Source organism: Anomaloglossus baeobatrachus, chromosome 3 (genome assembly GCF_048569485.1).
Source record: "Anomaloglossus baeobatrachus isolate aAnoBae1 chromosome 3, aAnoBae1.hap1, whole genome shotgun sequence".
Lineage (NCBI taxonomy): Eukaryota > Metazoa > Chordata > Amphibia > Anura > Aromobatidae > Anomaloglossus > Anomaloglossus baeobatrachus.
Window position 1 is genome coordinate 665674795 of NC_134355.1, and position 72089 is coordinate 665746883.

A 72089-nucleotide genomic window follows, 5' to 3' on the forward strand; every position below is an offset into this window, starting at 1 on the left:
CAGCATCATGAGGATGATGATGAGGAGGATGAAGTACAGGAATGCTTTGAAGTTGGTAACCAAGGGATTGACAACCCAAGCTTCAGGGATGTCCAGCATGGATGGCCTAAGGAGTAGCAGGAGGAGGAGAGACAGACTGAGGAGGAGAGGAGGTTTAGGGAGACAGAATGTATTCTTAGCAGTGACACACAAAGATTTCCAGTTCGGAGTCTGGGACACATGGCACAGTTCATGTCATGCTGCCTTTCTCATGACTGTCTGCTAGTCCACATTCTGGTAGACAACAAATACTGGTTATGTACCTTCCTTCACCCACGCTACAAAGACAAATTTGCTTCACTACTTGTGGAGGCAAATAAGGATTGTACTACGGAAACATTCAAGAGTGGAGCAGTTGATGAAACGATTACCCTCATATCATGCTGTTACCAGAGGTAGCGCATCATCTCACACAGCAGGATTACAAGAGAGGGCTACGCATAGTAGAAGCAACACAGGCCGGGGACTAATGTGCCAAAACTGGTCCATTTTCCATAAACCATCAACGGCAAATCAGATACCGGTTGGGGGAACTATGACAAGGATAGAACACTTAAGTAAGATGGTGAGGGACTATGTAGGTGACCATATCAGCGTACTGTCAGAGTCTATTGTTCCCTTTAACTATTGGGATTCCAAGCTCAACACTTGGAGTGTCATCGCTTTATACGCTTTGGAAGTGCTAGCTTACCCTGTTGCGAGTGTGTTGTCTGAGCGTATTTTCAGCTCAGCGGGGTCAATAATAATGTGGAAGCGTCACAGGTGCAGGAGCCTTTTTACATTATGCACTGGCACAAGCAGTGTCGAGGCTACACTGTCCAGAACAATTGGTCAGGCAGTCTCTATTTGTGCTCTTTATTGATGCTGTGCTCCACGGTGTGTTACACATGGCCCCCTGCAGAATCAGAATTTTTTTAACTCCTTTGCATGTTATACCCTGTTGCTTATCCTACCAATTTTTTTTTTTTTAAAAAGCTGTTGGGAGCTGTTGGGAGTACCTTCTTATGCTGTGCTACTTGGTGTTTGAACCATTTTCCCTTGGGGAAACTGAATTTATTAAACTCTTGGGCATGTACTGTATGCCCTGTTGCAAATCCTACCAATTTCTAAAAATAAGCTGTTGGGAATAACTTCTGATGCTGTGCTACATGGTGTTTGAACCATTCCCCCTTGCGGAAACTGAATTTTTTTAAATCCTCGGTGTTAGCTAGTGGAATAAAGCCTGAGTTCCAGAGTGAAACAACTGCCACTTCCACGGTGCTGCATGCTTCACAAACTGTGGTCTATTCTGCAGGCGATGATGCCTCCTGCTCCCAACCTGCTTTTGGTCAGATGCAATCATGAACGACATCAGCTTCAATGTTCCAGCATGGCGTTCATTTGTCCATAAAACAGACATTACTGAATAATTTGAATAGAATTTGAATAGAGGGCCACTGGAGCCGGTGGTGTTGGAGCCGGTGGTGTTGGTGGAGGAGGAGGGCAAGGGCAACATTCAAATGGCCACATTGGCAATAGCACTGTAAAGTGTTATGGAGTAGTATTCAAACTTTCACACTAATGATATAGGGGACGCAGAAAACTACAAATGACTGCCTTCCCTCCCCAATGTATGTTACAGGACCCACCTGAGAGCCCTAAGAAGTCTGAGATTTGAGGACAGCCAGTGGCCCTTCCTCCATTTGAGTAGAAGGCCACAGGAGCCGGTGGTGCTGGTGGAGGAGTAGGAGGGCAAGGCCAGCATCCCAACAGGCACATTGTAGCTGACCTTTTAAAGTGCTGTCAAATATGTCCCAAAAAAAAGGGTGTGAGACAGACACCAATATAATGTATAAGTTACAGCGCTTTTGTAAAAAGAAAAAGAAACCTTCTTTTCGTAAAAGAAGGAAAAATGTAAAAAACGAAACGTGTGAACATATGCTAAAGTGTTTTTTTTGGGAGGTGGGGTTTGATTTGACGTTTTATTACAGTGGTTAGGCACTAGAAACTGTTTCTTAGCAATTTCCCCTCTTTTACTTTGGTTTGAGAGCTGTTCTGGCGACTACGTAAACGCCACGTGCTGCTCTGACCACGTTATTCCAAGACACCAGAAATGCAGTCAGGCACCTTCTACAGGCTGTGCCCCACTGTTTCAGCCTTTTCCCATTGATTTCAGCCTTTTCCTCAGTCACCACAGCTCACCGACAGGTTCAACGTAAAATTATTCGAGTTTCCCAAAGACTTACATTTGGGGTCGAATATTCGCGAATACTCGAATAGCGGCAAGGTATTCGTTGGATATCCGTCGAAGCGAATAATAGGTTATTTCATCATCCCTAGATTCCACACCTCTGAGTGAGGTGCAGTACCTCGGTGGTAACTGAACTCTCAGGGGCGCCACTGGACATTTTAGTCCTATCTACTGTTTTACCATCAATATTCCCACATCAGGTACTATTTATCCTTTCAGATGGAATTAAAGGCAAATGTCTTTCACAAATATACACGGTTTGTGTAACTGTAGGCACCGCAGACATTTTATAATACTAATAATGACTCCATCAGTCTGGTGTATATTTGCTTTTTTTAATTTACTCAAAGTGGAATCAAAATGTTAATCGGACTCACTATAGAAAATTTTGTCTTTGCAGGTACATGATGCGCCGCATCCGTCTGCTACATTTTTCATCATCGTGCAGTAGTTTGTCAATTTATTGCAGTTGCTATACACATTCTCTGTTAGACAAGGATTATCTAAAAAGAAAGAGGAGAAAAAAAGAGATTAAAGTCTAGCTGAGTAAAATCCCATGCACAGTTGCCTTTAGTCGGAGTACTGTGCTTCTCTGCCCTTATTCTCTGCGAATAAAAAAAAAAAAAGTTTATGCTTAATTTTTATTTATTTTTTCAAACCCTTATTGACCAATAAAGGAATCCAGAATCCATAAAAATAGTGATTGGCTGTTGTTTTGCTGGATTAGTGAGAATGAATTCACTAAAAAATTCAGATTTACGAGGATCCAGATATTTTCGGGGGGGAAACACGCAAATTAATTTAATTCTATGCAAATCGCCTCGCTTGTCTCCAGTTATGATTAATCTCAAAATTAGTAATGAATCAAAATTGTGAATGAGTAATAATTAGAAATTATTAAAGGGGAGGTCCGAAACTAAAACTGATTCACAGGTTTAATCCTAAATCTCTATTTAATATAATAATCTAATCTCTTTTCTAATATACATTAATTAAAATTCTCTACTGTTCTCTTCCTACTTTAAAGGGAACCTGTCACCAGATTTGGGGCCTATAAGCTGCGGCCACCACCAGTGGGCTCTTATATACACCATTCTAACATGCTGTATATAAGAACCCAGGCCGCTGTGTAGAATGTAAAAATCACTTGATACTCACCTAAGGGGGTGGTGCGGTGCAGACTGGTCGGATGGGTGACTCCGTTCTCCGGTACCGGAGCCTCCTCTTTCGGCCATCTTTGTCTTTTTCTTCTGAAGCTAGTGTGGATGACACGTCCCTACGTCATCAACAATAGCCAGCATTGAGGTCCCGCACATGTGCACTACAATACTTTGATCTGCCCTGCTCAGGGCAGATCAAAGTGCACCTGCGCAGGACCTCAATGTCGGCTAGTGTGGATGACGTAGGACGCGTCATGCACCCAGGCTTCAGAAGAAGGAGGACAAAGATGGTCGAAAGAGGAGGCGCCGCACCCGGAAAATGGAGACACCCATCCGACCAATCTGCACCACGCATTAGGTGAGTATTGTAAAGTGATTTTTACGTTCTACACAGCGGCCTGGGCTCTTATATACAGCATGTCAGTGTGATGCCCTGGCCTATCAGGACATCACAGGGTATTGTGCAATCTGCCCTTCTGTACAATATCCATCTCCTCCTTGGTTACGGGTCCCTAGCAAATGGTGTTGCCAAGAACAGCTAAATAAAATCCTGGGAACACTCTGCGCCGCACCCACCAGACACACTGGTGGATGGCCTGAGTGGAATGGGGCCACCCACTTGGGGGTTTGGTTAAGAAGGGGTCAGGAGTGTCAGGAGCAGTTCGGTTGAGAAGTAGCGTTGGAGGTGAAAGTGTGAGGAGGTCAGGAGCAGGGCTCCTTGGAACTACTAGGTGGCAGACATTGGTCTGGGCCTGGTAGGAGCTGGAATCCTGGTCGCAGAAGATCATGACAAGGGGAACGGAACTGCCAAGGAGGGCAGCTGGCGGCCTTGTGCCATCTCCGGGCAGGGGCCAGAGTAGAGCGGGGTACGAGGACCCTAGGGCAGGGAATAGCTTCATGCGCCCTGTCAATTCACCTGACGAGGATGGAGCCTTCTGTGGATGGTGATGGGAGAGGAGTCGGTGCCAGTGGCTCTGCTGTGTGCAGGCTCCGCTCATCCACTAGGCTGGGACCTGCAGTACCACTGGATGACTGTAGGTGGCGTGTGTCTTCTAGCTGAAGTTTAACATCATTCAGCTGCAGCCAATGGGAAGACACCACACCCTTCATATTCCGCCTCCTGTCATCTGACCACTGCCAGATATCTGAGATTCTGTACTACTGGATCCTGTGCTATTTGTATTTTGAGTTCTGTGCGCTGACCTTTGCTTGTTTTTTTACTACCCTCCTGCCTATCGTTTTTGTACCTTGCTGCCAGTTCCGGATTTGACCTCTGCTTTGTCTCCTCACTATGCCCTTGCCTGCCGATTCTGTTATTGTTTAGCATTTCTTGGTTTTTGGCCCTGCCTGACTACCACAAACCACAGCCTACCACAGGGGGTGATCTCTGGGCTCTGTGTATTTCCAAATTTAAAAACGGGTTAAAGGGTTGAAGAGCTCTCGGGGTCCTGGTTTGTGAGTGGCTTTTCTCTAGCCTCCCTTTACAGCCAGTCTGTGTTTGTAGCTTCAGGCAGGGGTTACAGTTTCTTCCTATTTAAGGCTGGGTAGTGTAGCAGGAGGCCGCTGAAGATAGCATCAGCGATCTCAGTCTCTGTGGTTCTCAGTGCATGATGAACAACAGTTGCTTTGTTGCATGGTGTGAACGTTCCCCTGTCGTGAGTTTTTCCCTACCCATTTCTTTATTCCCCAAGTACACTTATTGTCTCTCCTTTTGGTTTGAGTGCAGTATGTATGAGGTTTTGTTCTCCCTTTTACATGTCCTTTTTGTGGGGGTTCTGTTACTGGGTTTCTAGCCTCCTCCCAGGCTTGATGGGGAGTAAAGTCAGGGCATGGACACAAGACAGAACCAGGTCGGGGATTCGGGCCTCCCTACCTTCAAGGGTACCCCCGGGGGGAGGGTGAGCGTAAGGACCCCATTCTTAGGACCAGCTTAGAAACCCAGGGTCTGTCAATACCACCCCCCATGACAGCTGTAATGTCTTTTTACACTTTTGTGTCCTCCCCTGCCCAGGAGATGTGGTATGATGTCAGACATGGCCATTCCACAGTACTCAGCAGGGACAAATACTGTATATATGGTTATCTCCGCAAATGAACCATTTTTTTTTAACACATCCAAATGTGGACCTTACTTTTATTGTAAGATCTAATTGATTACAATGTACTTTGTATGTGAGACAACTACTTTAAGCGATGAAAAATTAAAATACATATAAGGGTTTGCGTGGCCATTTTCAGAATCGGAACTTTTAGCTTTTCCTCGGTGGGGCTTTGTGAGGACTCGTATTTTGTCATCTAGTTTTTATTTGTACATAGGATGTTTTAAAAGCTTTGTATTGAATTTTTTGAGAAGAGTAGCAGCAAACAAACACCAGCATTTTTTCTATTTTAATTTTTTTTTATACCATCCTGGTTAAATGATGTAATATTTTGATAAATTAAAACTTTTTATTTTCACTATTTTTTTGTGAACCTGATTTGATCATGTGTTCTATATAATTCACTGTTTCAGTATTGTAGCATTTAGGAAAAATGACATCAGAGAGAATGTCCAGACCATGAGATTGACAGCGGAAACGGTGGTGACAAAGTGATCTCTGGTTGCTGCTGTTGGAAGCAAGTGCTGGCTGTATAACACTGGTGGCACCAGCTGTTCTTGGAGAAGACAAAGCTGCTGATCCCTCGCCACATACTTGCACCTGACATAAGACGTACTGTTACCCTTTAAGTCAGATAGGGGTTAAAAACTGGCTTTAATGTGTTTTTTACACTAATTGACCTCAATAAATTAGAAATGTTTCCTAGAATGTTCATACTTACTGCACAAGCCGTCTTCACAATTATTAGGACAGTCTCCGCATGTCTGTCCAGGTCTGTACGGGCAATTACCAGAGCCGATATTTCCCCTGAAACATGGTAAAAGTAAATATATTACTGACTGTAAAAAATTAACATATGATAGGAATAAGCAAACAGAGCTTTACTGTAAGTGTAGAGCAGATGCTAGCCATTGACACTAACCATCATATTCTTATGCACTAGGACATATGTGTCCTTTCTAACTTTCTCCTTGGCTCAAAAAATCTTGAGATAAATGGCCCAGGGTGACCAGGTTTGCAATAAAAGCATACATTTCTGATACTTTCTATGGAGGCGTTTCTGCTTTATGTGTCTATGTGGCCCCCCCAGTGGTTGTGATGTCCAGACGATGAGATTGACAGTGGAAAACTGGTGTCAGAGTGAGCTCTGGTTGCTGCTGTTGGAAGCAAGTGCTGGCTGTATAACACTGCTGGCACCAGCTGTTCTTGAAGACAAAGCTGCTGATCCCTCTTCGCACACTTTTACCTGACATAAGACATACTGTTACACCTTAAGTCAGATGGAACTAGTGAAGGATTGGGCTGAGTCCTGTTGAATGTTGTGGTGCGAAATTGGAAAAAGTAACAAAATAATAAAAAAATGATGATAAACGTATCTGTAAATGACTTAGCTAAATGTTTTTAGTCAGCTGCTTACTTTGCGTTTTGCTACTTTTATAGCAATTTGCAATATCATTTATCTGCATGTCCAGTAAAAAAATCTCTCATCTGCACCTCCTCCCCAACCTCATCACCAAGGCCTAACCCACCCTTCAAGCTTTCATTAACTGCTGGTGTCTTGCCTTCTGCTTTCTAACATGGCACAATCACTCATGCCCTGAAGAAACCCTCTTTCCAACCTCTACGTAAAGTTATCCCCCCCTTCTCCTCTAAACTGGAACAGCATGTCCATTCTGGACTTTTATCACACCTCCTATTTAACTCCCACTTTGACAACTTACAATTTGTTTTCTGTTCCCAGCATTTCACTTACTGCCAAAGCTAACAGAAAATACTCTATACTCCTCCTTCTTGACCTGTCCTGATACAGTCGACCACTCTCTCCTACTAAAGATTCTCAATTCCCTCGATATAACAGACCTTGTTCTCTTCTGGATCTTCTCATACCTCATTAACCACACATTTACTGTCTCCTCCCTACTACGCTACATCCTCATCCTACCCTTTCTCTGTCGGTGTCTCTCAAGGCTCTGTCTTGAGACCCTTACTCTCCTCTAGCTATACAGCTTGTCCGGGACAACTCAAAAAGTCCCATGACTTCCGGTACCACCTATATGCAGATGACACTCAGATCTACTGTTCTGACCCAGATATCACCTCTTCTTTTCCGAATCCCAAAGTGTCTATCAGCCAAATCTCTCTTCCTCTCCTCTCGTTACCTAAAACTTAAAGTGGGCAAAAAGGAGCAAATCATCTTTCCTCCATCTCACTTAACCCCCTTACCCGGTCTATCACAATAAATAACATCACACTTTCCCATGTACTGGAAGGCACTGCCTCAGAGTAACATTGGACTCTTCCCTGTACTTAAAACTGCACATCCAAGTTCTTGCCACCTCCAACGAAAAATATTTCCAGAATCTGTCATATCCTCAACCCTCAATCTACGAAAATGTTAGTGCATGCCCTTATCATCTCCTACCTCAACTACTGCAACATCCTCCTCTATTGCCTTACTGTTCACAGTCTCGCAGCTCTCCCGTCCATCCTTAATTCTGCAGCCCGACTAATCCACCTATCTTCTCACTACTCTTCCAATTCTCCCCTTTGCATATGTCTACGTATCCAGTTCAAACTACTAACAATGAACTGCGAGCATCCTCACGTCTTCTGAAATTCTGTGCCCCAAAACATCTGATTATCCAAAACATTCGGAAGCTTCAAACAGAATCTGTAAACCAATCTATTCAAGAAAGCTACAACATGCAATGATCGCTTTGCCATCTCATCACCAATAAAGCTCCCGCAACCCCCCCATCTACTGATTCCACCTATAATCCTGGAGAATTTCCACAAGGGCAGGGTCTTTTCCGCTTTGTACCATTCTGTCAATGTGAGTCTGTTCAGTGTAATTCATATTTGTATTTTGTATGTAACCCCTTTTCATATATACAGCACCATGGAATCAATGGTGCTCTAAAAATAAAAGATAATAATAATAATAATAATAAAAATAAGAGAAAACAAATTCATGGGCAGCAAAGAAGACATAATAATAATAATAATAATAATAATAATAATAATAATAATAAAAATAAGAGAAAGCAAATTCATGGGCAGCAAAGAAGACTTTTGTGTGTGTTTTTTTTCTACTGTGGATTGTTACAATTGTTGTGCTAACATTAAATACACATTTTCTTATATTGGACATCCCTCAAGAGGTTTGTCTATAAATATTCTTATTATTTCTCACTTACGCTGGGCATTGCTGGCACACATAGAAATATTCATATTCTTTTCCAGGACATCTTGCTACTGCACATCCGATCTCCCATGAGGTGGCCCAGACAAGCTGAAAAAGAATCCATATTTATAAGCAGAATATAGAGAAATCAACAAATCACACCTCCTCCTCCTTCCTTCATGCACCACATCTTCCCAACAACCGGGGTCCCCTCTCTGGGGACACATAAAAAAATTAGTTGAGTAGTGTAGCAGTGGTTTATAGTAAAAAAAAATCTATGTGACTCTTATTTTCCCTCTAGTGTACAGGTACATAAAAAGCTGTGTTATATACACATGAACATCTATGTGCCTGTACAATCTGTCTGTGACTTTTTTTTCCCATATGTGACTTTTGTGGCTGAAAAGTTTTGCTGCTGCCTGCAATGCTGCACAATGGGGCTTCAAAACCTGATGAGACCAGATCACAGTTAAAAAAAGGAATTGCTTATTTAATTGAATGCTTTAGAGTTGCCCCCGATCACCAAGCGGCACCGTGTTCCCACTATAGATAGTGCTGGTGATAGGAGAGGAGTCGGTACCAGTGGATCTGGTGGGCACAGGCTCTGCTCATCCACTAAGCTGGGTTTTCCTGGGATCTGCAGTACCATTGGTGTGTTTTCCTTCTGAAGTTACCACCATTAAGCTACAGCCAATGGAAAGATACCAAACCCTTCTTATTCCCCCTCCTGTCTGCTGTTCACTGCCAGAGATAGTTCTGAATTCCTTCTTCCTGGTTCCTGTTCTGTTTTGTAATCCCTATGTTTTGACCTCTGCCTATTATCTGACTACCCTCCTGCCTGCCATTTTTGTACCTCGCTACCTGATCCGGATTTGACCTTTGCCTGATTTTCTGATTATGTCCTTGTCTGCCTGATTTTGTCCCTGTTCTGCATTCCCTGTCTACCTACTACTCTCATCGGACTGCAGCCAATCACAGGTGATCTCCAGAGCCCTATGTAATTCCAAATCCCTGTGTAGGGGTTAAAGGGTGTCAGGGTTCTCAGGGTCCTGCTTTGTGAGCTGCTATCCATTACAGTGAGTCGGAGCCTGTGGTTCCAGGCAGGCATTACAGCATTGCACAAAGTGAGATTAGGCTGGGACACAGCCCTGACTTCCCAGGTCAACCCCCATAATTAGAACAGTCCCTCTAGCATCAGAGCAGTCAGGAGCTATGTTATAGAGCTGTCATGAAATATTGAGGTTAGGCATGATCACATTTTTCAATTTTCAAATTAATCAACTTAGATGAATTTTCACAGAATCTACAATTCTCCAAACCCTCCATTTGCCCTGAAAAATGTGTAAGACATTTTTCTCTTTTCCTTACAGAATAATCTTCTTCCTTGTTGATGTGATGCTGGACACTACGAGCAGTAGGAATAGAAGGGTAGTCAGGCAAGCCGGGATCACAAGCCAGGAGGTAGTATATAAGATTCAGGGAGCAGATAGAGACGTGGTCAGGAAGAGGTCTGAGGTCCAAGGTCAGAAGCCGGAAGGTAACGCATAAGGTTCAGGGAGCAGACAGAGACATGGTCAGGAAGAGGTCCGAGACCAGAAGCTGGCAGGTAACGTATGAGGTTCAGGGAATAGACAGAGATGTGGTCAGGAAGAGATCCGAGGTCAGAAGCCAAGATCAGAACACTTGCACCAAAAAGGAGCCAAGAGCCCACTGAGCAAATGGGAAATATGACTGGCGAAGCACAGGAAGAGCAAGCCCAGTAAAGAAACAGAGCAATCACTAGAAATGAGGCGCATCTGTGAAGGCACCTCCCAAAACCAGTGTGAACTCTAGTGCTGAAGGACAACCTGTCAGAAAGTGCACAAGACGCATAGCAGAACATTTTAAAATACAAAATGATCCACACAGTCGAACTGTGACAGTTGAGCTGTCACTCACTTAACAGTTTATTCAGTGTTTTATGGCTTTTCTCTACCTATTCCTATGGCTAAGCTGTGAGCTGTGACATCCCCTCACTGTCCAAATTCATCAGCAAATGGCTCCTACATCCCATTTTTTCCCTATCGTACAGGTTTCCTAGTCCTCTCTGATTGGCCATGCTATTCTATGTGATATCTGCATGTCAGCCTTTTCTGACTGACTCAACCTTCTGCAATGTGAAAAATAAAGAACCACTAGAGGCAAATTTCAAAAAACAAATTAGAAATTGTTAATTTACTGGGTTCAGCTTATTTTGTTCATTTCTAACTGGAACCTGCATTAGATTGTGATTTGTTAAGTGGGATTTTCTAAGTGGGCAATCAGAAATATTCCAGAAATGTCCCAGAAGTGACCAGAAGGTGATTGTTACCTTCTTAACTGTTTGTCACTTGCATTTTTTCCCCTACACTTTATCATATTCCCATATGTAAACCTTAAACTCACCATGTTCACCTATGCCCTCGCAGTTTTTGTTCCACTCCTCCTCACTCTCTTTCGCTATCCCCCAATGCCAGCACTCGCCAAACAAATATTCATCTCCCCTTCCCTTTTACCTCCCCACCTGTCCTCATCTGCTGACCTGATCCTAAATCTCAGGTCTCGCTTAATAACACGCAGATCATGCCGTCCACTCTCCTTCTCCCACCTGCTCTCCCTTTCTCTACTTCTCCTCACTGCTGGTGACATATCTCCCAATCCTGGACCCCCCCAGATGGGACACTGCTCTCTACCACCCCCCTATCGCTCCACCCTTACTAGTAACTACCGCAACCTCTCCAATATAAAACCCATCCCCCTCTCACCCACTCCGCCGCCCACTCTCTCTGGAGCGCTGTGGAATGCCCGTTCGGTCTGTAACAAACTGCACATCATTCACGACCTCTTTACCTCTAGCAACCTATCCTTTCTGGGCATCACTGAAACATGGCTGACACCATCCAACACTGCCTCCCCTGCTGCGCTATGCTACGGTGGCCTTCACTTCACCCATACTCCTCGCCCTGGCAATAGACAAGGTGGAGGAGTGGGCCTCCTTCTTTCTAACAACTGCAGCTTTAATCCAATCCCACCCTTACCCTCCCTTGTCCTGCCTTCCTTTGAAGTGCACTCTGTCCGCATCTATTCTCCTTCCAACCTCCAAGTGGCCATCATATACAGACCCCCGGGCCCTACCACTTTATCGACCAGTTCTCTGCCTGGCTTCTACACTTTCTCTCTGCTGACATTCCCACTATCATCATGGGTGACTTCAACATCCCCACTGACACCCGCCAGTCAGCAGCCTACAAACTACTCTCCCTTGCTTCATCTTTTGGTTTATCTCAGTGGTCCACCTCTGCCACCCATAAAGATGGACACACATTAGACCTTATCTTCACCCGTCTCTGCTCTCTATCTAACCTCACTACCTCCCCTCTCCCTTTATCTGACCACCATCTATTGACCTTCTCTGCTCTGTCCTCCTCACCTGCCCCTCCTGTCCAGCACGTATCACACCCGCGCAGAAACCTCGCACACGTCAACATACACACCCTTTCTGACTCTATCCTACCACTGTCCTCCATATCTTCAGTGCACGACACAAACAGTGCCACCACTTTCTACAACGCCACTCTCACATCAGCTATTGATTCAGTTGCTCCTCTTGTGCATGGCAGAGTGAGACAAATCAATAGACAACCCTGGCACAACAGCCTCACTTAAAAACTGCAGCAAGTGTCTAGGGCTGCAGAGCGGCGCTGGAAGAAAACGCACTCCCAGGAAGACTTCACCACATTCAAAAATGCAATTCACACATTTCGCTTGGCCCTTACCTCGGCTAAACAGGAATACTTCAGAAACCTCATATCCTCTTTAACACACAACCCCAAACAGTTATTCAATACTTTCAACTCCCTCCTTCGCCCACCACTGCCCCCTCCAACCTCCCTCATTTCCACAGAAGAATTTGCCACATATTTCAAATAAAAGATCGACCAAACCAGACAAGTCTTTTCTGCTCAACCACCAAAACCGCTTTATATAACAGACCACTGCTCCTCCCCCATAAACTTCCTCTCCACTATCACCGAAGAAGAGCTTGCACATCTTCTCTCAATAGCACACCTCACAACCTGCGCACGTGATCCCATCCCAACCCACCTCCTCCCCAACCTCACCACTATCCTAATTCCAGCCTTAACCCATCTCTTCAACCTATCTTTAACAACTGGTACCTTCCCTTCTGCCTTTAAACATGCAACAGTCACACCCATCCTAAAGAAACCTTCCCTCGACCCAACCTCTGCTGCCAGCTATCGCCCCATATCGCTACTCCCATTCGCCTCAAAACTCCTGGAACAGCACGTCCATGCTGAAATTTCCTCCCACCTCTCCTCTAACTGTCACTTTGACAACCTACAGTCCGGCTTCTGTCCACATCATTCCACTGAAACTGCCCTGACAAAAATCACAAATGACTTACTTACTGCCAAAGCTAACAACCACTTCTCTATACTCCTACTTCTAGACCTATCCTCAGCTTTTGACACTGTTGACCACTCCCTCCTACTACAGATCCTCTCTTCCCTTGGTGTCAGAGACCTCACCCTCTCTTGGATCTCTTCATACCTCTCCAACCGCACTTTTAGTGTCTCCCACTCCCACACAACCTCTTCATCCTGTCCTCTCTGTTGGTGTCCCTCAAGGCTCTGTCCTGGGACCATTACTTTTTTCTATCTATACATTTGGCCTGGGACAACTCATAAAGTCCCATGGCTTCCAGTACCACCTATATGCCGATGACACTCAGATCTACCTCTCTGGCCCAGATGTCATATCTCTGCTGTCCAGAATCCCAGAGTGCCTATCTGCTATATCTTCCTTCTTCTCCTCTCGCTTCCTAAAGCTCAATGTGGCCAAAACTGAACTGATCATCTTTCCTCCATCTCACCTACACTCTCTACCTGATCTATCTATTACAATATATAACATCACGCTCTCCCCAGCACCCAAAGTTCGGTGCCTCGGAGTGACCTTTGACTCTGCCTTGTCCTTCATACCACACATTCAATCCCTCACCACCTCCTGTCGTCTTCAACTCAAAAATATTTCCAGAATCCGTCCCTTCATCAATTCTCAATCTACAAAAATGCTAGTGCATGCTCTCATAATCTCCCGCCTCGACTACTGCAACATCCTCCTATGTGGTCTCCCTGCTAACATGCTCGCCCCTCTCCAGTCCATCCTTAATGCTGCTGCCCGACTGATCCACCTCTCGCCTCACTACCACCCCGCTTCTCCTCTCTGCATGTCCCTTCACTGGCTCCCAATCTTCCATCGTATCCAATTCAAACTACTAATACTGACTTACAAAGCCATCCACAAATTGTCTCCTCCATATATCTCTGAACTAATCTCTCGCTACACTCCAAAACGTAATCTCCGGTCCTCCCAAGATCTCCTTCTATCCTCCTCTCTCATTCGCTCCTCATGCAACCGCCTCCAAGACTTCTCCCGAACATCCCCAGTCTTCTGGAACTCACTGCCTCAACACGTCAGATTATCTACTACACTTGCAAACTTCAAACGGAACCTAAAGACTCATCTGTTCAGAAATGCCTATAACCTTGAATGACCAAACTGCCCCACCACCGTGCGGAGCTGCCGCCCCACCACCGTGCGGAGCTGCCGCCCCACCACCGTGCGGAGCTGCCGCCCCACCACCGTGCGGGGCTGCCGCCCCACCACCGTGCGGAGCTGCCGCCCCATCTACACCCCACCTACTGTCTCCTCCCCATAATCCTATAGAATGTAAGCCCGCAAGGGCAGGGCCCTCTTCCCTCTATACTAGTCTGTCTACTGTAACTTGTATATGTATTTTGTATGTAACCCCCTTCTCATGTACAGCACCATGGAATCAATGGTGCTCTATAAATAAATAATAATAATAATAATAATTTACCCGTTAGAGCTCATCGGTGTAATAGAAACAAAAAATTGAAAAATGTCTTTGTGTTATATGTATACTGACAATTTCTTTAATTTAATGTGGTGAATGTATAGGGTATGCAATAAAATAATCTATGATATCTAAAGGAAAATCTCAGATCGTGGACTCGTAAACCTCCCTTGATTATTGGTTATCATTTATGATCTATTTTAAGCCATTTCTGGTGAAGAAACCCCTATAAAGCAGAATAAATATAATTATTGTGATTATCTTCTGATGTAAAAGAATGCACGGTACCTGCGTGTAGTGGCCAATGATCGCTAAAGGGGTCTTTGCTCCAAATCCAAATTTAAAGTCTTTACATTCATTGTAAAATGCCATAGTTGCTTCATTCCAGGTGGCGTTATATGAGGCCTTGAAAATGTTCTCCCCGCAGCTGTACCCTAGAGGACAGAGATTAAAACACTCAGTATAATGTGCTGTAATGAGGAGCACTTACATTATTTTAGCCATGTTCTGGCGTAATCCATGCCCAGATAATCTAAAGCCTGCTTTACACGTTGCAATTTCGCATACGATTTCGTATGCGATTTGCAACGCCCCCACCGTATGTGTGGCACGTTCAAGTTGTTGAACGTGCCACACATAAGAGTAATGCCCGTCACACGTACTTACCCGTCCATACGACCTCGCTGGGGGCGGCAAATGTCCACTTCCTGGAGTGGGAGGGACGTTCGGCCTCACAGCGACATCACACGGCAGCCGGCCAATAGAAGCGGAGGGGTGGAGCTAAGCGGGACGTAAACATCCCGCCCACCTACTTCCTTGCGCATTGTGGGTCGGGAGCCGCAGGACGCTGGTAAGATCTGTTCATCATTCCCGGGGTGTCACACACTGCAATGTGTGCTACCCCGGGTACGATGAACAATCTGACATGCAATTCTAGAGAAAGGTACGATGTGTATACGATGAACGTTTTAACATTTAATCGCAATCGCACGTACCTGTCATACACTGCAATGTACTTACAATGCCGGATGTGCGTCACTTTTGATGTGACCCCGCCGACACATTGTAAGATACAATGCAGCGTGTAAAGCGGGCTTAAGAGTTGTCTTCTTGACCAGAAGAGTGGAGCTACGTTATATTATAGGTAATTGTCTTGGAGACTTCGTTATTTAAGAAACCACCATGTTTCAAGTCCCCAACACAACCTGCCTCTTCTCAAAATCTTCTCAACAGCTTACTGTATATTTTCGGGGTTAACACATTATATTTTCTCTAATGTACATTAGAGGATGCACATTATGACTATCTCTAATATTTTGTATCGGGGAGACTGCACATTACTCCTTTCCATAATCTTGTATAATAGAGGTTGGTACATTGCCACATTCCCAAATCTTTTTTATTAGGGAATTTTACATTATTAGAGATGAGTGGACCCATTAGGGTTTGCCAGGCCTTTAGTGAAAAGGTGGTTTGGGACTCGGATGTGACCTATAACTTGACCCCAAACCCTGAAACTCCATATAAGTCAATGGAGACAGATTTTCTGTGCTGCAAAATGGCTAAAAAATAGTTGTAGTAAGGTCTAGTGGCTGAAAAAGGAAGTAAAATGGGCATAGGAACATGCCAATTGCTCTGCAAACAAAAGTGGAAAGGCAAAAACAATCATGCTGGGTCCCACTTATTTTTGAAAGCTAGCGAGGAAAAGCAGTCAACCCTCAGCTGACTGCTTTACCTTGGAAGGTTATCAAAAATAGAGGGATTCCTGCACTGTTTATCTAATTATTTAAAAAAAATAAAACAATAATGTGGGCTACTCCCTATTTTTGATAACCAGTGCAGCTAAAGCAGACAGTTGGGGCTGGTATTATCATGTAAAGGAATCCAGCTCACCCACGTCTGACCTCACCGCACCTCAGAAACGGATCCGGCCCTGCCCTGGCCGCAGCAATGAGAAATGAAGGAAAGTGATCCAGCTGAGTGACCAGGTGATTTATTCAGTGCAATACAGACATGGCATAGTCGTGGTTAACGCGTTTCTGGCTTAACGCCCTTAATCATGGTTATGATAAGGGCGTTAAGCCAGAAACGCGTTAACCACGACTATGCCATGTCTGTATTGCACTGAATAAATCACCTGGTCACTCAGCTGGATTGCTTTCCTTCATTTCTCGCTGGTATTATCAGGCTGGGAAGGCCCATGATTATTTGGCCCCTCCCAGGCTGAATATATAAGCCTGCAGCTGCCCCAGAAGTGGCGCACCCATTAAATGAGCCAATTCTTGTGCTTTGCTCGGCTATTTGTGATTGCCCTGGTATGGTGGAAATCAGGGTAATATTTTTGGGGTTAATGTCAGCTGTAAATTTACAGCTGGCATCAAGCTCAGGGGTTAGTAATGGAGAGGGGCTATCAGACACCCCCCATTATTTATCCGGTAAGTATAAAATTAAAAAAACCCACACAATGAGCTCGTAAGAAATTCTGTATCTGTCGCTGAGTACAAGTGACCTGTGGAGTGTCATTCTGAGAACATTCTCAGAGAGAAGCTCTATAGAAATCGATAAATGTTATGGGACATTACTCTTTGAATTTAGTTGTAACTTCTCCAGGATTTCTTTCTAATTAATAAGTTAATAAGTTGGTGAACGAGGGAGTTTTGGGGAGTCTTTATTTTCATAAACCATTTCTTTCATGTGTCTGTGTTTGTTTTTATTAACGCTACACTTGCTGGGATAGTAATAGGGGTGTCTGATACATACCTCTCCATTACTAATGCCTGGGCTTGATGTCAGCTGTCAATTCAAAGCTGACATCAACCTCAAAAATATTATCCTGATTGTCACCGCACCAGAGCAATTGTGAAGACCCTGACAAAGAGCCAGAATTGGCACATCTGCGGGCTGCTATTTTTAGGCTGGGAAGGGGACAATATCCATGGGCCTTCACAGCCTGATAATACCAGCTTCCAGCTGTCTGCTTTACCTTGGCTGGTTATCAAAAATAGAGTGGACCTCACGTTATTTTTAAAAATTATTTAATTAAAAAAAATGGCTTGGGATTCCCTCTTTTTCATAACTAGGCAAGGTAAAGCTGACAGTTCAAGCCTTTCAACAAACTGTTAACATACGACCAATTCCCTAATTACGAACTCAAGTGCAAGATGCAAACACCAGGCGTCCGGCGTCAACCACAAAATTTACAGTTTGGGTTCTCTCATTCCTAATGTAGTCAATGATTGTACTTTACCTCTTTGCTTAATCTTTTGTATTATGGGACATAATTACAATAGGTGCAGAGAATTCAGTGGCACCTGGACCATGGGGTCTGGGGTCCAAAAACTCCCTTTGGTCTATATGAAAGGACGATCACTGTTAAAAACTTGCAATAATTTGGGGCCTCATTGCAGCTTTTGCATTGGGGCTTAAGAGTTAAGTTACGCCACTGATTATCGTAGTCTACATTACCACGTTCCCTAATTATTTGTTTGGTGGTTTGCACATTACTCTATTTATAATCTTCAACTCTATTATTGTATAATACTCCTTTTTCTTTACTTCTATATTGTGAATTACCCCTTTCCCTAATTTTTTGATTTATGGGATTGTACAGTATTACTTTCTTTAATTTTGCACTTTAGGTGCTTGTAGATTACTCCTTTTTCTTATTGTCTACTTGGGTATTGTACATTGTTTCTTTCCTGATTTTAGGGGAGTTCACATTTATGTAATACTAGCTGTAGTACCCGGGCGTTGCCCGGGATAGTAACTGTCTCTCTGTCTCTCTCCCAGTCTCTGTCTGTGTGTCGCTGTCTGTCTGTCTCTTTGTCTGTCTCTTTCCTTGTCTGTCTGTGTCTATGTCTCTGTCTGTCTGTTTCTATCTCTCTGTCTGTCTTTGTATCAGTCTATCTTTTTCTATCTCTGTGTCTCTGTGTCTATCTGACTCGCTATCTCTGTGTCTGTGTTTGTCTGTCTCTCTCTATCTCTGTGTCTGTCTCTATGTCTGTGTCTGTCTGTCATTTGCCCTGTCTGTCTCTTTCCAGGTTCGTCTCTTTCCAGGTCTGTCTCTTTCCCCATGTGTCTCTTTCCAGGTCTGTCTCTTTCCCCATTTGTCTCTTTCCCCATCTGTCTCTTTCCCCATCTGTTTCTTTCCATTTCTGTTTCTTTCCCTGTCTGTCTTTTTCCAGGTCTGTCTCTTTCCCCATCTGTCTCTTTCCAGGTCTGTCTCTTTTGAGGTCTGTCTCTTTCCACGTCTGTCTCTTTCCCCATCTCTCTCTTTCCCCTTATGTTTCTTTACAGGTCTGTCTCTTTCCCCATCTGTCTCTTTCCCCGTCTGTTTCTTTCCAAGTCTGTTTCTTTCCCCGTCTGTCTCTTTCCAGGTCTGTCTCTTTTCCTGTCTGTCTCTGTCTGTCTCTTTCCCCATCTGTCTCTGTCTCTCTCTCTGTTTGTCTATCTCTCTCTGTCTCTCTCTCTTTCCATCTCCCCACTTACATCTTATTACCTCACACATAAGCTTCTTATACTAACAATTTCCTTTGTTCCTTTAGCCACCAATCACAGCTGCTATTAATAACCTGTAGTTCCAAGCTCCATTCACTTTAATGGAGGCAAGTTTTTGTAGAGTAAGGGTGGCTTTACACGCTGTGACATCATTAGCCGATGCTAGCGATGGCGAGCATGATAGCACCCGCCTCTATCGTTATGCCGATATGTGAAGATCGCTGCCGTAGCGAATATTATCGCTACGACAGCATCACACAAACTTACGTGCTCGGTGATGTCGCTGTGACCGGCGAACCGCCTCCTTTCTAAGGGGGCAGTTCGCTCGGTGTCACAGCGACGTCACTAAGCGGCCACCCAATCAAAGCGGAGGGGCGGAGATGAGCGGGACGAACATCCGGCCCAGTTTCTTCCTTCCTCATTGCTGGCGTGTGGTAGGTAAGGAGAGGTTCCTCGTTCCTGCGGCATCACACGTAGCGATGTGTGCTGCCGCAAGGACAAGGGTCAGCTTCGCCCAAGCGAAAGCAGCAATAATTGGGAGAGGACCCCCATGTCAGCGAGGAGCGATTTTGGACGTTTTTGCAATGATCCAAAATCGCTCCTAGGAGTCACACACAATGAGATCGCTATAGCGGCTGGACGTGCGTCACAAAATCCGTGACCCCAACGAGATTGCTGTAGCGATCTCGTAGCGTGTAAAGCCCGCTTAACTGTAAAGCGCGGGATTACATTTTCCTGTCAAAACATAGTCTACGATGTTTCCTGGGTCAATGAGCCGTCTGTGCAAAATTTCGTGATTGTAAATGTGATGGTGCGGATTCCCTTAGCGGACATACACACACACACACACACACACACACACACACTCAGCTTTATATATTAGATTGCACCTGAGAAAACTGTACGTTAGTCTATTTCCTAAAACTCAGCTGCCTATAAATTGGAGGCCCTTTAGTACCACAGCAATGTATGGGGTTCAGCAGGACTGTTTTACCCACTTTTGGTCCTTCTTTGTTCTGGGGGACTATGCTTCAAGGAGCATGTGTTGGCCCACCTCCTAGCATTCTCTGCAGCTTCTTCACTCCATTCCTTAAGAAAAGACAAGAATATCACCCAGTAAGAAGTTTGCAATGAGTTTAGACATTAACATTGTCCAGTTCCATTTTTCAGAGAGTATTATTAACTATAAATCACTGGGTATAATACTGTATAGCCCACTGTTACTTATATACTACCAATGATTAAGATTTTTCAATTTGGGAAACTATTAAAGAAAATTCCAAGTTAGGCCCAATTATGACAATATGTTATAGTTCCCACACATACTATACATATGCACACTCCTTTAGGGTGAGAAAGAAAGCCATGGATCCCCCCTTGGGGAGGAGGGGCGACATGACCAAGGGGGAGTTAGGGAGTGATGGGGTTAATAGGGACAGTTTGGTAGGCAGGCCTAATATGGCACTAAGGGGTGGTTTTAGCTTGGGAGGAAGAGGAGGAGTAGGGAAAGGGTTAGTCTGGGAGAGGAGGGGGTTACTTCCTCTTCTTCTTCCGGACGCCAAGAGATCCCCGCCCACCCTCCCTTTTTTGTGTTGTCATCTGGGGGACGTGGTTTGGGATGTTGGGATGCTATTTGTCACAGCGGCGGGGTGGGTAGGTCTGGTCCAGAGGTTGGAAGTGACTGGTAACTGGACCGGGAGTCATTGTCTGGGTATGGTGGCTCTCGGTTCCGGGATGTGGCAGGCACGGGGTTCTGCCAAAGTGTGGGGGTGTCAATCCGTGGGTGATTGGCACCTCGTCTCTGGGTCGGTGTGTTGCGGCCAGGGACAAGGGGAGTAGTAGTTATGGACTGGGCCTGCCCCCGGGAGGGTCATGTAATTGGCATTGTCTATTGTTATCTGTGTGTTGTTTTGGGTCGCCCGTTGGACAGCGTCCCTAAGGTGCTTAGTTTGTGAACAATAGGCAATAAAGGCTGCTGTGGCCATTTTGAACCAAGTCGCATGCAGTCCGTGTGTTTATTTTAGGATAAGGGTTTTGGTAACACAGACATCACGACCGGAGAATACTCCCTCAGCTGGTCATGCATGTGTTCAGAATTGGGGAAATAGCAGTAAAAAGCCGATTACCAATAGCCTGAAGTATCCTGGAATTGTGATCACGATATTGATGGGATCAGCCAAAAGTGTAATATACGTATGGGATCCCCGACTCTCCCTGAAGCATGATCAAAAATCCAATTTATTTTTTCCTCCAGGAAATAGGTTACTTCGAGAGGAATATAGCAGTAGCACGATCATGCAGAACCAAGGAAACTCGGCCAAGCCGACCACTCCTGTGTATTGGAGAACCATGGGAGATAGCTGTTGGCTGAGCTATCATTTGATTGACAACTATCTAATGTGTCAACAGCCAAAAATAAACTTATTGGACACGTTAAATCTTCTGTTCCCCCCATATATCTAGCTGAGATCCCCATGCCTCGTTTCTATTAACTAGTATGTCATCTAAAAAGGAAAGAAGCTATAAATTAAGCCGGCACTTATGTACTTCCATACTTTTCCTTTTGAATTAACATATCCCAAAATGATGTAAAGGGAATCTGTCACAAGGTTTTTGTTATGTAATCAAAGAGCAGCATGATGTAGGGCCTGAGCCTGGGATTCGAGAGATGTGTCACTTACGGGGCTGTGTTGCAATTTCAATAAAATCAGGGTTTTTACAGAAAATGAGTATCACTACAGGACTAGTTGTCTTGTGCCTCCTAGTCCTGCTGCTCTGTGCAACCCCTCTACCACCACTGATTAGCAGCTTTTTGTCACTCAACAATGTACAGAGTAAGCTGCTAATCAGTGGTGTGGGGTGAGTTATACAGGGATCAGCACTCCAAGCACTGCATTATCTGCATCAGAAAAAAACTGTGATTATATCAAAAAGACAATATGCAGACCGGTAAGTGTCACTTTGCTAGAATCAGGGCCTTAGCCCCTATATCATGCTACTCTCATATTAAGTTATACAAACCTGACAACAGAGCCTGTCGTACCTCAGGGCTATGGGGTACTGGGTCCGGGTCTGGTTTCACTGGGAAGTGTCACGGGTGTAATGGCCGGTGCCCGGTTCCGTGACCCTGGGGAGTCGCTTTTAAAAGGGGAATTATTTACAGGGGTTAATAATAAAGTTTTTGTCGTGTCGCCACTTGCGGGTTGCGGCTATATAGATGGAGCCGCCGCTGCACAGTATCTCACTGCTGGGGCTGATGATATTGGCAGACTGGTTGTTGCGGCCCTCCGCAAGTAGGACCAGGCCCCAGGGGATAAATGATGATGGGGTGCGGAAAGAAGGTAGGCCACACAAGGGATTGCAGTGTAACTGGTGCTTTACTCACAGAGATCTTGCTTGCAACCCGATGGAGGCTGGTCCTCACCTCTGATCGACCTTAGTTCCAGTGCCCGTGTGGTGACCTGGTGGCTTTCAATCCCTTCACTTGACTCTGGTTGGTGGGTCCCCGTGGCTTGGAGCATCTTAGGGTCCCCTCCTGGTTGTCTTTCAGTCTTAGTCTGTACAGCGGGTAACTTGAACCCTGTTGGGTCAGATCTCTGTTCTCATTCCCAGGCTCTCCCATTGTTACTGTGCCCCGGACTTTACCATGGTCCTCTCACCATACAGATTTTTATTAGGTCTGCCTGGAACGTTTTCCTGACCTAGGGCTCTGCACCCCGTCGGTGCTATGGTTCGGAGAGTACTCAACCGTACTCCTTTGGCAACCAACGCCTAAGCCTGTCAGGTCACTGCTACACTCTCCCATCAGTACCGTTACATCAGTCTCCTTTCACCTCCACTTAGTGACTGTCTGACCCCTCTTTCCTGGTTGTCGTCTAGTGGACTGGATTGGTTCCACCCCTAGGTCACCATCCATTGGGTCCAGCCCTATCCCGTCATCAGTTTTGGGGGGAGAAAACAGGGATTATAGGAATGTTTTGGTGTTACTGGCACTGGTCTACTGGATCCCTGGGGTTAGGCTCTGCATCCCTGACAGGATGCAATTCCCTGTAGCTCCTGATGGCTCAGGGGCGCTACAATTCCATTTAATTAAAGATGACCAGTTTTGTAGAAAACATCGTATAGTAGTATGTTGTTGGGCGATGTTTATGGTATATGTGTGTCACCGGTATCTTACACTTGACAGACAACCCTTTGGTGTCTGGCTGCAGAAGGTCATTGCGATTAGCTGCACAAACTGCTCCTTGATTTTCCACTCTTCTTTGATATGAATGGTGTTCTATGTGTTTTCCATGTTAAGGTTCACTCTCTCCCTCTTGGATCCTGAAGATATCTTGGCAGTTCAGCTACAAGTCCTTATCTCCTCTCCATGTGTCTATATATTTCTGCATTCCCCCTTTGTTCGTTGTCAGTGATAGTCACTTCTAAGCAGTCCAGATTGCAAGCAGTCAGCTTGAAATCTCCTGTCATTACATGTTGTGTGTTGCTGTCTTCCTAAAGTCATCTTGGAGATAAGTGTCTCTTTTGTATTCATATGTTTGTCTCCCTTGTGTGTTCTTTAGGACTTGGAGGGGTTGACTAGTGCTCATCCCACCCAGTCTCTACCTTGGCCTTATTTTAAGGCTAGCTAGTGCCTACGAATCATAATTGGCGTATAGTTGTGGAATTTATCTAGGGACATCAGAGGAGCCACGAGCAAGTGGTAGGCTTTCATCAGGGTTCTCCGCCATTCCCTTCCCTAGTGTCAGGGTTTCCCTCTTGTCCCTTCATATCACCATTTCTTTGGTGTTCACATATGCCAAGAATGACAATGTATTTATGTGTTTGTACTAGGATTGCAGCCTATTGAGAAGGTATTCATCTTATGTTATATCGAGATGAAAGAAGCAATTCACAGGATTTGGATTCATCAGCCAGGTTAGTAATCTGTTACTGCTGGATGGGAGGTCTTTTAATATTCATGCTTCCAGGCATTTTTACATTATACCAGAATACGGACCATATATACCAGGATGACAAAAATAAATACCAGGATGGGGACATATATACCATGATGGGAGAAATATATACTAGGATGGGCCCAGGATGAGGACCATATGTATATTATATATATATATATATATATATATATATATATATATATATATATATATATATATATATATATATAAACAGGATGGGCCCTGGATGAGCGACATTATTACCAGGATGGGCCCAGGATTGGATAAATATATGCCAGGATGGGGACCTTATATGCCATGTATACCAGGTTGGGGACATATATACCAGGATGGGATAAATATGTACCAGGATTTGGAACGTTACTGCATAATGAAGGGGCAAGGTGGCAATTCATAGTCTCTATAGGATTTAGAACGCTGCAGGTGCCCAAACATCTGACTATCGTCCGGAGGGGGGTCCAGGTCCAAATTTTGCATCGGGGCCCATCGCACTCTATTTGCACCCCTGGATGGACAGACACAATATTTTGTGGTGATGATGTTGCAGCTAATCAAAAAACGTTGTTGATGTTGGGAGGTAAGGAGATTTCTACGTCTCTCATCCAGCAGTCACAGATTTTAGAGTTGAGAACACAACACATGGGAAAGAGTGGGCAAAACTACACCAAACATGTACTGGAAAATCCAGAATAATGGAATGAAGCAAGAGGAGTCCCTTGTTGCATGCAAAAAATGTGAAAAAGTTTATTGTTCCAAAGCACCTCTCTTGCTTCCAAATCATAAGCCATGGTGAGGCAAATATAATCCAAATCAGACAGTTGAGTCAGACTATAATAGTGTACACAAGTCCCCAATGGTAAAAAACCATAGAAAGGGAGATCAAGAAACAAATAGGGATGGCACCACTTTAAATAAATAGATTACGGAAGTGTGTTCCAACCCATAAATAGAACTTAGAACACAACACATGGGAAAGAGTGGGCACAACTACACCAAACATGTACTGGAAAATCCAGAATAATAGAATGAAGCAAGAGGAGTCCCTTGTTGTATGCAAAAAATGTGAAAAAGTTTATTAATAACACAGAGAAATATTATTAAGAACACTTAAAACTGGGAAAGATCAAAGGAGTGATCCACCCATGAACAGATTAGCACATCACCACTAAAACCTCATGAAATAATGCAGATGGAGCAAATCACATAGGCTCAAAAATAACAGTACCAGAGAACAGTATACAGCAATACATAGTCACCAAATATGGGACTAACATAAATATGGTACAGATCAGAGAGAGCCAATACAATACCAGATGAGTAAATAATGAGAGAGGAAGTGTGGGTGTGTCGCGGGCGTAGGAGGGGACGCTGTGCTCTTCCACTGCTCAGGTCCGGCTGCCGCTGCGGCTGCTGCTGCTCGGTGGTGGCTCGAGCGGTGGGCCGGATCCCAGGGACTCGAGCGGCGTTCCTCGCCCGTGAGTTAAAAGGGGGATTTTGATTGTGGGGGTTTTGAGTATTGTCCATGACGCCACCCACGGTTGTGGTGATATTAGTGACACCACCGCTGCTCGAGACGGGGATCCCGGGAGCGGTGACAGGGAGCAGCTTTGTTGTTAGTTCTCCCCTCCGTGGGTAGGAGGTTTGTTGTCCCGGGGCCCGGTGATGGGGATAGGGGTGGATGGCAGGCGGGTAATGGGGCCTGGCGAGGTGCAGGGTCGCAGGGGCAGCGCTGTGCCGCACGGCACGGTGGTACTCACTCAGCCAATGATGAGGACACAGTTCTCGGTAAAACACACAGCTGGATGGACGGGTCCCACAGACGGCTGCGGTGCTGTTTTCTCCCGGCAGGTTGGTGGTGACTGCCTTTCCCTGCACCTAGGTACGGTAGATGGTTCCAATGGGTTCCCACCGGTAACCCGCTCCCCGGCTTGGATATGGGCCGGAGGAGCCCCTTTTGCCCACAGGCTCTGGCCCTGAGAAACGGTTGCCTTGGTGGTGGCGGTGTCTCCATCACTTGGTTGGACTGTTGCCTTCTGTCCTGTCGGGACTTGGCTGTTGGGAAACCCAGGAGGTTCCCTTCACTAACGAATTTGGCAAATTCACGGCGACTCCTAGCCTTGCCGGGGTCCGTAAGCCCCTGCCAGATGGTGCTGGCTTCTCTTTGTGTACCGGTCCGGTACTGCCGGGCCACCGCCCGTCCACGGTCCTTACGGTAGACTCCAATCGGCCACTCCTGCAGACGGTCACCACCGTCTGCCAACCTTGCTGATCTGTCCGGGCCACACACCCGGACCAACTTTAGGCTGCTTAGCTGTCACTTTTCTCCTCTCTCACTACTTTTCCTCCTTCCACTTTCACTACCAACACTGTTCTGCCTGGTTTTCCCACCTCCAGGACTGTGAACTCCTCGGTGGGCGGGGCCAACCGCCTGGCCCACCCCCTGGTGTGAACATCAGCCCCTGGAGGAAGGCAACAAGGGTTTTGTGTTCTGACTTCGGTGTGCCTGCTGGGAGTGTGGGGTGTGTTGGTGTTGTTCTCTGTGGCCCCTGGCTTGTCCAGGGCGCCACATTCCCCCTTAGTTAAAATGCAGACCGTCCGCGGGCTGCCCGTCCATCACCGGTTTTATTTTCACAACTGAAAAATAGAAAAAACGGTAAAACACATGCATAATAACATCTTCCCACATCGGGAGGTACTCTTACTTTAACATTGCAAACGGTTACGGCTTCCGCGCTCTCCCACCCAAGCAACTTGGCCCTGATGCTGCCCCTAAGCAAATGGGCAGCACCCCTTGACCCCAGTCCAGCACAAGTTGCCCGAGCGGGTTCTGTCCTTTTCAGGGGACCCACGTCCATGGGGAACCCCTGAAACCCCCAGAGGATCACCACCAGTTCCGGTGGTGGCTGGGCCCGAGCCTGCTCCACTGCGGGCCCTTCCTCCAATCTGCCTCTCCGGAGGCAGTAACGGTGAAAGCCACAACAACATTATTTACATGCCACTAGTTTGTGGTTGCCCTGCTAGTTCTCGGGCCTGTTCATAAGGAGTTCCTTATGCAAAATGGTAAAGAGGGTCCCAACGGGGACCAGTTGCCGGCAACAACCGGTTTCAAATCAAGGTTGCAAATCAGATGACTTTTTAACGGTATATTATTCTTTTTCATTCTTTTAACTTTCAAACTGCACTCTGAGGGTCCCAACGGGGAACAAGGACAACGGTATTCCGCTGCAATCACTCTGAGTCCTCTGATGAGGTGGCCCCATCCTCCGCCACCAGCATATCAAACATGCAGTGACATGCCTGCTGTGACAGGGGTGCCCGGTATCCGTTCCCACCATTACGCGCGGTGTAATAGACTACCGGTTCTCCCACGTAACGGAGATGCTCACTTGCCTCCTCACTTCCAGGGGTGGGCTCAGCACCGGAGCTGGAGTCACTGGAGTCACTATCGCTTGTCTCTGCGTCAGGCGGGTTGCCGCCATCTGCCGCAGCCTCCTGGCTTCCAGTATCCAGCACATCACATCCTTCCAAGGTAGCGTGGGGCAGTAGGTCGGGTTGGCTATCACTGAGGCGCCCCAAGGATAATGGTAGGGACGATATGAGGGCCGTGATAGGACCGGGCCCCCCAGTCGCAGTGGCCGGTCCTGGTAGGACATGGGGACGTGGGTTACCCGTTGGCTCCGTCACATCTGCGCCCATCCCATAAATTGGGGCAGCTGCAACCAGCATTTCCACCTCATGAGTCCACTGCTCCATCATGAGATATATCTGACTTTGCTGGCGTTGGTGGAACTCCATCACTCGGGCCTTCATCCATGCCACGGTCCCGGGCTCGGGGTCTGGCGCAATCAGTGCTGGGACTTCTGGCACATTTTCATTAAGGGACCGCGGTCTCAGCGGCTCCCACGGGAGCGGTTCAGGGGGGTCCTGAGCGTCTGCAGCCGGTTGGTCCGCCGGGGCGGGTTGGCAGGGTATCGCTACCGGTTGGACAGGTAGCGGGCCTAGTGGCGGGGCGGCAGCAGCTAACACGGGTAGCGGGGAGAGAGGCAGGGTGAGCGGGTGCAGGCCAGGCTCCTCAGCCGCAGTGGCCGATCCCTCGGGAATACAGGGGCGTGGGTCTCTTACCCGCTCCTCCAAATCCTCTTCCACCTCGAGTCTCCGCATAGCAACCACCACGTCCGCCATGTCGGTCTCCCATTCCTCCAGGAAGAGCTGCATGTGGGCTTGCAGACAGTTATTCAGCGGGGCAGCCCGGTCTCTCAGCCACATCGCCGAGCCGGGTGCGGGAGCGTCCTCGGTGGTAGTCGGACTGTGCATTCTGGCAATGAAGTCTTCCAGGAACCCAGTATCGCTGCAGAGTCCTGGCGTCTCTGCTTTAATAGCCGCACTCACATGCGACCAGCCGCCATTTCGTCCCCCTTAGCCTCTTTCCGGCTCCTCCTCTACAGGGGCGGGGTTTTGGCCTTCGCACCTCTACTACTCGAGGAGACGCTCGAGCGGGAATTCTTCGCTCCCAAGATGGCGGCTTTTCAAATTTTCCGGCCGGACACCTCCGGTGGTCACACAAGGCGCACTTTCACCAGTCGGTAGAACGGTAGGATCCTGTTCGTGACGCCAAGTTGTCGCGGGTGGAGGAGGGGACGCTGCGCTCTCCCACTGCTCGGGTCCGGCTGCCGCTGCTGCTGCGGCTGCTGCTGCTCGGTGGTGGCTCGAGCGGTGGGCCGGATCCCGGGGACTCAAGCGCCGTTCCTCGCCTGTGAGTGAAAAGGGGGATTTTGATTGTGGGGGTTTTGATTATTGTCCGTGACGCCACCCACGGTTGTGGTGATATTAGTGACACCACCGCTGCTCTAGACGGGGATCCCGGGAGCGGTGACAGGGAGCAGCTTTGTTGTTAGTTCTCCCCTCCGTGGGTAGGGGGTTGGTTGTCCCGGGGCCCGGTGATGGGGATAGGGGTGGATGGCAGGCGGGTAACGGGGCCTGGCGAGGTGCAGGGTCACGGGGGCAGCGCTGTGCCGCACGGCACGGTGGTACTCACTCAGCCAATGATGAGGGCACAGTTCTCAGTAAAACACACGGCTGGATGGACGGGTCCCACAGACGGCTGCAGTGTTGTTTTCTCCCGGCAGGTTGGTGGTGACTGCCTTTCCCTGCACCTAGATACGGTAGATGGTTCCAATGGGTTCCCACCGGTAACCCGCTCCCCGGCTTGGATATGGGCTGGAGGAGCCCCTTTTGCCCGCAGGCTCTGGCCCTGGGAAACGGTTGCCTTGGCGGTGGCGGTGTCTCCATCACTTGGTTGGACTGTTGCCTTCTGTCGGGACTTGGCTGTTGGGAAACCCAGGAGGTTCCCTTCACTAACGAATTTGGCAAATTCACGGCGACTCCTAGCCTTGCCGGGGTCCGTAAGCCACTGCCAGATGGTGCTGGCTTCTCTTTGCGTACCGGTCCGGTACCGCCGGGCCACCGCCCGTCCACGGTCCTTACGGTAGACTCCAATCGGCCACTCCTGCAGACGGTCACCACCGTCTGCCAACCTTGCTGATCTGTCCGGGCCACACACCCGGACCAACTTCAGGCTGCTTAGCTGTCACTTTTTTCCTCTCTCACTACTTTTCCTCCTTCCACTTTCACTACCAACACTGTTCTGCCTGGTTTTCCCGCCTCCAGGACTGTGAACTCCTCGGTGGGCGGGGCCAACCACCTGGCCCACCCCCTGGTGTGAACATCAGCCCCTCGAGGAAGGCAACAAGGGTTTTGTGTTCTGACTTTGGTGTGCCTGCTGGGAGTGTGGGGTGTGTTGGTGTTGTTCTCTGTGGCCACTGGCTTGTTCAGGGCGCCACAGGTGCGCCTGCCCCATGCGTTTCGCCACCATGTGTGGCTTCATCAGGGGTAAATGAAGGAATGAGGAGCTGCGGGGCGGGGCTTGACGTCACTCCGGTCACATGACCGGACCACATGGTGCTGCATTACACTGCTGAATGCACGCCCACAGCCTGGTTCCAGCTTACATGGAGGTTACAGAGGATTCCACCCTCCTTGTTTGTTTAGTGAGCGGTATATTCAACACACCGGTCAGTAATTATCTATGGTCCTTCTGTATATATATATCTAGGCTCTGGTCATTCCTTCATTTACCCCTGATGAAGCCACACATGGTGGCGTAACGCGTGGGGCAGGTGCACCCACACTTCCTCTCTCATTATTTACTCATCTGGTATTGTATTGGCTCTCTTTGATCTGTACCATATTTATGTTAGTCCTACATTTGGTGACTATGTATTGCTGTATACTGTTCTCTGGTACTGTTATTTTTGAGCCTATGTGATTTGCTCCATCTGCATTATTTCATGAGGTTTTAGTGGTGATGTCCTAATCTGTTCATGGGTGGATCACCCCTTTGATCTTTCCCAGTTTTAAGTGTTCTTAATAATATTTCTCTGTGTTATTAATAAACTTTTTCACATTTTTTGCATGCAACAAGGGACTCCTCTTGCTTCATTCCATTATTCTGGATTTTCCAGTACATGTTTGGTGTAGTTGTGCCCACTCTTTCCCATGTGTTGTGTTCTAAGTTCTATTTATGGGTTGGAGCACACTTCCGTAATCTATTTATTTAAAGTGGTGCCGTCCCCATTTGCTTCTAGATTTTAGAGTTGGACAATGGACCACAGTCCTTCAAATTGATTCTCTCATTTTGAGTACCATGATATTCTGTTGAATTTATACCCAAATTATCTGGAAGATAGAGTTAATTTGTATGAATTTTCATACTAATTGTAGTGTAAAGTGATATCGCTAGCGTGGGTACCCACCCCCATCTGTTGTGCGACATGGGCAAATCGCTGCCCGTGCCGCACAACATCGCCCAAACCCGTCACACGTACTTACCTGCCCGGCGACGTCGCTGTGACCGGCAAACCGCCTCCTTTCTAAGGGGGCGGTTCGTTCAGCGTCACAGCGACGTCACAGCTGCATCACTGAACCGCCGCCCAATAGAAGCGGAGGGGCGGAGATGAGCAGGACGTAACATCCCGCCCACCTCCTTCCTTCCGCATAGTGGCCGGAAGGCAGGTAAGGAGAGCTTCCTCATTCCTGCGGTGTCACACGGAGCGATGTGTGCTGCCGCAGGAACGAGGAACAACTTCGTTACTGCTGCAGTAATGATATTTGAGAATGGACCCCCATGTCACTGATGAGCGATTTTGCACGTTTTTGCAACAATGCCAAATCGCTCATAGGTGTTACAACGCAATGCAACGGCATCGCTAATGCGGTCGGATGTGCGTCACCAATTTCGTGACCCCCAACGACTTCGCATTAGCAATGTCGTAGCGTGTAAAGCCCCCTCAAGGCCAATGTGGTGTAGAGAGAGGAGGAAAACAAAGGAGGCTGGCATAACATGATCAAGTTAATTTTAAGTCGAGTTAAAAACAGATTAAGCTTTACTTCTAAAAATAATTTAAAAATATATTCAATGTTAGAAACTTGTACAAAGTTAGAATAAAGTAAAAAAGGTGAAGGATGCTGCATCAAGACGAGGACAAACAGGATGCTGCCTTCCTATATGATCATAAAATGCGAATGACGTGACTTACCGTTTTTAACATGTTTCTTGCGGTTGGCTGAACTCCTCGTCTGAGTTTATTCATTAGGTCAACAATATCTTTCTGTACGGCAGGATTAGTAGTTAATAGACGAGCCAATGGATCAGAAGCCTAAAAGAAGAAGAGCCAACAAAAAAGATATTTCCAGATATTCCCAGCTATAATAATAAGGCAAAAACATAAGACGATGAAAATCCAACAACAAGAATCGACGTAGAGAAGTTCTCGGCACAATTCTTGCTTGGGATCTTCTAGCTGTTGACTTCCTCATCCTATAATCTGATCTCTTCTAGGAAAGCCACGTGTCAGTGCTGGATCATAATATGAGGGTTGTAATTACTCTGTGACGTGTTCTAAACAGTTGTACAATTGATGGCTGAAGATTACGAGGATTGACATCTTGTGTCATCAGTCATTATCTGGTTCCAAACTCTGTAATCTCCGCATCAAAAAAACCAAAAATGAGAATAAAAACAACTGGTTCTTTCGATAGTTGACCAAAGATTTTAACAGTGAGACAGTGACTGTTATGAGCTGTAATAGCAATGATGTTATCTTAAATGCAATCCTTATAATAACCCTCAATTCTTAGGGAACCTTAAGAACTGAAGATTTTGCAGCATTTTTTTGTTGTGCTTTTGTATGCAGTAAAATTGTTGTGTTTTATAGTATCAGCAAAGTAAATGTGAATCCTAAAATATCACTTTCACACCTTTGGTTTTTACTTGCTTTTATTTTTTTCAATACGCAGTATGTCGATTCTTTCACCGTTTTTGCTACAGGTAAAATATATCTTTGTACCGTGTTAGCCAGTAGAAATAAAAAAAATGTTGATACAGTGGTTGATACCTTTTAATGGCTAACTGACAAGATGGTAATAAATAGCGAGCTTTCAAGACTACTCAGGTCTCTTCATCAGGCTCAGTGTCAGTGTCCTCAGTGTCCTTTTGGCATATGTGGGGTTTATGTCAGCTTTCTTGCCAGCAGCTAACTCATTACCTCAGCTCAGGTGTTTCCGCTCATGACCACTCCCAATCTGGATAAATACCCTCTGCTCCCAACAGAGGGTGCTGGTTATTCAGAATTCATTCTGAAGCTTGGTCTGGAGTGTGAAGGAGGACTTTTCTGCTGCTGCTGTCTGCTGTCATTTGATGTGGAAGTTACCCCATTCTTAACTTACCTATGACTTAGGCCCATTTCACACATCCGACATTTCGCCGGATTGCCAGATCCGGCACACTCCAGTACAGTGTAATACAGTACAATGGCATTGCGTCAACCTCCGGTCACATGCTGTCATGTGACCGGAGCATGTGACCAGAGGTTGCCACGATGCCATTGTACAGTATTTACTCTGTACTGGAGTGTGCCGGATCCGGCAAGCCGGCGAAATGCCGGATGTGTGAAATGGGCCTAAGGATTTTTAATATTTTGTTTGTAGTCCGAAACGCAATTTCAAAACTTTTTTTGTATTTTTCATTTTAATGTAGTTCAATAAATATTTGATTTTTTTACTAATTTGTTGGTGCTGTGTCCAACCCAACCCATTCTCCTTCCTACTGCTTGCATCTTTCCAGACTCAGCCTGTCTGGTGGACACTTTGCACCTGAAGTCCTGGAGCACGTGCTCACCTGTGTGCATTAATTATGCACACCGCACACATGTGCGCTTTTTTCGCTTTTTATGTTGTCGTTTTTTGGTTGTTTCCATTGTGTTTTTAATTGTGATTTTAAGAAATGCTGACTAGGACCTTACGGGTTAAATTTTGCTTCAATTATGATCAGTCCTACTACCCAATCAATTGTTTTTCTTAGCTATTGTCACGCTCCCCGGGTCCCCTGTCCAGCTCCCCGGCTCTCCTGCCACGCTCCCCGGCTTCCCTGGCGCGCTCCCCGGGTCCCCTGTCCAGCTCCCCTGCCGCGCTCCCCGGCTTCCCTGGCACGCTCCCTGGCTCCTCTGTCCGGCGTCCACCGCTCCACAGCCTCCAGGCCTCTTCACCTAGGATCCCCAGGCGTCCCGGTCCCCGCTCCCAGCGTCCGCTGTCAGCTTCGCTCCGGCCCGGCTCCCCTGCCTCCTGTTCGCCGCTCCCTGCCCTGGCTTCTGGCACCCGGGCCTCGCGCATGCGCATTAGGGCGCGCGCGCGGTCATTGACCCTTTCTTAAAGGGCCAGCGTCCACAGACAGGATATTGAACACACAGGTACAGGGTATAAAGGGGTTTAATGTCCAAGTGGGCGGGGCCTGTTCTTCGTGTTTCCTAAGCTAGGAGTCAGGTCTCCTTTTCCCTGTGATATACTCACCTCTCTCTCTTCTAGAGCCACTCCTGCCTCGCCATCCGGTCCTGCCGATTCTCGAACCCCGCACGCTGACTACCTGCCATCCCGTCAGTCCGTACCATCTTTGATTCCTGTGGTGACCCGTCCTCTCGCTCCATCAGTTCCGGACTCTGCCTAACAACATCTTGGCCTCCGAACCTGAGCTCCGTCACCCGGACTACCATCTGTGACTCCGTGGTCCCAGGGACTTCTACATTCTACTATTTTGCACGGACTATCCTGCTACCTGTAGTGCTCCGGCTACCGGACCCCTTGCCTTCAGTGAGGAGTTTGGCCCAGTGGATCCACCTCCTGGGTCTGCCCGTCCACCTGGCCCTAACAGCTATATATGCTACTTCTATAGTCATTCCCTCTAATCACCTGATGAAGACTGCAACATAGCTGTCGAAACGCGTTGTGGCCATTAGAGGGTATTTAATTTAATAAAACAGTTTTTTAAAGCAAAAATATTTGTTTCCCTTTATCCTGCTGCTTAGCGCTCCTAATTGACCGTTTTACTTTTACCACCAATCTTTGTATCCCCTTGAGGGATTGACAGCAGGAGCTGCTCTGGGAGCAGCAAATTCCTTTAATCCCCCAATCCCTGCCAGTTTTCCCCTCCCTGGCTGCTGCGTTATCGGGCAGCTCACATCACGGAGGTTGTGATCCTAATCACTAGGTTGTTCACGTTCACGTTATCCATCTGGAAGGAATAATCCACGGGACTCACTGTGACTGCACACAACTCTTGACTTCAGCGGGACTCCGTTCACCTCTAACCATACTAACCGTGATTGTGCACGGGTGCACAACCCTCAAAGGTAAGCATTTTCGGGGCAATATTATTTTTCCCTGTCACCAGGTACTACTCAGTGCGTCTCCTCCTTTTCTCTCTTTCAACGTAAACATTATCGAGCCAAGTGGCCTATGGGTCTTTAAAAAATATCAAACTGAGTGGTCTATGGGTCTGTGAAATAAATATCGAACCAAGTGGTCTATGGGTCTTTAAAAAATATAAAACTGAGTGGTCTATGGGTCCGTGAAAAATATCGAGCCAAGTGGTCTATGGGTCCATGAAACAATATTGATCCGAGTGATCTATGGGTCTGTGAAAAATACCCAACCAAGTGGTCTATGGATCCATGAAAAATATCCAACCAAATGGTCTATGGGTCTGTGAAAAAAATATCGAACCAAGTGGTCTATGGGTCCATGAAAAATATTTGTGAAAAAATCGGACCATATTTGGATAATTTTCTATATCAATGACAAACGGATCCCACTCTGATGAGAGTCTGATTGGCATATTTGTATGGGGAGATAAGGTATGCACACCAGTGACTATGTAAGGGGAATACATGAAATAGCAGAAACTGCTGTGTAAATACTGACTTGAAAAATCCAATAGCTATATGTAAGAGTGAAAATGTGAAAAATGGAATCTGCATTACTGCCATGAACATATGAATCAAGAGAAATTTAGCTACTGAATTGATCAATGCAATAGAGCCCCAACACTACGCCAAAGTATTTCTCTACGTTGGGGTCCCTAGCTTGTGTGTGTCCTGTCATGCAGTTAAAAAACTTACCGTGTAAGGGAAGCTGAGACCCAAGCTATTTATGCGTATTATATGGATTGGCAATAGGTGTGGTTGGGGAGGGTTCACAAACGAAAAACTACTAACAATAACGAATAACGTTTGGAACACCATTCTAAGTCCGAACTGGGTGCAAAAACCTAAAAAAGCATCACTATGGGGAGATAAGGTATGCACACCAGTGACTATGTAAGGGGAATACATGAAATAGCAGAAACTGCTATGTGAATACTGACTTGAAAAATCCAATAGCTATATGCAAGAGTGAAAATGTGAAAAATGGAATCTGCATTACTGCCATGAACATATGAATCAAGAGAAATTTAGCTACTGAATTGATCAATGCAATAGAGCCCCAACACTACGCCAAAGTATTTCTCTACGTTGGGGTCCCTAGCTTGTGTGTGTCCTCTCATGCAGTTAAAAAACTTACCGTGTATGGGAAGCTGAGACCCAGGCTATTTATGCGTATGATATGGATTGGCAATAGGTGTGGTTGGGGAGGGTTCACAAACGAAAAACTACTAACAAATAAGGAATAACGTTTGGAACACCATTCTAAGTCCGAACTGGGTGGGTTTTTGCACCCAGTTCGGACTTAGAATGGTGTTCCAAACGTTATTCCTATTTGTTAGTATTTTTTCGTTTGTGAACCCTCCCCAACCACACCTATTGCCAATCCATATCATACGCATAAATAGCCTGGGTCTCAGCTTCCCATACACGGTAAGTTTTTTAACTGCATGAGAGGACACACACAAGCTAGGGACCCCAACGTAGAGAAATACTTTGGCGTACTGTTGGGGCTCTATTGCATTGATCAATTCAGTAGCTAAATTTCTCTTGATTCATATGTTCATGGCAGTAATGCAGATTCCATTTTTCACATTTTCACTCTTGCATATAGCTATTGGATTTTTCAAGTCAGTATTCACACAGCAGTTTCTGCTATTTCATGTATTCCCCTTACATAGTCACTGGTGTGCATACCTTATCTCCCCATAGTGATTTTTTTTAGGTTTTTGCACCCAGTTCGGACTTAGAATGGTGTTCCAAACGTTCCTTATTTATTGATTAGTATATTTGGACTGTTTTTTTCTGATTGAGAAAATATGTTCTTGTGAACCAAGCCTCATGGTGAACTATTCTGTCAATCAAGTACAGGGCACTGGGAAAACGCACAGCGGTCCAACTCATATATAACCTTCAGAGCTATATTTCCTTATAAGAAGCTCATAATCAGCTGCTCCCATTTGGAAGGAGTTTCCACTACTTTGATATAGATGACAGTTCGTTGGGACTGGGGGTTAGACACCTTGCACCCCATCCAATTAGTTGGTATCAGCAGTGGTGCTGGCATAATGGAAGGAGCATGCATAGCGGAACAGGAAACCCACCCCGCACCCACGTTGTCGAGAACTGCAGATCAATTCTTATTCATGGGATTAATTGGTTTGTATTGTATTTTTGTTTTTCTTCCAATTAGTTATGATCTACAACATCTATAAGTCATGGAAAATACTGTCAAATGTGATATAAAACCATATGGCAGAAAATGTAAGAATATTAGAAATCACTCCTTCTAACCTGAATTTTCAAAGCAAATACACCAGCCTCATCAGGTATGAGAGAGGTTTTTGGTTTTTTTTTATCACTAATGAAGTTTTGCAGTTTTAATTTTACTTTAAATGAAACACATTTACACAAAAATCCTACAAATATATTTATAAGGAGCACCTACCTGAATCTGGACCACATGGGCCATAAGCAGGGTTGAGAAGCAAAGGTTTAAAATCCCCATTTTTCTTCCTGCAACAGACATATTAGTTTACTACAGTTCCATCACCAGGTAAAATAAAGTATCACACTGTGTCCATGTATGTTAGTAGGATGTATGTATGATGCCGGAAAGGACTGGTCCTCAACAGGACTGGCTACCCAAGAGACCCTAAACTCAGGATCCTTCTATTATCTCAGAATTCCCACATATGGTATAAGAAAATGGGTTTCTATACTAGTAGTATTTAATATTATTTAAAGTTTTTTCCTTTTTTCCTCTACTTTTACATTGATGGCCTATGCTAAAGGGTACTTTACACGCTGCGATATTGGTACCGATATTGCTAGCGAGCATACCCGCCCCCATCGGTTGTGCATCACGGGCAAATCGCTGCCCGTGTCGCACAACATCGCATACACCCGTCACATGCACTTACCTGCCTAGCGACGTCACTGTGACCGGCGAACCGCCTCCTTTCTAAGGGGGCGGTTCGTTCAGCGTCATAGCGACGTCACTAAGCGGCTGCCCAATGGTAGAGGAGGGGCGGAGATGAGTGGGCCGAACATCCCGCCCACCACCTTCCCTCCTCATTGCCGGTGGATGCAGGTACGGTGAGTTTCCGCGTTCCTGCGGTGTCACACACAGCTATGTGTGCTGCCGCAGGAACGACCAACAACCTCGCTACTCACTAGACAGCGATATTTGGTGTTTGGACGACCTCTCCAAAACCAACAATTTTTACCACTTTTGCGATCGTTGAAGGTCGCTCGTACGTGTTACACACTGCGGTGTCACTAACGAAGCCGGATGTGCGTCACAAACACCGTGACCCCGACGATAAATCATTAGCGATATCACAGAGTGTAATGTACCCTTAAGGAAGATTATCAATGTCTGATCAGCCAGGGTATGACACCCTGTACCCCCACCAATTAGCTGTTCCCTGTGCCAGCGGCGGTAGCAGGTGACCGGAAATGCTCAGTTCCAGAGTTTCTCAGTCTTCTGATAGTAGCCGCAGCCAGGTACTGCACATCCGCATCCTATTAATTTGAATGGGAGTTGGATGTGCAGTACTCGGCCGCAACTGCTCTCACTAGATGGGGGAGCTCTGGAACAGAGCATTTTCGGCCATCTGCTGCCACCGTCACCACTATGAAGAGCCGATCAGACATTGATGGATAGGTCATCAATGTCTGATCAGCAGGGGTTTGGCCTCCTGCTGATCAGGTCTTCTCAGTGGCGGCAGTGGCAGCAGATGGCTGGAAATGCTCAGTTTCAGAGCTGCCCCATCCAGTGAGAGCGGTCACGGCCAAGTACTGCACATCCACCTCCCATTCAAATCAATAGGAGGCAAATGTGCAGTACCCAGCCGCGGCCACTATCAGAAGACTGAGGAACTCTGGAATTGAGCATTTCTGGCCGCCCGCTACCGCCGCCGGCACAGGGAACAGCTGATCGGTGGGGTTGCAGGGTGTCATACCCTGGCCGATCAGACATTGATAATCTATCCTACCGCTGCCAGCACAGGGAACAGCTGATCGGTCTGGGTGCAGGGTGTCATACCCTGGCCGATCAGTTATTGATGATCTATCCTACCGCTGCCGGCACAGGGAACAGCTGATTGGTGGGGGTGCAGGTTGGCATTCCCTGGCCGATCAGGCATTGATAATTTATCTTAGGATAGGCCATCAGTGGAAAAGTAGTGGCCAACTTCTTTTAGACTTTCTTGTTTTGTGGATGAGAATTGTATTAATATGCCCAAAATTGTAATTTTGCAAAAAAAAAAAAAATCATTTCATTTACCATCCAAATTAATGGACCTCAATTTCTGGCCCTCCTCTGGCACCTGCATTCTAGTTTAGTTTTACAAAAACTGGGAAGCAGCTGCTTGAAAATCATTGGTGTAACTGAAAAGTGATTAATGGCTGAGATTTGCAGGTGTAAATAAAGCTTAAACATAAAGTATAGCTATAATTTCCAAATACTAGAAGTCCAAGTGGAGAACAGTTTTGAAGGACCGAGACACAAAAAGATCCTTAATTTTTATATGAATGATGTAGTACCTTACTTTGCCTGTGGGGGTGCTGCAGGAGAATTAAATACTTACTCTTAGCATGAGAACACCCTAAAATCAGCTTCATTTCAGTAGACCCTTCTAATAAAAAGCTACATGTACATTTTTTTTATAAGCTTACAATTTTTACATTATTTATATATATTATATATTGACACATATCACAAACTCAAAAAGTGGGGACACAACAACACTGCATATGAACACTAGCAAAAACGCTATGCAATTGCGTAAAATTATTTAAAACTTTATTAGAGAATAGAATTAATAATATATATGAATATAAAAAATGTTTCAACAATAAGAAACCTCCCAAAAATGCCAGATGGAATATATTGGGAACACCTAGTGTAATAATGTAATAGAACCAGACCAATAATGAATGAATGAATGAATGAATGCATAAAAAAATAAAGACATAAATCACAATGCATACAGCTGCATGTTTGATAAGAATGTTATAATAATAAATGACTGATCATAAGTTAAAAAAAAGTATGTCAATTACATGTTAAACAGGAGTTAAATCACAGAATACATATACATGAAAAAAATCCCTGAAAAAAGGCATTGCTAATGTGAAACGTGCGTTGGGTGTGTGGGACCCTATTGTAGTTGTCTCCTGCTGATTCCGTCTGTAGGTAAACCTTGTGTCACTATGGGACCTTTTTCATGTATATGTATTCTGTGATGTAACTCCTTGTGTCTTTAACTTATGATCATTTATTATTATAACATTCTTGTCAAACATGCAGCTGTATGCATTGTGATTTATTTATTTATTCATTCATTTATTTATTTATTTATTTATTCATATATTATTAGTCCGGTTCTATTACATTATTACACAGGGGGATTTTCGGCTAGGTGTTCCCAATATATTCCATCTGCCCCTTTTTTGGGGGGTTCCTTTTGTTGAGACATTTTTTATATTCCTATCTATTTTTAATTCTATTCTCCAATAAAGATATAAATAATGTTATTAAATTGAATAGAGTTTTTTGTTGGTGATCAAACCCATTATGTACAAGACTATAAAATATTCTATTCTTAAAGGCCTACATTTTTACAAAATAATCTAATATATATTTACATTTGTCAACCCCATGGATCTGGCATATGTTATTCCAGAGGTTTGCACCAGCTGCTCAATTTATGGATTTCAACAGATCCGCTGAAGTCTGTGCCACAGGTTGTCTAGAGGAGGTCATCAGATGTCTTACTCTGTAGTCACTTACAGTATATGCAGACAATATCTGACTTTGCAATTTATTGATACTATGGTGCTCCTGGAGGTGGTGCAGACCTCCAGATCGATGGGGATGATTGAGCAGGGATGATGCCTCCATTTGTTATTTTGAAAACATCCATGCTTATGCAAAAATAATATTTTTACTATCAGAGAAAACACTAAAACATGTAACATAAGTACAAAATACATATTTAAAGAAAAAGAATTAAGGCAAAAAAATAGTAACATGACATAATAAAAATATAGTAAATATGAGCTTATGTAAGACGGAAGCACTGAATTCCCAACAGTCGATGCTTCTTACCTGTCAGCTGTCTCTCGCAGGAGAATCTGTTCACCTTGTGTCTTTGATTTTGGCAATGAGTGAAATGTGAGGTCACTGGCTCCGAACGCTGTATTTATAAGGCTGATGTGCTGAATACTTCCTGTGATTTGTCAGAAAAGGATGAAGCAATTTACATTTTAAAAAGCCACGAGACGATAATAATAGAGGTTACACAAGTGTTGTGCAAATAAGCCAATAAGATCGCACGAGAATGACTTTCCAGCTTCCTTATTGCTGATTGTCCATTGAAGAATTGTTTCCAACACTTTGAGAAATGGAGACACTTTGTTTATGGCAACAATAATAGAAATAAAGGGGAGAAAAAAAAAGGATGTTCTTGCACAAACAGCCCGCCCGCAACTGGGCACTGAGCCATCTAAAAACAAACAACACTAGATAATGGGATAATGGCAAATAAAACTCGAGATGGCAGCCGGTAAAGGACAAGCCTGAAATTTGCCTGGGGGAAAGATTAAACTTATTGCGTTGTTTGGTTACAAAAAAAATGGAAATGTTTTACTTATTCCCCCTTAGTAAGAAAATTGAATGGCCATAAAGAACTTAGCTGAATTTGGCTGATTATAATTGTGTAATGCTTTATTTTCTCTGTGGTGGCGCTACAGGAAAACTAAACACTTACTGCTGGGATCCCCAAAGCCAATCACTGGGGATCAAAGAATTTGACAACCCATGCTTAGCTGAATGTCAAAGTATTTTTGAATTGTCTCTCCAGGAAAGGAGACAAACTCTAGCGCAGCGCAACCTATTGGAAGTAGCGATCCTAAAAGTCAAATGTGGATTTTTAACAATCCTTTGTATATGACCTAGGATATATAAGCCAGATCAGAATCCCAATTTGCAGACGCAGTGTTTCGGGGTGCTTGCCCCTCGTCAGGGCAAAGTATGGGGTGTCTGATCTGGCTCATGAGAGCCAAATGGCTCCTAACTACCCCTTTTGGTGCCCCGCCTCCTGGGTTCCTGAACTAGTGGGCAAGAGGTCCCATACCTTGTGATGGCCACCCCAGCACCTACCCTAGCCCAGTTCCAGTGGAAGAGCTCCCGTGTTATGTGATGGTTGAGGGTATTGTTGGTTGCTTACCGGCGACGACCGGCGATGAGCCAAATTTAAACAAAGTATTTTTGAGCGCTTTCTGCACCTTTATTTATGAGGCCATCTTTCTTAAAGGGATTGTCCATATTATAAAATCTATTTTTAATATAGGGCCCCCTGGATAATATTGAGATCACATGTTCACATCCTATTTGAACCCTCAGTGATTAGCTGCTTTTGTCACTATTCCTAAGTGCAGGACATTCTGTATCGTCCTGCAAAGCCAGTATATGTTACTTATAGTGAAGAGCGTTTTGCAAGATGAATGCTCTGCTGGTTTTTTCACAGCTCTGGGTTCCACGCTGGTCCTTGGTGGTGCTCATGCAGATGCTTCTCGCTCCCGGTGATTGCTCTGCTTCATTAGGGAGCATGTTAGCACAGGACTCTGCCAGTCATACTCCTGTTTACAGTTGTGCTGTTTGCTCCCATGGTTCTCAGTGATCAGGTCTTGGCCTCTCAACTACGGACTGTTGTTGACCCATCTCTGCTTGTCCCCTTCTGTTTCTGTTCTGACTTCCCGGCTTCTGACCTCGGACTTCCTCCTGACCATGTCACCGCCTGCTCCCTTTATTTTGTTCGTACTCTCCTGGAACCCTGACCTTCGGCTTGTACCTCAACTTTGCCTCTGTCTGCCCCCTGTGTACTGTCGTGCCCTCCTGGTTTGTGAGCTCAGCCTGTCTGACTACCTCTCCATTTACCGCATGCAACTAGTGTCTTGTGCCACCTAGTGACAGTAATCACAGCTTTCAGTTGTTTCATTTCTCTACAGCGCCACCACAGGGGACTCAGGAATAAGAGATTTTCCTCCAATAACTAAGGATGACATTATATTGAGGACTAAATTTTACTACACCCACTCCACGTGGCTATAAACAGTAGTATCATATGGATCCATGATAAGTATGGTTCCAAACAATTATATGAATGATAGAGGACCATTGAAAATCTCAACAAATTTTGGTCAACAGTTGGAGTCCGAGAGAAAAGTGCTAATAAGACATGCTGAGATCTGTAAACAACCCAAAGAAATAGAAAATAAAAGCCCAAATAGTTAAAATATTAAATTTTATTATTAAATTAATAAAATATAAACAGATAGGGAGGAGACCCAAAACACATTGTACATAAAAACAAGAAAGAAAAAAAAAAGCAGCCACCTGACTTTGATCATGTAAGTATATAATGGGGTATAGATATATGGTATATACTAAACTTTATATAGAAAACACACTTGTATGTATAATCACAATAAATATATTCAATTTATATACAAAAATACAGTAGTGCAAAACACACCTAAGAAAAGAGGATATCCAAAAACAGACATATCCCCTAAAACCATATATATATTCAAGAGACGTGCCCAATTAAGCAAAAGCCCAACCCCATTCAGTTAAAGTACATCACCTAAGGTAACTAAATAGAGAAGCAGGGTCCTGCCTCACCCGATGCGCATTTCACACCAAAATGTTGCATCTTGGAGATGCAGTTTGTCTCTATACCAGGTCTATTTAAGTGAAGGCACATACAATTACCGGCGCCTGGGTGTTATACATCACTTCTGGGTAGTGACGAAGAGGACATGACTAAACATGTGATAAGCCCGGTCACCTGACCAAACACCTGTGGCCACCTTTGGAGTTTACACTGCCCTATATTACACTATAAGTCAAAAATCAAACCCACATATGACACCTGATACATGTGGCCCATGAATTTAGCCAGGTATCTTTGACTCTGAAACACTGCATCATTTCAGAGCAAACATATTGTAAAAGCCACAAGGACCAAACCACAATGGACACTAGTTGGAATAGCTTCTCTCCCGCCAATCTCCTTGAGTGACAGGTCTCTCCCTGTGTGCATGTATAGGTAGAGATATGTCAATCATTGGTAGTGGGTGGGGAAGTGTCGCTAGTTTACTTTGTGTGGTTCTCTTGGATCTTTTAAAGTATGTTTTTCTCGGAAATGCCACAGTGTTTCAGATTCAAACATACCTGTCTGTGATCATACAGCCAATGTCTGACATGTGATGCCGTGGATGATCAAAGCCAAATTAGTCTATTCTAAGAGAAAGATGCTGCTTTTTCATGGTCCTGCTTTTAATCAGTTATCAGTTACAAATAAGCAAACCATTTCAAATTTGAGCTTGCCAAATTTAAACAAATTTAAAGAACCACGCCAGTGTTTTTTTTTAAGCTCTGGAGTGGTTCATCTAATATATGTTCACTGAACCTAGCAGCTTAATTGTGGCACCCTTGCAGCTTCAGGCGCCACAGGGTACTGCACCTCGCTAGAGGTGCAGTATTCATCTTGGATACGCCAGTAAACAACCAACAATACACTCAACCATCACATAACACGGGAGCTTTTCCACTGGGACTGGGCTAGGGTAGGTGCTGGGGTGGCCATCACTAGGTATAGGACCTCTTGCCCACTAGTTCAGGAACCCAGGAGGTGGGGCACTAACACGGGTAATTAGGAGCCATCACACTCACTAGTCAGTAAGTTCCAGGTGCAGGAAGTGCCAGGTCACACTCAGGAGGAGATAAGCAGAAACACGGACAGTTCGGGGCCCGTGGTCTGGAGCTGAAAGCTTGACCCGGGTTCTTAGGAAAGAAGGGGGATCACAGGGTTCATGGGGAGTGCAGAAGGCACCCGTGATTCATTCCAGGGCCCAGGAGTAGGGGGTAGAGGGAAACCATCGAAAGGAGACACCGCCCTCGACCTCCGAAGTATCTGGGATCAGCTGAAGCCCATCGCTGTGATGTACACTGCTGTAGGTCGATGCTCCAACAGCAGTGTGCTTCAAGTGAGTAAAGAACTTGAACTGCACCTTCTGTGTCGTCCTGTTACTGCCGGCGTTTCCAACATCACGCGTCTTTGCCATAGGCGACTATTACCACCATCATCCTCCCTAGGGCCAAGCTCTGACTGTGGAGAGCTGCAACACCTGAGCTGCATCACCATCTACCCCAGCAGAGAGAGACTTCTCACAGCGGTGGCTAATACTTGCCACACACCACAGGTGGCGTCACGAACAATTACTCCCAACGTCCCCATCTCCAGCTTTATTGAGACTGCTGGGGTCACGAAACCGGGCAAGGCCACCGCTGTGACCCAGGAGAAGCACCGTGGAACGGTGATGGGTAACCTCATACCCCTTAGGCGCATTATAATCACCTCCCACCATCTTCAGCTCTTAACTGTAGTGATCCAGCAGGTCAAAAACTGCTGGAGACCAATGGAACCAGTGCAGATAAAAGATAACACTGGTGGTTGATGAGTATGAGAGTTAAGGAGGCTTTACATGCAATGACATTACTAATGAGATGTCGTTGGGGTCACGGAATTCGTGATGCACATCTGGCCTCGTTAGCGATGTCGTTGCGTGTGAAATGTACGAACAACTGCTAATGATCAAAAATACTCACCTAATCGTTGATCGTTGACACGTCGTTCAGATCACAAATATCGTTGATGGTGCTGGACACAGGTTATTCGTCGTTCCTGAGGCAGCACACATCACTACGTGTGCCACCCCAGGAATGATGAACAACACCATACCTGCGTCCTCCTGCAACGAGGTGGGCGTGACTTTCCTGCAGCTGCTCTCCGCCCCTACGCTTCAATTGGATGGCTGCCGTGTGACGTTGCGGTGACGTCACACGAACCACCCCCTTAGAAAAGAGGCAGTTCGACGACCACAGCGACGTCGTTAGGCAGGTAAGTATGTGTGACGGGGACTAGCGATATTGTCCGCCACGAGCAGCGATTTGCCCGTGACACACACACAATGGGGGCGGGTGCTTTCAGCATCTTTAGCGATGTCGCTGCGTGTATAGCAGCCTTAAGAGTTAGAACCTTACAATGAGATCACTGCTCCAGGAATGCAATAAAAATAACTGCTGGAGTGGTGCTTTAAAGGGGTTATCCACTACTAGAACAACACCTTCTCACACCCTTTATTGTTTGCCCCAATAAAAAGTAAAAAACCTGAAACTCACCGTTCCAGCGGTGCTGTCACTCATCCTACAGGGTCTCTTTTTAGGTTGTTACGTGACCCGATTCCTGCAACCAATAAGCACCGGTTCCACTGTATCTGCCTTCAAATGTGAAAGTAATTAAGAAGAAGTGAGTGGCCATCCTCTACTCTGACTTCATGCATCAAACCACGTTCAAGCTGTTTACAGAATGGCCGGAGCACTGACCCCCCTCCCCCCGGGCATGTGTGGAGGCCAGCATGACACTGATTGGAGTGGAGGTCATGGTGTCACGGGTAGGGGAGGGGGAGTAAGTCAGGGTACAGTTAAAAGGTGAAGCTGGGGGAGGAGCGGCACTTTTCCCGCTCTGGGACACCAGTGACAGTGAGAGTCCCCATCCCCGTCTGTGGATTAGCTCCTGGAGCATGAGAGCTGCTGCCGGCTAACATCCCCCTAGGTGGCTGCAGAACACTGTAGCGGGGATCACTGGTGGGAGTCCGGAGGGGGCAGGGACTGCATCCCTACAACAGCGGCACCCCCGGAGGTCTGGACCACCAGAGAGGCTGTTGCCTGACCTGACTTCCAGGGCCCAGCGTCACCACAGAAGCCCCTCCGGGGACCCTCCAGGCCGGACGCCGCGAGCTAAGAGGTTCAGCAGGCCCCGGCCTTTGAGGAATTCTAACGGGCGGCTGGGCCCAGCGGCGGTTAGCAGGCCTGCGCTGGAGTTGGGGGCGGGGCCTGCTACCGCCTTGTCTGCGAGTGACGTCAGCGGTGCGGCGGGGCGCTCTGGTGATGTACCGGCCGAGCGCCCTGAGCTCCTCCTCCCTGCAGCGATAGTATCCCGGATGGATCCCTGTGAGGTGGGCGGAGCCAGGTGGCTGCGGTCGGAAATACATCGGGCCTGGCATTCAGGGCCTGCGGCTACAGAGGCCCTGTCTGAGAGAGGGGCCACATGGAGCGGAGCAGGGGGGGTCGTGCTTGGAGAGCCATGAGGATAATACGCAGCTCCCCCTGTTGGTCGGCGCTACTGATCGTCAGGTCCACGATATGCGGCCGGTGGGGCCTCGGGCCGCGCGGCTACAAAAGCAATGAAGCAGAGTCAGATGGGAGGAGCCAAGTCATGCTAGATTGGCAGGAGGGACGTCAGGATGCAGGTGGTCCGGCTGGCGGGGTTTCTACCTTTGTGCAGCCTGGTGAGTATGATTCAATGTCTTGTTTGTCTTCACATGCTGGTCAGGTACACAGTAAGGGGGGGTGACAGGTCAGCTGGGGTTAGGATTGGGGGTGCCAGGGGGTGTTAGGGGGAATGTGTTAAGTGGGCAGTTGTCAGAACTTAAGTTGCGTTCGCCAGTTGCGGGCACAGATTGGGGGCCAGGGAAACCCCGGCGCCAGTGGCGGCTTGGGTTAATTCGTCCGTCATTGCGGCTAGTGAGTCCACAGTTGGGAGTATCTCTTCCCCAGTATTAGTGGCAGTTCAAACAGAAAAGAGTAAGGAGGTGGCAAAATTTATTTTGACAAAGGGGAAAAGACGATAGCAAGAAGGTAGATGTGGAGAAGTGGCGATGGCACTTGATTCCTCAGACATATGCTAATTGGTTGCAGGCGTTGCAGTTTGGGCAAGAATAATTGGCGAAAAGGCGTCAGAGAATTGTTTTCATTTGTTTTGCTATATGGGCTCGATTGGTGAGGCCTATAGGATTTATGGGGGGTAGACCTGGATCCGTTATGACGAGCAGTGTCATCAGAGGATGGCTACTGTCCATCCATAAGATTGGATCAGAAGGATATAGGTTTGTGGTTGCGGGTGATGGCGGCAGCCAGATATGGGCAGTCATTTCAGGGCGGGGCCGGGTTCCCCAGCCGGTCAGGAAGCTGGGGTGCCAGTGGTCAGTACGGACAGACAGGGTCCTAGAAGTCAGGTTCGTGTTGGTAAGTTAATGAGGGGGAATGCAAGTTCGGTGCCACTTGCCGTTGTTTGGACACCTCTGCACCCATTGTAACGGAGCATCCCATGGGGTGTCCAAGGGTCAGACACCGGTGAGCTTAGTTGCGATGCTTCTGTACCTAAATAGGGATCCTGATAGGGACAAAGCTGAAGTTTGAGGTTGGGTTTTGGGGAGGGTTTCAGGATTCCTTCCCCTGTTTTTGAAGTTCCAGGGACAACCAGGAATCTCCCTTGGCATATCAACATGTGGCGGTGGTAGGTGGAAAGTTAGGAAAGGAGGTGGCGTTGGGGAGAATGGGGGGCATAGTTAGTCACCCTCCTACCTTTTTCTAATTTTGTGGTTTCGCCATTCGGGGTGGGGCCCAAGGAGGAGCCAGGTAAAGTTCGGCTAATCCACCATTTGTCTCATCCCAGGGGTAGGTCAGCGAATGATGGTATACTGGCTGAGCTTCGTTAGGTGGTGTATACGTCATTTGATGAGGTTACAAAGTAGGTAAAAAGTTGTGGGAGGGGTGTGTTGATGGCAATAGACAGATATTGAGGCAGCTTTCCAGCTCTTACCAGTTCATCCAAAATGTGTTCGGTTATTGGGTTGTTTTTGGAAGGGAGATTATTTTGGAGACCCCTGCTTGCCAATGAGTTGTGCAGTATCGTGCACATTTGTTGAAACCTTTAGTTCTTTTTTAGAATGGGTGGGGCGTGATGTTTCTGGTTTGGCATCACTGGTACCTTACCGGGATGAATTTTTGGTGTGTGGGATTATCTGTTTCGGCACAGGCACCAGCATTCTAGCAGCAATGGAATGGATAGCGAGAGGCTTTGGGGTGCCTTTGGCACCTGGGGAAAAACTGTTGGGCCAAATACCTGTATTTGTTTTCTGGCCATTGTAATTGACTCAGTGATTTGGGAGGTTCGGCTTCCTGACGACAGGTTGCCATGCTTAAGGTTGAGGTAGCAAGGGCATGCTAGGTTAGGAAATTACAATTAAAGGTGGTTCAATCACTATTGGGGAAAACTTAATTTTGCATGTCGGGTAATGTCAATGGGCCGAGTTTTCACGTCGGCAAGCTTGCGCTACAGCTGGAGTGCTTGCTCTTCACCCCTACATACGTTTGTCGGCAGAACATAGAGCGGACTTGTTGGTTTGGGGAGAGTTTTTGGGGAGCAGGACAATGGTCGCTCGTTGCTTAAGGATGAGGTACTGGATAATTTCAAATTGGAATTGTTTACAGATGCTGCGGGTGACTCAGGTTTCGGGGCCTTTTTTCAGGGTCAGTGATGTGCGATTTGGTGACCAGAAAGTTGGATGGCGGAGGGGTTGACAAGGAATGTGTCGCTGTTGGAAATTTTTTCCTATGATGGTCGCACTTCATTTGGGGAGGGACCAGTTGTCGAATAAGTAGATCCGGTTCAACTGTGACAATATGGGGGTGGAGCTGGCGATTAATAACGGCTCGGCATATTCTCCCACAAGTTGTTCTGGTGTTGCGGCAGCTGGTCTTTGTTTGGAAATTAATACGTGTCACAGCAGCTCAGGTAACAGGTATAGAGAACCTAATAGCGGATTTCCTCTCTTGTTTTCAGTGAGATCGTTTCCGGGATTTTGCGGTAGAGGCGGACGGCAGCAGCTTGTAGTCCCCTGCGCAGCTTTGGAGCATGGTCTTCAAGCAGCAAGACCACTGATTCGGGCTGTTTGGCTGGAACCACGTGGGTGGCGTATCAGGCCACGTGGGTTCTCTGGGAGTAGTGGTTGGGTGGTTGCATGCTGACTGAGGATTCCCAGTTAGGACTGTTCCTGGGAAAATTGGAGGAAGTGGCGATAACAGGTTGGTCTTCCACGAAGTTGAGTCATTTGATTGCAGGTTTGGCGTTCGATTTCTGGTTGCGAGGTGTACAGGATTTGACAATTTTTTGGGTAGTTCAGGCGTTGAAGGGTTCGCATAGGGGCCGTAGGCCGCGTGATGGTAGACGGCCTGTGTTATTTAGCTTATTGGAATGTTTGGGTAGGGAATTGCGAGTAGTTTGTACATCTGCATTGAGGTATCATTGTTGCGGTTGGCTTTTCATTGGCGGTTTTTCGGGGCTTTGCGTATTGGCGAATTGGTATTTCCCAGTATGACGTGCCCCGGGGGCTTGGGTAATAGTGACGTCCTAATTTTGGAGCATGGAGATCGAATTTTGGATCCAGAAATCAAAAACGGATCAAGTGGGGGCAGGCAGGCGGGTTCGTTTAGGGAAGGTTACGGCATCAGGTATGTGCCATTGGCAGTGCGTTTTGAGCTTTGCAAAGGTCCACCCGAGTCAGGATGGCCCATTGTTATGTCTCGAGGACGGGTCTTTTTGTCCAGATATTAGTTCATTAGTGTTTTTTGGGCATGTTTGAGATCATTGGGGCTGGTTTCGGCAATGTTTGCGTTGCATTCTTTTCGTATTGGGGCGGCGATGGAAACCTCTAGGTGTGGTCTCCCTACCGAGACAGTTAAACAGATTGCTCGATGGAAGTCTCAGCGTTGTAAGTCGTGGGTTCGCAATGGCTTTCATGGGCAATTGATCGGAAGACTGGTTCTGATAGAGGGGGCGTGGGGGGGGTGTCATTCTTTGTGTTTGTATTGGAGCTACTTGGTATTTTTGTTAGTGCTTTGTTTTCCAGACCCCCCCCCCCCTTTTCTTGCCTGGTCTGGATCCTGGGCCATTCTAATGTGTACTGGGGAGCACAGAGAGCAGATACGAGAAGGAACAGGAGAGAGCTAGTTTTGTCAGAGGGATAGGGCTCTTGTCGGATGGCTTGGGATCAGGGGTATGGGGTGGAATACGGTGTTGCAGGGGGTGCATAACTATGCCCATTTGGGCAGGCCCCCTGACATTTTGGTTTTACGCGTCGAGGAACTTATTTGGGTGAGCGGCTTTTTCGCATTTTCATAAAGATATTAAGCATGACTTGTTGAGGTTATGGGTGTCTTTTCCAGGCGTGACAATTGTGTGGTGGGACATGGTTCCAAGAAGGGTTTGGGCGAAAAGCATGGTCTGTGGAGAAGCTGAATAAGGCGCGGGTGAAGGTTAATAGGGTTATCTCAAAAATTTGTGGGCTGCAACGTGGGAGTTGCAGCTCGGCATTTTGAGCTGGAGCGGGAGGATGACGGATTTTGGTAGGCGGATGGGGTGCATTTGAATGCAGTAGGGATTGATTGTGGGCCCTTGGATTGCAGGGAGGTATTGAGCGAGCTTTGCTATTGCGGGGGGTCTCAGGCACTTGAAGGTTATCAAGGTGCCCTCGTTGTGGCAGGTTTATTGGTATGTCTTTGAAGTTGGTTCTAAATTGGTTCAGGGAACCCATCCGGGTATGGATCCCCTCATTGGCAGAATGGTTGGTCACCTGGTGATTTTTGGGGGATCCCGACGGGGTATGTCGGGGCCCCCGTGGGTGTTTTTGGTGGTTAATGAAGGAATAACCCTTACACTTTGGTGCTCCTGAGCCAGTGTGGGTAACGGCTGGGAGCAATTTGGTTATATGGCTTGGTTATGTGAATCACCAGGGTTTTAGCTTCAAGGACCTTACCACAATGCAAATTGTTACATGTTATGTATTTGTTTAATAAATGGCTGCTATGGCCAAAATTATCCAAAAGTTAAATTGGTGTCTGAGTGGTTATTAGCAGATAAGGGGGAATTGAAAAAGGGGTGTGTGTGCTTAATTTTGGCCGGAATCTACAATTCCAGGGTCAAGAATGGCCGGAGCACTGACCCCCCTCCCCCCGGGCATGTGTGGAGGCCAGCATGACACTGATTGGAGTGGAGGTCATGGTGTCACGGGTAGGGGAGAGGGAGTAAGTCAGGGTACAGTTAAAAGGTGAAGCTGGGGGAGGAGCGGCACTTTTCCCGCTCTGGGACACCAGTGAGAGTCCCACCCACCCTCCCTAAAGATTGTGAGTTCGCAATGGGCTGCAAGTTTTGTGGGAGGCAGTATGGAAGTTTATCGGGTCGTAGTGGCCTGGTGGCAGGTTTATTGGTGGGTCCTTGAAGTTGGTTCTAAATTGGTTTGGGGAACCCATCCGGGTATGGATCCCCTCATTGGCAGAATGGTTGGTCACCTGGTGATTTTTGGGGGATCCCGACGGGGTATGTTGGGGCCCCCGTGGGTGTTTTTGGTGGTTAATGAAGGAATAACCCTTACACTTTGGTGCTCCTGAGCCAGTGTGGGTAACGGCTGGGAGCAATTTGGTTATATGGCTTGGTTATGTGAATCACCAGGGTTTTAGCTTCAAGGACCTTACCACAATGCAAATTTTTACATGTTATGTATTCTTTTAATAAATGGCTGCTATGGCCAAAATTATCCAAAAGTTAAATTGGTGTCTGAGTGGTTATTAGCGGATAAGGGGGAATTGAAAAAGGGGTGTGTGTGCTTAATTTTGGCTGGAATCTACAATTCCAGGGTCATGAAAACATAACCCTAGTAATGTCAAAATGTCCTCATCTTAAATGGATAGTAACTGCTCTTAATTCCTGTGCTATCAGGCTCTACCTGTACAGTTTCTTTATTATTTTATTGCTTTCTCTCACTATTTTTATGCCTAAGCTGTGAGCTAAACCATTCTCTCAATATCCAGGTTCACACAAAAATGACTGCTGCATTCCTAACTAGAGTTGAGCGCGGTTCGTGGTTCGAGGTTCTCCAGTTCTAAGCTCGAGTGATTTGGGGGGCTGTTCTGGATAGAACTAGAACTCGAGCTTTTTGCTAAAGCTCGATAGTTCTAGATACGTTCGAGAACGGTTCTAGCAGCAAAAAGACCAGCTAATTCCTAGCTGGCTTTCCGCTGTAATAGTGTCTCTGTGACTCACACTATTAAGACATTTCAGTGTATAGTGTGCGTGAACAGCGCCTTCAGATCACTGCTGTATGGATAATGGCGATCGCCATTTTTTTTTTTTTCCTTGTCTTCCTTCCCTAAGCGCGCGCGTGTAGTGGGGCGGGCCAGCATGTCAGCCAATCCCAGACACACACACAGCTAAGTGGACTTTTAGCCAGAGAAGCAACGGCATGTGTAATAGGATGTCCATGTCACATGTCCCTGCATTATAAAAACGGACATTTTCCTCCAGCATGCCATTATCTGCCTTCTGCGTCCTTGGTGTCAGTCACCGCTGGCGCAGCGCCTAGCTCCGATACCGCTGTGTACGCTCTATACACAGCGCTGTACAGCATAGGATTTCCTCGCTGCATTTCCCCATTAGGAGGGATAGAAAGGCAGGCTTCCTTTCCTCTACCCAGAGACCCACAACCCTGCCACTGTACCCTCCTGCCCTTTGCACACTCAAACTCATTGTTACTAAGCCATTATACTAGCAAACACTGAGTGAACTTAGTGGCATCCTAAACGTGGCTATTGGACTTCTGTATTGTCCCACTAGTGCAAAGATATTTGCAGCACGTCTGCCTGCATTGCACACTCAAACTGATTGTTACTAATACATTATAATACCAAAAATTGAATAAACTTAGTGGCATATAAGCAGTGGCTGTTGTACTCCATTAGTGTACTGGTGCAAATCTATGTGCAGCACCTATGCATGACACCCTCATGCACATTTTGCTATGCTAATTTTATAGCAAACTCAGGGAATTCATTGCTGCATTTGATCATTCGGAGGGATAGAAAGTGAGGCTTCATTTAGCTTTTCCTTCTGTTCATAGACAGCATCTCCAAGTCCACACCCGAAGAGCAATTTCTCCTCCACGTCTAAGTGTGGAGAGGCAGCTAGTGCGCATGCGTGTGCCGAATGACCCCAGCTGCAGCCTAACTACAGTGTTTCGCCTAGTGAGTATGCTCAGCCTGACTGTGCCATTCCTGAGGCTAAAGGCTGCTTTACACCGTACGACCGATTGTGCGATTTCACAATCGATCGTACCCGCCCCCGTCCTTTTTGCGTCACGGGCAAATCGCTGCCCGTGTCGCACAAAGTCAGTAACCCCCGTCACACATACTTACCTCTCGTGCGACCTCGCTCTGGGCGGCGAACGTCCACTTCCTTGAGTGGGAGGGACGTTCGGCGTCACAGCGACGTCACACGGCCGCCGGCCAATAGAAGCGGAGGGGCGGAGATGAGCGGGACGTAAACATCCCGCCCACCTCCTTCCTTCCACATAGAGCCGGCGGCGGCCGCGGGAGGCAGGTGAGCTGCTCATCGTTCCCGTGGTGTCACGCGGAGCGGCGTGTGCTACCACGGAAACGATGGTCAACTAAATTAAACAATATTATGGAACCTAGCGAGCAATACCAGACTCACGATTTGTGAGCGATACTGCGTCGCTAGGAGGTGTCACACAGGCTGGCTTCGCCAGCGATGCCAGATGTGCGTCACAAAAACTGTGACCCCGACGATCTATCGCACGATAGATTGTCTGGTGTAAAGCAGCCTTAAGTCTTAATTTCGGGATACAGCGCATGCTCCCACACTTAGTGCGAAAAGCCTCTTTGCACAGGTACTTGCATTCCGTGCCGGGTCTAAGTCCTGTGTTGTGCCTAGACACCATGCTAAAGCTGATAGTCTTTTTTCAGAGACTGTATTTCATGCTACTGAGCATGCTCAGGCACTTACTGCATCAGAGACTAGGTCCGGTAATGAACTCTTTGGCACTGCTCCTGATGTGGGGGGCCCATATAGACCACAGGGCATCAGGTGTTCTGACAATGTGGCCAGGCCACTCCCAAATGGCTAGCAGAGGCCCGCCCCTATGACTTGTCACCTCATTATTGATGGTCAGACGATGACTGGTGAGGTGTTTGTGTCGTGGCAGCCATGAGGTCATTATTGAAGTTGCGGTTCCAAATAGGACGCTAGTTATGCCACTCATGACGTGTCACTCTGCTTTTGTCTCCAGGAGGTGCATTGTGGTCCACCTTGGTTTGGGGCGGACCCAGGTTATAAAACGGGCTGGAGCCAACAAGGAGGTGCGCAGTCTTCTATTATGCTCCGAAAGAGCACACCTCCATGTGTTGAACCCATTGCGGCTTTAGGCCAGAGGTAGGCAGGGATAGGGCATCGATGCAGGCCGCCACCACAGTTGGTAACGCAGAACGGTTAAGACCAGCTCCTGTCCTACAAGTCCTGCTTGTGCATCCCAGTGGCATTAACAGGCCTGCTGCTGCTGATGCGCCTGCTGTCCACAGGTGTGGCCCCAATGCACACGGTCAGCGTACTCAATGGCCCCTGTGATGTTAACAGGGAGTTCCTGGGCTGGGTGGGCGTGTGGACCCTGTGACGCTAACAGGGCTCCCAGTCTCCAGATCCGAGTGGCGTCTAACTCGGTTCAGGCTACTATTAGTTTCATAGCCACACAGCTCTGTATCCTCCACCTAACCTTCCAGTTGCCAACCTCTCCTTTTCCATCTGGGAGCACGGTGGACATTGACTGCTGATGGGGATATATACCTTTCTCTTTCTTTTCTTATTAATTTTCGTTATATAGCGGTAACATAGTATATACCACCTTATCCAAATCTGCCAGTCCCACCGTAACAGATGGTGTTTCTTCATCAAATGGTACTGTTGCTTAACCACCAAACCCATGGAGAAAAACTTTTTTCCCCTTTCCAACACAACTGTTCCCCTTTCCACCAGCATCTGTCCTTTTTGAACTCATTTTGTATATAACCAAAAGTGCAACTCTGCAGGGACACCGTACTCAATGCCATCTCAGCACAGCAGCCAGCCCTCGGTCCCTCAGATGTGGACAAGTAAAAGCCCATTTCCTCCTATCCATGACAAAGCGTTGAGATTCACTCTGTGCAGCACTGGTGTTTACTGGAAAAGCAGATCTAAGAATCCGTACCACCTTCTGCAGATACTCTTGTATACGTGTGTCGCGGGCGGGGAGGAGGGTGTCAGCACTGCGCTCACCCCTCTGCTTGGGTCCGGCTGCTGCTGCTCAGTGGTGGCTCGAGCGGTGGGCCGGATCCCGGGGGTTCTCGAGCGGCGCTCCTCGCCCGTGAGTGAAAGGGGATTGGGTTTTGGGATATTGTCTATTGTCCGTGACGCCACCCACGGTTGTGGTGATTTGTTGGCACCACCGCTGCTCGGTGTGGGGATCCCGGGAGTGATGGTGTGAAGCAGCAAGTTGTTGTGTTGCCCCTCCGTGGGTAGGGGTTGGTGATCCCGGGGCCCAGTGATGAGGTGGGAGATGCAGGGCTTGGTGGGCGCAGGGACGCGGGGGCAGCGCTGTGCCTTGCGGCACTGTGGTACTCACTCAGCCTGAGACGTTGACACAGTTCTCGGTAAAACACACGGCTGGAAAGATGGTTCCCACGGACGGCTGCACTTGCTTTCCCCAGTAGGTGATGGTGATGTCCCTTTTCCTGCACCTAATGTTGTTGATGGTCTCGATGGGTTCCCACCGGTAACCCGCTCCCCGGCTTCAAGCTGGACCGGAGGAGCTCTACTCTTTGCCCGCAGGCGCTGGCCCTTAGAAACTGGTGCCCTGGCGGTGGCGGTGTCTCTACTGTAATGGTTGGGCTGTTGCCTTCAATCGGGACTTGGTTGTTGGGGGATCGATGTCCCCTTCACTGACGGATTTGGCAAATTATGGCGACTCCTAGCCTTTCCGGGGTCCGAGAGGCCCCTGCCCTGGTGCTGACTGTCCTTTGTACACTGCTCCAGACCGCCGGGCCACCACCCGTCCGCGGTCCTTCCAGGAACCTCCAAACGGTCACCCCTCCGGACAATCACCGCCGTTGCTGACCTTGCTGACTCTGTCCTGCACACAGCTGGACCAACTTCAGGCTTTTCTACTCTCACTTTTACTCCTTTTCTCCAGTTTTCTCCTTTGCTCCTCTACCACTTCACTTCCTTAACTCATCTTAGCTGTTTACTCCTTCACTTTCCTAGCTTAACTCTCTACTCAAGCTCTCCCTGAGCTAATCTGCCTGGTACTTCCCGCCTCCAGAGCTGTGAACTCCTTGGTGGGCGGAGCCAACCGCCTGGCCCACCCCCTGGTGTGAACATCAGCCCCTGGAGGAAGGCAACAAGGATTTTGGGTTAGCTTTGATGTTCCTAACTGGGGTGTAGGGTGTGGTGGTGCAATGACCTGTGACCCCTGGCTTGCCCAGGGCGTCACATTCCCCCTTAGCAAAATGCAGACCGTCCGCGGGCTGCCCATCCAACACCGGTTTTATTTTTCTCTAAAGGCATAAAAGGTAAACGGTAAAATATTTACATTTTTAATACTTCTTCCCATAACGGGAGGCACTTTACTTAAACGTTGCAAACGTTTTACGGTTACGGTTTCCGCTCTCTCCCACCCAAGCAATTTGGCCCTGATGCTGCCCCTAAAACCCAGGCAGCACCCCTTGTCCCCAAGTCCAGCACAAGTTACCCGAGCGGGATCTGTCCTTCCCCTCCAGAGGGTAGCCACCGGTCCCTGTGGTGGCTGGGCCCCAGCCGGCTCTACTGCGGGCCCTCCCTCCAACCTGCCTCTCCGGAGGCGGCAATGCGGAAACGGTAACGATAAACAACTTATTTACAAGCCACTTAACGTTTGTGGGTGCCCTGCAAGTTCACGGGCTTGTCCATGAGCAGTTCCTCATGCAAAACAACTTTCAAACGGTCCCCACGGGGACAACGGTGCCGGCTCCGGCCGGTTCAATCACTGTTTGACAATCAGATGACTTCTTCGGTAATCATTTTAATCATTTTTCAAAACTTTCAAACACTTTTAAACATGAACTCACACAGGCTTAAACAGAAACTCAGTGGGGGTCCCAACGGGGACTGCTGCAGCGGGCATCCGCTGCCCTACTCCGGACTATCAGCTTCTTCCGAGGGAGGGGGTGCGGGACTCACTCTGCTCTCCTGGCTGCCCCGCAGTTTTACATCCAGGGCAAACCACCCTCTCTCTCCACAGTGCCGGGTATACTGAACGATGTCACCCGGCATTAAGTTGCGGCCGGGATGCTCTTCAGGCAGGTGGGCATTCACATCCCGCCGGGCTACAAACACCTCGGCCTCCAGGCCCAGTTCATAGATAAACCCGTAGCCCCGGCGGACATCAAACCGCCTCACCTGCCCCTCGTACAGCGGTCCCCGGACACGGAATGTTGCTTGTCGGAGGTTCTCCTTTTCTCTAATGGCTCGGGCCACCAGCTCGGCCTTCTTTCTCTCCCGTTCACCGATCTCCAGGCCCAACGGTACCGGCTCCCTATCCCAATATGGCGCTGCTGCGAGCTCCGGCTCACGGGCCGGGCTTCGCGGGACATTCTGGATGTTGCCAACTGTCAGGAATCTGGGCAGCGTGTCCCGCGGTGTCTTGGCATTGGGCGCTGCCTTACAGCAACAACCCGGCGCTACCTCAGCCGAGGTGTGGGGGATGGGCATAGGGGCTTTCCGCTGCTGGGCCTTCAGCTCGGAGCTGGTCATCAGCTCTGGCTCGGGGGACTTTTCATGGGATGCCTCCGGTTCTGTTTTTGGGACCTTCCAGGGCAACACCTCCGGTCGACTACGGGCTCCGGCTACAGGTCGACCCGCCTGGGCGGGGACGCTGGGTATTGCTACCAGTTGCGGTGGTAGCAGGCCTAGTGGCGGGGTCACAACCTCCGAGACGTGTGGCGAGGGAGGCAATGGGGGGAGAGGGCTTGGACCGGGTCCCGCAGCCGTGATGACTGGCCCTTCCAGGGCATCGGGGCGTGGGTCACTCACCCTCCCTTCCTCCGCCTCCTCCTCGCGTCTCCGCACGGCTGCTATAACATCCGCCATGTCGGCCTCCCACTCCTCCATGAGGAGCTGCATCTTGACCTGCAGCCGTTGGTAGAGCTGCGCGGTCCGGATCTCCACCCACGCCGCGGTTCCAGGCGCGGGGGGCTACGGTGTCACGGGACGGCATCCACTTGTTGCTGGCGGCTTTTCCCAGGAACAAGATGTCTGCAGAGTCCTGGCGTCCCTGCTTTTATAGCTGCGTTCACATGCAGCCAGCCGCCATCGCGTCCCCCTTAGATCTTTTCGGCCCCTCCTCTCTCAGGGCGGGGTTTTGGCCTTCGCGCCTCTGCTACTCGAGAAGACGCTCGAGCGGGAACTTTTCGCGCCAAAGATGGCGGCTTCTAAAATTTTTTTCTGGCCGGACACCTCCGGCGGTAACAAGGCGCACCTCTACCAGACGGCAGAGCGGTAAGATCCTGTTCGTGACGCCAAGTTGTCGCGGGCGGGGAGGAGGGTGTCAGCACTGCGCTCATCCCTCTGCTCGGGTCCGGCGGCTGCTGCTCAGTGGTGGCTCGAGCGGTGGACCGGATCCCGGGGGTTCTCGAACGGCGCTCCTCGCCCGTGAGTGAAAGGGGGATTGGGTTTTGGGATATAGTCTATTGTCCGTGACGCCACCCACGGTTGTGGTGATTTGTTAGCACCACCGCTGCTCGGTGTGGGGATCCCGGGAGTGATGGTTTGAAGCAGCAAGTTGTTGTGTTGCCCCTCCGTGGGTAGGGGTTGGTGATCCCGGGGCCCAGTGATGAGGTGGGAGATGCAGGGCTTGGTGGGCGCAGGGACGCGGGGGCAGCGCTGTGCCTTGCGGCACTGTGGTACTCACTCAGCCTGAGACGTTGACACAGTTCTCGGTAAAACACACGGCTGGAAAGACGGTTCCCACGGACGGCTGCACTTGCTTTCCCCAGTAGGTGATGGTGATGTCCCTTTTCCTGCACCTAATGTTGTTGATGGTCTCGATGGGTTCCCACTGGTAACCCGCTCCCCGGCTTCAAGCTGGACCGGAGGAGCTCTACTCTTTGCCCGCAGGCGCTGGCCCTTAGAAACTGGTGCCCTGGCGGTGGCGGTGTCTCTACTGTAATGGTTGGGCTGTTGCCTTCAATTGGGACTTGGTTGTTGGGGGATCGACGTCCCCTTCACTGACGGATTTGGCAAATTATGGCAACTCCTAGCCTTGCCGGGGTCCGAGAGGCCCCTGCCCTGGTGCTGATTGTCATTTGTACACTGCTCCAGACCGCCGGGCCACCACCCATCCGCGGTCCTTCCAGGAACTTCCAAACGGTCACCCCTCCGGACAATCACCGCCGTTGCTGACCTTGCTGACTCTGTCCTGCACACAGCTGGACCAACTTCAGGTTTTCTACTCTCACTTTTACTCCTTTTCTCCAGTTTTCTCCTTTGCTCCTCTACCACTTCACTTCCTTAACTCATCTTAGCTGTTTACTCCTTCACTTTCCTAGCTTAACTCTCTACTCAAGCTCTCCCTGAGCTAATCTGCCTGGTACTTCCCGCCTCCAGAGCTGTGAACTCCTCGGTGGGCGGAGCCATCCGCCTGGCCCACCCCCTGGTGTGAACCTCAGCCCCTGGAGAAAGGCAACAAGGATTTTGGGTTAGCTTTGATGTTCCTAACTGGGGTGTAGGGTGTGGTGGTGCAATGACCTGTGACCCCTGACTTGCCCAGGGCGTCACACGTGCGTCCCTTTCTATGGCAGGAATTATTTCGCCAAATTTTGTCTTGTACTGGGGATCTAACAGTGTGACAACCCAGTAGTTAGCATTACTTCGAATTCGTACAATCCGAGGGTCATGTTGTAGGTAGTGCAGCAAGAAGGCGCTTATGTGTCTTGTGCATCCAGGAGGACCAAGTCCTTGGTGTGTTGGTGTCAGAGAGGTGAGCATCGTGCCTCCTTCCTCTGCCCTCTCCCCCCAACCTCGCACAACCGAAATGTGAGCAAGCTCTCACTCATCAGCTGAGTCTTCCCTGCCCATCGCAAGTTCGTCCTCCATTTCTTCATGGGCTCCTGCACCTTCCTCAACAATTTTTGCTGATACTATGCGCCCTTGTTAATCCCTATCCCCCACCATGACTGCCGCCTAGGTGCCGCTCACCGTATGGACCTTGTAGATCTTATTATCCCTTCTGCATATGACTCCTCCTGTACTTCCTCACCTTCCTCTTGGACCAACACTGACTCCGAATAATGCTTACAGTGTGCTCCATCTTGTAGATGACCAGAATTGTCACGCTGAGAATGGCATCACCAGTGCTAAACACCTTCGTCGACATTTGTAAACTGTGTAGAAGGGTGCATAGGTCCTTGATCTGACACCACTCCAGCAGCGTGATCTGCACCACCTCTGGATCAAGTTAGCCCAGGGTATACGGCATACCGTATTTCTGCAGGGCTCTGCGGTGCTGCCACACACGCTGCTACATGTGCAGATTCCATTTCCTGCGTTTAACCGCTAGACCCTAAGACTTCAGGAGCGATGAAAGTTGTTGAGCTGCTGGGTGCGAAGGATGAAAGTGACCACATAGCAGCGTGCACAAGGCCATGTAGGCCGGGATGGTATTTTAAAAATTGCTGGACAACCAGGTTCAACACGTGAGCCATACAAGGCACGTATGTCACATTGCCCTGAAGAAGGGTCGCAGACTGGTTTGCATCATTGTCGCACCCGACCTTCCCTGACTGCTGGTTGAGTGTAGACAACCATTGATGAAACTCGGTCTCACTCTCCAGAGCTAACCGTCCACAATTCCTCAGCAGTGTCTCACATTTCCCCTACATTTAAAAGTAAACATTTGACCGCCTGATGGCCTTGAGCTCTGCTGCCATCATAGTAAGGAGGTGTGTGGGATTCCTTGGGCGCAGTTACAAGGAAGGGTGGCCTGACCACACAGGGTTTGGGCCGAGGTGGAGGACCCACACGAGGTTGAGGAAGCAAAAGCAGTGGAGGAACTTGTACATACAGAGGAAGGATTGACACACAAGTCGTGGGGACGGCAAGACTTGTACAGCAAACCCTTCTCCATCTCTCACCATAGCTACCCAGTGCCCAGTCAGCAACATGTAACTCCCCTGTCCATGCTTACTGGTCCAAGTATCTGTGGTGAAATGCACCCTGTCACACACAGAGTTTCTCAAGGAATCAGTGAGGTTGTGTGCGACCTGCTGTGGTAGCGCGGGCACGACTTTCTTGGAGGAGTGACGACTGGCCATCGGCTCTTGGGGCACTGCAATGGGCATAAGGTCTCAAAAATCCTCGGTCTCAAAAGGGTGTAAAGGCAGCCTTTCTGTTGCCAACAAGTTGCAGATGATGAAACTCAACCTCTTAGGCACGTCATGCCCTTCGAAAATCATGTAAAACACAGCGAGGGGACTCCAACCACAGTCTCCCTCGTTGCCACTAATTGGGCCACACACACGCCACTTGACTGGCATCACTTGATCCCCCTTTTCAAAATGAAACAGATGCTTTGCATGAAGCACTCTCAAAAATACGCGTGCCTTTCGCCTCCCCTGGATGACCCAGGGGAAGAAAAGTCCTCTGAGAGCCATAACTTGTTCATCTTGGTTCTTTTTTCAAAAGCGAGGGGACTCCAACCACAGTCTCCCTCGTTTCCACTAATTGGGCCACACACACCCCACTTGACTGGCATCACTTGATCCCCCTTTTCAAAATGAAACAGATGCTTTGCATGAAGCACTCTCAAAAATACGCGTTCCTTTCGCCTCCCCTGGATGACCCAGGGGAAGAAAAGTCCTCTGAGAGCCATGACTTGTTCATCATGGTTCTTTTTTCAAAAGCGAGGGGACTCCAACCACAGTCTCCCTCGTTGCCACTAATTGGGCCACACACACCCTACTTGACTGGCATCAGTTGACCCCCCTTTTGAAAAAGAAAAAGATGCTTTGCATGAAACACTCTCAAAAATACATGTGCCTTTCGCCTCCCCTGGCTGACCCAGGGGAAGAAAAGTCCTCTGAGAGCCAGGTCAACATTGTCAGTGGACAGACACGTGTGCTTATCTGCCAGCAGACCCCCAGCAGCACTGAAGACAGGTTCCGAGAGAACGCTGGCTGCAGGACACGACAAGATCCCCAAGGCGTACGTGGCAAGCTCAGGCAATTTACCAGATTGGAAGCCTAAAATGAGCAGGGCTCAAGTTGCACAATATTGGCATCGATGTTTCCTTGCATATACTCATATATCTGTGTGTCCTCTTTTTCCTTGTCCAGCTCTTTTGTTTTCGCATGAGTATATGTCCTTGTCACTTTCCCATGTGTTTGTGTTGTGTTGTGAGTTGTTTGTCACCTTTTGGACACCTTTGAGGGTGTTTTCTAGGTGTTTTTATGTGTTTGTGAATGCCTGCCATTGTTTCCTATGCGGTTCGAGCTCGGTTCGTCGAACTTTCGACGAACCGAACTCGAACGGGACCTCCGTTCGACGAACCGAACTCGAGCCGAACCACGACCGATTCGCTCATCTCTATTCCTAACCTCTGGTTTTATACAGGCTATGATAGTCCCTCCTGATTGACTGTGCTATATTATGTGGTGTGAGAGCTCCCTGTCATGATGAGGAGCCTTACTCACCTGCATCTGAGGTCATGTGAGCTTTCTATGGCAATGCAAATTCCCAGTTCACTGAAAGACAGAATTTTATGTGGATCTTCGGAGGTAATGTTTCTCCTTGTGAAAACCACCAACTGTTGTAGGGAATCTTTTATAAGTAAGACAATTCTCCCTGGAGAAAGGAATATGCAAATTACTGTATTTTTTGGATTATAAGACGCACTTTTCTTCTCAAACAATTGGGAGGAAAGTGAGGGGTGCGTCTTATAATCCAAGGGGCCGGGGGGATATTGCGGCAGCTGTGCAGGGGCTGCGGTAGCTGGGCTGCTGCAGGGTGTGTGGAGGATGGTGCTGGGGCAGCTGTGCAATTTCAGCATCTGCTGTGTGGGGTCTCCGGCTGCTGCAGCAGCTGTGTGGGTTCTGCACAGGGTCTCTGGTGGCTGGTGCTGGGGCTGCTGTGTGGGGTCTCTGGCGGCTTTACTGGCACTGCAGGTTCGGCAGTGAGGAATTCAAATAATGTCACCTGGAGTCAGGTCATGCACAGTTGGAGCTCTCAGCTCAAGCTCTCATCCGGTTCATTGATCTCCCTCTAGCAGATTTCAGGATAAGGGTGGCCGGAGGTGGCGCTTGCAGCTTGCCATTGAGCCTAGAGCTCAATCTGTGCTGACTCCGAGTGCCATTTCTTTGAAGCTCTCACCGTCCGCAGCCACCGCAGTAGCAGCCGCCACAGCCCAGGCGCAAGCACAGCTTCCCCAGCACAGCAGCACCAGGCTCCGACGCAGATCGAGCCCCAGTCTCTGCCACAGCCTCAGCCTCCGCCGCTGCACAAGCACAGCCTCCTCTACTATCGCTACTGTGGTAAGACAGCACCGAATTACAAGAAGGACCCCATTTTTTTCACCTTTTCTTGCTCTGACTTTGGTGTGTGTTTTATAATTTGGGGCATCGTATAAAACGAAAAATACGATATCTCTGCAATTACCACCTATAAGAGATTAATGGGGATCACTAAAAAGTAAAACATTACCTCTTTAAGCTCACATCAAAGTGTTTCACGAAACTCGCAAGTTTTTTTGGGGCGAAACTCTGGTTTAGCTTATGTCATTAGGTATCTTGGAACATTTGCTAAAGGATTAAACATTTACTTATGGCACAATTAGCCTTATTTTCTTTAAAGGAGCTCTAATTTGCAAACCTTGTTTTTCCAAGAGGGTGAGACCTTGCCTAAACCAATCTCTTATGTCAACTGGTGGTCTCAACGGTGGGACACATTACTCCTATAGTCTTCCAAATATAAAGGCATAGACCCCATTTGTTACGATACCAAGAGAAAAGAGATAAACAGCCCAAATTCTTCTAAAAAACTCCTTTGCAAGTGTCGCGGGCGGCGGAGGGGACGCTGTGCTCTCCTACTGCGGCTGCGGCTGCTGCTGCTTGGTGGTGGCTCGAGCGGTGGGCCGGATCCCGGGGACTCGAGCGGCGCTCCTCGCCCGTGAGTGAAAAGGGTGGGGATTGATTGTGGGGATTTGATATTGTCCGTGACGCCACCCATGGTTGTGGTGAGATTGGTGACACCACCGCTGCTCTGGACGGGGATCCCGGGAGCGATGACAGGGAGCAGCCTGGGTGTTAGTTCTCCCCTCCGTGGGTAGGGGGTTGGTTGTCCCGTGGCCCGGTGATGGGGTAGGGATGGCAGGCGGGTTACGGGGCCTGGTGAGGTGCAGGGTCGCGGGGACAGCGCTGTGCAGCACGGCACGGTGGTACTCACTCAGCCAGTAACACACACGGAGTCTCTGATGAAACAAACGGCTGGATGGACGGGTCCCACAGACGGCTGCGGTGTTTTTCCCCTGACCCCAGGTTGGTAATGTAAGTCCTTTCCTGCACCTTCCGTACGCTCCTCCTGCGCTCCGGTTTCCAGCTGGCTCCCCGGTTCAGTACCGGTGGACCACCGCCCAGCCCTGGCTACCTACGGTTCCACCAGACTGTCTTCCCGGCTCTCGCAGACGGCCACTACTGTCTGCCTGACTGCTACACGAGGGCCCTAGGCTCCAACCTAGGCCCCAGTCTGCGTCTGCATCTCTGCAGACCTCCTCTCTCTTCCTCTGCCTTGACTTGTCTGGCTTGTTTCCTGCCTCAGGCCAGCTAAACTCCTCGGTGGCGTGCCCATCTGCCTGACTCCGCCCACCTGGTGTGTCTGTCTGAACCCCAAGAAGAAATCAGGTCTCACTGGGGATGGCTGCTGTGAACTGCTGAGGGTGGGGGTGTGTGTGTGTGTTCTTACCTGTGGCCCCTGGCTTGTCCAGGGCGCCACACAAGTTTTTAAAGATATTATAATATTCTGGCGCAAAAACCTAGGTGCCACCCAAATGGTCACGTGGTTGAATTTTTTAGTAAGAGGAGATTCAGACCATCTGGCAATTTGTTGGTCATACTATTGTTTTAGGCAACATCATATAAATGGTACAAAAACATACCAGAAAGAGATGAGGTTTCAGTTGCTTAGTCAAAAGGTCCATTTGTCGGTAAGAAACATCTACAGATTCCAGAAGGCAGTATCGGAGAATGTAAAGTTTTGCGACTTAGTTTGAGTAGGGTTTTGTTACAATGCTACATATGGTCCATATACTTGAATGGTGCCGCCTCATACAAGCTTTTCAATATAATTTGCCGAAGTAAAATTATTAATAGCCATGAAGCACTAATCCTTGGGTGTTCCCTCAGATGAAACTCTGTTTTCTCAAGGTGTTTTCCAATATTGGGTTTGTCTTTTTCTTCAGACTTGGTTTTCTTCCATTTGATGTGCCTGACGCAATATGATACCAGTAATCCAAACTAAACAAGTGAGGCTTATTAGAGTAAACATACAGGAGCCGCACAGAATGGGAAGCACAGAACTGTACACAGCATAGAATAAACTAAAGAGAACATCTCATAAATCTTTTAAAAGCAGTGTCCAAGAATGAAATAATGCACTCTTGAAGGAATAAGTAAGAGATAGGCAGCTTTGGATGTCAAGATTAAAGGGGATTAAGGGATGCCAAAGATGAAAAAACTAAAGTGAAATTACAAATTTGGGAACATTTGTGCACGGAACTATACTGGACTCAATATTTCACTTGTAGCATCCCAATTTCTTAGGAGTCTATTCAGTCAATCACTGATCATGTCAGTGACCCAACTCTGTCAGTGGTTGTCTTGCTAAATTGGATCATTGGTGTAGCCAGGTATTGGCTGAGTCAAGTCCAAGGAAACTGGGGGTACCTTAGGTCACCGGTATGTCAAGGACAGGACCAGCAAGCAGAGACCTTCAGGGACCAGGTAAACAGAGGAATGAGATTTAGAGGGAATCGCTAAGGGTGAGTGAGGAAAAGCCCTTTAATTGCCAAATATAGTCTAGAGAGCACAACATTTTGCATAAATATAGTCACATCTATACAAGGGCAGTCATACCTGGAGGGGTATAAACACTTTGCTGCCACTCAGTAAAATAAATGTCACTTGGCATTTAGTGATTCTGTCATGATTCCTCTGTGCAGAGCATCTTTCACACAGTAGATTCTCTGCTGCGTCTTCCTGAACTACAGAGCCAGCAGTGACATGATTCCTTTGTGCAGAACATCTGACCAGTTGTTTGACAACACAGGTGTCAGGTTTCCAGGTTTTCCAGTTCTCTTTTGAATGAGCTTGCCCTCGGTTAACATGGAGTTTACTGTTCTGTTGCCCTACTTCCTGTCCAGCTGCTTAAAAGGCCGCCTCTAAGCCTAGTCCAGTGCCTGAGTATACTGCTTGCTGTGTGCTCCTGCTTTGCTGCTGCTAATCCTGATTACCTTTGGATCCTCCTAAAGACTACCGACCGACCGACTCTGGACCCTACCCGTTTTCTCAAGGCTGTGCCCGGATTCCTTCTGCCATCTTCGGTCAGCACCCTGCCCGGTTCTCTCTGGTTCGTAACCACTCTGGACAATCATCCCGTACGGACACTCCTGGACTTTTACCGCTTGCCCCTTGTGTCCCGGCTGCTGCGCATTTAGGCCTTCCGGGGTGATTGCCGGACAGTCCCTGTATAGGGGTTCGCTCTGGTGGTCTCCCTGGGGGAGTCCGGTGCGTGGCCCCGGGAATTCCCTTCGCTCCGTTTCGGGAAGGTATTTTGTGTCTTTGTACCGCTGTGTTTTCCGTTGTGTATCTACCGTGGTTACATATTATAAAATATCTTGTACCAAGAACTCGTCTCTGATTGTCATTGCCCTACGCTATCGAAATCCTCAGAACATATATAAGTATTACAACAGGATTCCATGCAGGTTCTGGGAGGTGCTGATTATTCAGGTGTTCCACCTTCCTGGCAATTGCTCTGTTTCACTACTGAGCATGGCTCCCAGAACCTCGCCAGTCATACTCTGTGGTTCTTGAATTGTGCTCTTGGTTTGAACTTGGGTAATAGAAGGAAGAGAACCGGGTGCTATTCCTTACTGCAAATCAATAGATTAAATGCAGGGCTGCTACTATTATGAAGGGTTAGAACAACCAACATACACGGGAAAAGAACCCGTGCCATAATGTGTACATGGAAAAAGCCATATACAGATATAGTTTCGAATGAGAAAGACAAGAACTGTACACAAGGCTTAGGAAAATTATGAAAAGATAGAAAAGGTTAAAAAGGATTTGAAATCTCATTTCAAATCCTTTTTATCTTTTGTAAGCTTTGACTTGAATAAACTTTCATAATTTTCCTAAGCCTTGTGTACAGTTCTTGTCTTACTATTATGAAGACCGACTCCTATCCAGCATGTTTCACACTGATTACAAGCAGCCAGGATGGATCCACTTCAAGTGGTGCACTGCAAAGTTCTGTCTTGAAAGGCAAAGACTGCAGGTTCTGGGAGGTGCAGATTACTTAGGTGTTCCACCTTCTTGGTAATTGCTCTGTTTCATTACTGAGCATACTCTCCCATACTCTTGCCAGTTGTACTCTCTGGTTGTGTAGTTGTGCTCTTGGTTTGGGTTTGTGCTTGTGTTCTGATCTAAGTTTCTTGACCTGGGACCGTTGTTTGTCTCCTGTCTAACCTCTCCCTGTTTTTGTCATTACCTCCCGGCTTCTAACCTTGGACCATTACCTGACCACGTCTCTGTCTGCTCCCTGAATCTAGTACATACGCTCCTAGAATTCTGACCCTCGGCCTGTGACTTGACTGCATTTCTGCTTACTCCCTGTGTCCTGTCGTGTCCTCCTGTTTCCTGACCCCGGCTTGTCTGACGTCTGACTACTCTTCCGTCTATACTATCCTTAAGTAGTGACTAGATCACAGGTTTATTTTACATTTTGCATATGGACTCAAGAGCATTAAACTCCACCTTTTGGTTCACAACTAGTAGCACTAAAAGCGACAATCAGGAATATAAGCTAGATACTGTATGCAGCTATTGACCACTGTAAGAGTTGTGTAATTTGCCACTTTAAAACCTCTATGTTATGAAACTTTTTGACAGCGAGGGTGATCAACGAGTGGAAGAGGCTCCCACAAGAGGTGGTGAGTTCTCCTTCAATGGAAGTCTTCAGAGGCTGGACAGACATGTGTCTGAGATGATATAGTGAATCCTACTGTGAGACAGGGGTTGGACAAGATCTGGAGGTTCTTTCCAACTCTAGCATTCTATGATTCGATGACTATAAATAGAGTAGTACTATACTGATAGACGTGTGATTAGTTTATGGAATGCTACATCTATATTAGAAAGCCAAAATATAAAGTAACTCTGGTAAAGTATAGGGTACTAAAGCACAGCCATAAAACAAGAACTAAAAAGCACAAAAAAATGCTAAGTGACCCCTGATAAAGCGTTTATAAACGTATCAGGTGTCTTTGGTGAATGAGCTATCGTTAATTTTGTACACATTAACTTATTCACACAAATGGAGACATATACACTATATTTTTAAATACTGTATTTGTGTGCATTTCTGTACTGTATACAAAAAGAAATAAGAAAGTTGGATCTCTGACAGCAAACGCCATGAAGATGTTGACACCCTGCCACCATCACAGGACAGCAGTGAGGTATGTTATATTATTAGCTACAGGACAGTGGGGGAAGGGGGTAGGATGGAGCAGCTGTGATGGGCACATGGGAGAACAGGTGAAGTATAGAAGAGGGTAGCGCGGCTAGAGGCATCATTCAGGGAGCTCCAGTACTCACTTCAGGTCGCATTGTGCTCCTCTGTAGTCTCACCCTCCTGCTATTGCTGACTAAAGAGCTATGGCATTGCAGGAGATAGGGACACCATCTCTTTACAAGTTTCTTGTATTTTACAGCACTTACTACACAGGGCTGAGGCTCCACAGCAAGCTGTGAAAGTGGGTGGGCCTTACTGCTTGTAGGTGTGGCTTGCTGTTGGTGGGTGGGCTTACTACTGTGAAGCACAGGAGAAGTGAGTGCAGTGGAGGGGATTGCTGTACTGAGGAGGATAGGCAAACGCTCAGCTTTTCTCCCCTGTTCTGATGGACAGGGAGGGACGGGGTTTACATCAAACATACAGCGTTCTATGCTGAAGAAGATACTGTCAGAGTCAGGGGCCCAGTGCAGGATCCACTATTTTCTTGAGAGCAGTGAAACTGTTCTCTTTAAAAGCAGCACACCATTGCCCAGCAGCTGCAGAAAGACGGCAGCTAAGTGATCAATGTGCTGCTATTAAAGAGGCCGGGTCAAACTTGCCTGACATTAAGAATCTCTGGTTTAATACTAGCTTCTAAAACAAAGCTAGAATTAACTCATTATTACCCAGCAAGCCACCCGGCTTCAGGGCTGCTGGAAGAGTTGGATACAGCGCCAGATGATGGCGCTTCTATGAAAGCGCCATTTTCTGGGGTGGCTGCAGACTGCAATTCGCAGCAGAGGGGCCCAAAAAGCTCGGGTTAACCTGTGCTGTGGATTGAAATCCCCAGCTGCCTATATGTACCTGGCTGGATACAAAAATGGGGCGAAGCCCATGTCGTTTTTTTTTTTAAATTATTTCATGAAATTCATGAAATAATTAAAAAAAGGGCTTCCCTATATTTTTAGTTCCCAGCCGGGTACAAATAGGCAGCTGGGGTTTGGGGGCAGCCGTACCTGCCTGATGTACCTGACTAGCATACAAAAATGCAGTATGGCGAAGCTCTCTTCATTTTTTTTTTTAGTTTTTTGGCAAAAAAAAATAAAATGCTTCCCTGGATTTTCCATTGCCAATGAAGGTAACACCAAGCAGTGGGGGTTAGCAGCCAGTAGCTGCTTGGATTACCCTTAGCTAGCAATACAAAAAATGCAGCGGGAGCCAATATATTTTTTTTTATTATGTATTTAAATAACTAAAAAAAATGGGCTTCCCTGTATTTTAAATGCCTGACATCACAGTACTGTAAAAATAAATCATTAAAAAAATGACGTAGCGCTCCGCGGTATTTTTGATTCTCAGTGCAGATAAAGCAGACAGCTACGGGTTACCACCCCCATCTGCCTGCCGTTACCTTGGCTGGCAATCAAAATACAGGGAAGCCCATTATTTTTTTTTATTTAAAAAAATAGTTTAAAAAAAAACCATGGGGTCCCCCCATTTTTGATAGCCAGCTAGGGTAAAGCAGACAGCTGTAGCCTGAAAACAACAGCTGGCAGCTTTACCATGGTTGGTAATCCAATGTGGAGGTCACCCCAGGCTCTTTTTTTATAATTATTTTATAAATAATAATAATTACAAAAAAAAAGTAGGGTCCCCCCCAAATTGGATCACTAGCCAAGGTAAAGCGGACAGCTGTGGTCTGGTATTCTCAGGGTGAGAAGGTCCATAGTTATTGGCCCTTCACAGCCTAAAAATAACAGGTGGCAGGTGCCCCAGAAGTGGCGCATCCACTAGATGAGCCAATCCTGGCGCTTTACCCTAGCTCATCCCGTGCCCTGGTGCAGTGGCAAACGGGGTAATAAATGGGGTTGATACTAGCTGTAAGGTCACCTGACATCAAGTCCAGCAGTTTGTGATGTCATGGCGTCTATCAGATACCCGACATCACAAACTGTCGGTACTAACAAAAAAAAAAAAAAAAAGAAATGTATTTGAAAAAACACTCCCCAAAACATTCCTTCTTTCACCAATTTATTATAAGGAAAAAATAATAAGGGGGTCCCACAACAACTCTGGACCGTCTAGAATATGGGGGGACATGCTCAGGGAATGTATCCCCCATTTTATAGGAGTGCAGACCCTCCATGTGAGGAGTGTGGGTGCAATGAATCTGCACCCACTCTCTCCGGGTCCACAGCAGCAGAGTCCATGTCGTAACTGTTGCTACCAAAGCTGCAATGCCCTGCTCATGAGGTAAGGGCATGCCTAATCAGGAGAACTATTCTACATTTCCAAATATTGGTATTTGCTGATATTATTGCTATTCCACCTACTATATATTGGGGATAGGATCTTGGAGATGGAATACCCCTTTAAGTCCAGTTATCCAGCTGAATGAATACTAAACAACAGAGCTCGCCATTTAGACATGTTTACTTGTGGCGTATAATGGACTCTCATGTTTGGTAGTCGTTCAGCAGGGCAACTATAAAATCAAATACCTCCATTTGGAAATGTAGTATAGCTCTCCTGATCAACTATGTTCCTTACCTCATGAGCAGGGCATTGCAGTAGCTTACAGATGCATGGTTAC

The 72089-nt window shown here is 47.4% G+C and overlaps 1 protein-coding gene across 1 annotated transcript; it reads right to left on the bottom strand.

Annotated features, from left to right (window-relative positions):
• Window positions 1-2599: 2599 nt before the first annotated feature.
• On the bottom strand, window positions 2600-41256 carry LOC142295735 (serotriflin-like). Its single transcript, XM_075338826.1, has 8 exons — window positions 41017-41256; window positions 37348-37415; window positions 31686-31805; window positions 20128-20218; window positions 14921-15066; window positions 8726-8820; window positions 6250-6335; window positions 2600-2772 (listed from the first exon to the last, which is right to left on the bottom strand). The coding sequence occupies exons 2-8, from the start codon at window positions 37405-37407 to the stop codon at window positions 2633-2635; spliced, it is 738 nt and encodes a 245-aa protein (XP_075194941.1). The 5' UTR covers window positions 37408-37415; window positions 41017-41256; the 3' UTR covers window positions 2600-2632.
• Window positions 41257-72089: the final 30833 nt, after the last annotated feature.

Bases quoted from the DNA above. Each gene is read 5' to 3' on its own strand.
- LOC142295735 (XM_075338826.1), bottom strand. From the start codon at position 37,407: ATGGGGATTTTAAACCTTTGCTTCTCAACCCTGCTTATGGCCCATGTG. The intron at 20,219-31,685 runs GTAAGTCACGTC...TCTTTTCTTAAG, and splicing joins CAAGAAACATGTTAAAAACG to GAATGGAGTGAAGAAGCTGC. The intron at 8,821-14,920 runs GTACCGTGCATT...ATTCTTTTTCAG, and splicing joins TCATTGGCCACTACACGCAG to CTTGTCTGGGCCACCTCATG.